The sequence below is a fragment of the Zea mays genome, chromosome 1 (genome assembly GCF_902167145.1).
Source record: "Zea mays cultivar B73 chromosome 1, Zm-B73-REFERENCE-NAM-5.0, whole genome shotgun sequence".
NCBI classification, from domain to species: Eukaryota; Viridiplantae; Streptophyta; class Magnoliopsida; order Poales; family Poaceae; genus Zea; species Zea mays.
The window spans coordinates 271,537,095-271,608,524 of record NC_050096.1 but is presented as its reverse complement, the minus strand read 5'-3'; the positions used below and the strand labels follow the sequence as shown (position 1 = coordinate 271,608,524).

At 43.7% G+C, this 71,430-nt stretch overlaps 2 protein-coding genes and 1 pseudogene across 14 annotated transcripts in view; all 3 read left to right on the top strand.

Annotated features, from left to right (window-relative positions):
• LOC103643867 (histone acetyltransferase type B catalytic subunit-like) overlaps positions 1 to 4,375 on the top strand; it is a 6,809-nt pseudogene extending 2,434 nt beyond the window's left edge. The window contains exons 6-17 of the transcript XR_004855575.1: positions 52 to 239; positions 336 to 696; positions 858 to 955; positions 1,404 to 1,453; positions 1,560 to 1,665; positions 1,755 to 1,872; positions 1,968 to 2,301; positions 2,380 to 2,453; positions 2,555 to 2,621; positions 2,944 to 3,023; positions 3,097 to 3,254; positions 3,497 to 4,375. The product of XR_004855575.1 is annotated as a histone acetyltransferase type B catalytic subunit-like (transcript). The remainder of the gene's footprint in view (positions 1 to 51; positions 240 to 335; positions 697 to 857; positions 956 to 1,403; positions 1,454 to 1,559; positions 1,666 to 1,754; positions 1,873 to 1,967; positions 2,302 to 2,379; positions 2,454 to 2,554; positions 2,622 to 2,943; positions 3,024 to 3,096; positions 3,255 to 3,496) is intronic.
• Positions 4,376 to 32,023: 27,648 nt separating this feature from the next.
• LOC100279294 (uncharacterized) lies at positions 32,024 to 55,810 on the top strand. Of its 3 annotated transcripts, XM_008674364.4 has the most exons (10): positions 32,025 to 32,820; positions 32,950 to 33,284; positions 37,371 to 37,455; positions 37,552 to 37,614; positions 37,766 to 37,923; positions 54,121 to 54,196; positions 54,280 to 54,339; positions 54,536 to 54,643; positions 55,159 to 55,426; positions 55,500 to 55,810. In XM_008674364.4, the coding sequence occupies exons 1-9, from the start codon at positions 32,134 to 32,136 to the stop codon at positions 55,357 to 55,359; spliced, it is 1,773 nt and encodes a 590-aa protein (XP_008672586.1). In that variant the 5' UTR covers positions 32,025 to 32,133; the 3' UTR covers positions 55,360 to 55,426; positions 55,500 to 55,810. The 3 variants fall into 3 exon arrangements, 2 of the variants coding, with proteins under 2 accessions (NP_001352994.1, XP_008672586.1); NR_158727.1 differs by having other exon boundaries at positions 32,024 to 33,284; NM_001366065.1 differs by having other exon boundaries at positions 32,024 to 33,284; positions 55,159 to 55,407; positions 55,500 to 55,791.
• A 2,314-nt stretch (positions 55,811 to 58,124) lies between these two features.
• On the top strand, positions 58,125 to 64,980 carry LOC103643866 (protein OPAQUE10-like). 10 transcript variants are annotated; one of them, XM_020546890.2, is made up of 9 exons: positions 58,125 to 58,624; positions 59,920 to 60,011; positions 60,139 to 60,221; positions 60,317 to 60,467; positions 61,627 to 61,758; positions 61,845 to 61,994; positions 62,071 to 64,227; positions 64,323 to 64,492; positions 64,578 to 64,932. In XM_020546890.2, the coding sequence occupies exons 4-9, from the start codon at positions 60,345 to 60,347 to the stop codon at positions 64,696 to 64,698; spliced, it is 2,853 nt and encodes a 950-aa protein (XP_020402479.1). In that variant the 5' UTR covers positions 58,125 to 58,624; positions 59,920 to 60,011; positions 60,139 to 60,221; positions 60,317 to 60,344; the 3' UTR covers positions 64,699 to 64,932. The 10 variants fall into 10 exon arrangements, with proteins under 10 accessions (XP_020402479.1, XP_008665266.1, XP_008665264.1 ...); XM_035960493.1 differs by having other exon boundaries at positions 58,246 to 58,624; positions 62,089 to 64,227; positions 64,594 to 64,980; XM_035960491.1 differs by having other exon boundaries at positions 58,246 to 58,624; positions 64,594 to 64,980.
• The last annotated feature ends 6,450 nt before the right edge of the window (positions 64,981 to 71,430 follow it).

The window sequence follows — 71,430 nt, the reverse complement described above, 5'->3', positions numbered from 1 at the left end:
CATTACTAATAGTTTTTTGTTTTCCTTCTTTTTTTACCTGAGGTTACAAAGGGTGCAGGGTATTCTCCACGTCAGTGTGTCCAATAATCCTAAACAAGGCAATATGTATTTGCTCTTTATTATCAATTCATGTGAAAATCTGAAAGAACGTGGAGCCTGAAACTATTGTCTGGTGGGCTGGTGGCTGATTTTCATTCAATTGGGCTGGTACACCTCTGTTTTGACTCCCATACACCAAGGTATTTAGACACCCAGGTCCTCCTTTGAATCCTTATTGTCATGGTCATCTTGTTTCGTGTCTAGATCTGACGAATTGTGTATTGTTTAATGCACAGAATCGAGGGCGCCTGCATCCGTGGGAGTAAGACTCTCCGGCTTTGAAGGAGGAGACAAAGGCCGAAGGGCAGACACATTGCCTTCTGTTCATGTTGCTTGATGTTGAAACACCAACCACTCACCAGTCATTTACTCTCTCACTTGCTCATTGGATCATGTGCACCACCATAGTTAGAAACCTTTATGTCACAGTTAGAGCAATGCATTGGGATTTTTTTTGCTATGCACAGAATACTTGTATTTGGATCTGGCATAATTACAATCATCCTGTCATCATCAGTTTCACTCCTCTGGCTGCTCCTTGTGTGTGTGTGTCCACTAATGCGTTCAGCATTGCAACTGCTGCTGCCAAATGCTGAGGTATGACCTTTATTTTTCAACAAAAAGTGTCTTTGTGACTACAAAACAAGTTAACGTTCAGCATTGCAGTAATGTAGCAAATTTTGTTCTGAATTTTTTTATCTTCAATGTCTGGTCCGTCCGTCCGTATAAAAAAAATGTATGCATTCTTCTATCTTCAGGCAGCAGTATACATAACTGGTTCAATTTGTGCAGCATTCGTTGCCAACATAGATGGTCACTCTGATAAAACTGTCACCTTCAATGGGAGGATGCTCAGGTCTGTCAACATCCTTCACATAAGTTCCTTGCACTTGTGTTGGGAAAGAAAGATTGACCACTAATATGATTCACAAGCCTATTTTGTCTATTTTAGTGGATTGTAATATTAAAACCCACGAATGAACATGAAAAATGCAATGCCAATTAATATTAATATCATATTACTAATTAATGTAATAGTTGGAAAAAGTTAGATTCGCAGGTCATAATAATAAATCAAATTGTATGCTGTCATTTCCTTGAATTATACTAGAATAAAATCAGAAGCTCACAATGAGATTTATTGGTCTAAAGTGAATCAGAAGTTAGTTCACATAAAAAACTATGACCATGCAGTTACATGTGTTGCATAGCTCCAGAAGGTGGTAGCACAAATCCCATAGGCCCAGTAACCCATCCATAAAAGTTTTTTGACTGATTGCTTGATTCCCTATTCTCACTTGTAGGTTTTGAGACCGAACCTATATGTACCACCAAAACAATATCCTAATTGCAAGTAAGTGCCAGTGCCAGTGCGCAGCAGTCTGTCCTTGCATAGTTTTGTTGTGGGTACCTAATGGCCTCGTCTCGCTCTTCTTGGTTCGGTTGTGTTATGCTACTAGGGAAGGTGACCTTCCTCTCATCATCGCGATTGACTAGCAACCAATGGCCCTGATAGGTGTTATGCAAGTGTAGGGCGACATCACTAATGCTCGGACAACGGATGTGGTGAGACGGACGCAAAAGAAGTATAGGTTTTTGTTGCTGCAGTTAGCTGGCTGTGACTAATTAGTATGGATTTGGTGTCATGTTATTAGGCATTTCGATGGATGCAAAGCAGACTTGGTTGTTTGCGATGGAGGCTTCGGATAGTAAGATATCATATGAGTGCAAGAGAACTACTCTCACCATTAACTATAACAAATTTTGTCACCAGTGAGGATTACATGATTACTGCTCTTTTGGGTGACTATAGTTACTGGCCACCCTGATATTTGATACAATTGATCTTTTTTTATCTCATGCTAAAGAAATTTGGTGGCTGGTGGATCTACTTAAGAATCAAAAGTCAGACAAGGTGGACATCACCATCCAACCGGAGGAGCAGGAAGCCATGAATGATGTTCTAGCAGCCAGGTGACGCCTGATGTCTTTGTTCAGTTGATATAGTTGTCTGATTTTTTCCTTCTTCCAAGTTAGAACGGTCTTTCTTGTACGTGTATTTCTACTTCACCCTCAACGACCGGGTGCTCCGCGCGTTCGGCAGCCATGACCGCGTCCACGTCATCAACTTTGACATCAAGCAGGGGCTACAGTGGCCGGGCCTCCTCCAGAAAAAGAGGAATTGAAGCAGTATCTGACTCGGTATATTCATAATAATATTACATATTTATATTGTACATAATGTTTCCTATCTCCTAAGCCTTGTTTATTCTATAATAGAACATTTTTGTAGAAAACTTGGTAGAAAAAGAGGAATTCCTGCATACATTTTCGAAGGAATGTGAATATATCAGGTACTCTTGTTTCTGAACGAGTACAGTCGAGTAGTATGCTGCCGCAGTATTATTTGTTGCTTCAGGAAGCATGATATGGTTACTTTCTCTTACTGCTACAGAACTGCAGTGACAAATGGTAGTGCCATTAAGCATGATGGCTCATATGAATCAGATCCTGCAGTTGAGGTAATATTTTTTCCTGTAATCCTATGCATTTGTGATTTGGATTTGTAACACTTATTTAACTTTGTTCTATGATTTTAACTAATCCAATTAAATCTGCTCATATGTACCCTATAAATTTATGACTATATTTTCTCAATAAATATAAAGCCCAATCACTTACTCCGTTAAAACACATGTATTTTCCATGTTCAGAATGTTTAATCTGGTATGTAGTATGAATAGGTTAGATCCATGAAAATTTACATTCAACCTGTTCTCTGTTCTAAATGTTTTCCCATTCAGTTCCCATTAATTTTGAGATTGATTTGTATATAATTCCCAGATTGTTCGAGTTGAACTCCAAGGTGCTGCTGCATTTCTTTTATTCTCGTCTGGTACCTCTTGTACTTCTTCTGGTTGAAGGTAACTGAAGGTTTTGAAATATGATAGTTTGTTTTACTCATGACTTCTATTTGCTTATATCATTGCACTCTAGGTTCCACGCCTATATATATTGGAGAACATGGATGGGAAATGCTTCTGGTAGTAAAAAAGGCAACACAAGAGGCTGGTTCAAAATTTGAACTGCTAGGTTTTGCATCTGTGCATAACTTCTATCATTATCCTGAGAGTATTCGCTTACGAATCAGCCAGGTTGGTCCTCGTACAGCTTTACTTTCTGTTTACATTGTTTATGGGGGGTGTACTGTATTTAGTCAATTTCTTAGAAGTTATTCCATGGCACTGTTAGGTTCTTTTTGTTTTTGCACCCATGGACAGTCTGTTTTTTTAGATGTTAAACTGACATTGATAGAGTTGCATAACCATGCATTTTGGAAATTAAAGCACGATTTCTATCTGGCTAGGTGTTTATATGATTTTGTTGTATTTTTCAGATACTTGTGTTGCCACCTTATCAGGGTGAAGGCCATGGTCTTGGTCTTCTTGAAGCAATCAATTATATTGCACAGTCTGAGAACATTTACGATGTTACAATAGAAAGCCCTTCTGATTACCTGCAGTATGTGAGATCATCCATTGACTGCCTCTGTTTGCTCATGTTTGATCCGATCAAACCTGCACTTGGTGCTATTGTCTCGTCTCTGAAGGAGACCAACCTGTCAAAAAGGGCCCAAAGTTTGAGAATGGTTCCACCGGTTGACCTGATGGAGACTGTCCGTTAGAAGCTGAAGATAAAGAAGAAACAGTTCCTCCGGTGCTGGGAAATTCTGGTCTTCCTAAGCCTCGACTCTCAGGATCATAAGAGCATGGACAACTTCAGGGCCTGCATATATGACCTCATGAAGGGGGAGATCCTTGGCAGTGCCTCTGGAACTAACAGGAAGCGTCTATTGCAGATGCCAACCAGTTTCAATAAGGAGGCATCTTTTGCTGTGTATTGGACACATGAGATTGGGGATGTGGATGAACAAACTGTTTAGCAGCAGCCAGAGGATCTCAGGACGCAGGAGCAACAGCTCAATGAGCTCGTGGACATCCAAATCGAGGAGATTGATGGGGTCGCCAAGAACGTCACTTCACGTGGCAAGGATAAGATGGCAGAGCTGGCGGTTCAATGAATCTGGGTGAGGTTCCTACTTCAAACGATGTTAAAATGTTGTCGTAGCTTATCTGGTGAGGTCTCTTTTACGAGTTGGCTTCTTGGTAGAAAGGGAATGTCACGGCATAGGCACTGAGTAGATTGTCACGACAGATTATTATATACTTCAATTCTGGAATATTTGATGGAAATGCTATTTTAGATTGCTTGGTAAGTGGGAACCGCCTCAAATCACAGAAGTAGAAGCAGCTTCCGATTCAGCCGGAACCATTTCTTCAAAAATGTTCTATTATAGAATAAACAAGGCTTAGGAGATAGAAAACATTATTTACAATATAAATATGTAATATTATTATAAATGTACCGACTCAAATAAAATGAACTGGTATTGAACAAACATTATAAAAGGTCGAACAACTATGTCAAAACATTTATTCGTGATTACCGCCAAGTACAATTTAATACAATTCAAGGAACAGAAAACAATCCAAGACACATGACCAGACTTTAGAAGTTGGCTCCAGCTTAAACCAACAATGGAACTCCACCCTCATCATATGCTCATCATCAGCAATTGTCGAATCAAACACACATCATTGAACCATGTTGCTACTTCTTACATATTTATATAGTATCATCAGCAATTGTCCTATTAAACACACGTCATTGAACCATGTTGCTACTTCTTACATATTTATATAGTGTTACAGTGATATTTTACCACACAGATTTTGCATATTATAGTGATGTTTTTTGTTCCATTATCTATGTTTTATAGTACACACCTACTCAGCTCATCCTTCCCCCGCTCGCTCACGATGAGCACTCTGTTCTTTGGGTCCTCGCACAAATGATTCAACACAGATATGACCTCACTGCTTGGCGTTCGGTCGATCGAATTCTCCGGCATCACGGTGCCGTCGTAGTCTAGGAGAATTAGCCGGTTCTCCGTCCTCCGATACGAAGGGGCAATGTGCTCCACGGAGAGCTAGAACAAATTGGGACGATGAACATGGTTATGCAGTAATTTGGTTCTACCTCATGTCCAAGGTTGCCAACATATACAGTAGTACAATCAGGATTGTTCTCTAGGCTCTCTTTACTTCCTGCATCTTGGCTTGCATCCGTTGCTGTAGAATATAATCAACGAAGCAGCAAAATAAGTAGCAAGGAAGATCCTTATTAGCTCAAATCATTAGCACTAATTATGTGGCATGTTCTTGATCTCATGCTAATAATTCAAATGTTCAATATAAACATGGTATGGTTGATAACCTTAAAAAGAAAACAGTTCTTTTTCTGGTCATAAAATCATTCAAAAACGCTAACCTGAATTGGTGGAGCTACCATTTGTTAGTACAACTGCATTATGATTGTCGGTTTCTGGCTTTTGTGTTTCTGATTGTGACACACAAATCGATGCCTCGGCTGTCCTATGCAACTGATCAGACTCCAGCGGTGCCAACAAAGTTGGTCATAACTTGAATTGGTGGAGCTACCATTTGTTAGCACAACTGTAGTAGGGCTCGATTACCACCTATCATGTATACAAAATTTACTATGTTGCTTGTATGCCCATGTTGCACTCATGCTGTATTTGTTTCCTGTATTAATCGTACCATGCAATTTAGTCCTTCGAAACATGATTGGCCTGATTCTCTCTACCATTTTGTTGCTTCAGCGAGGTAGCTGCTTGGGCACACAAGTTTTGGATCTTGGCATGGGCACCTTTGGGATGCACTAGGTCGTGGGATTGGGAGATTTTGCTTGATGTTTCTTTGGGACCTTAGAGTTTTTTAGTATCTTGGCAAAATGGTGACTTTTTACTCATTCTCTCCATTTTAGTGCTTGATAAAGCATGTAGTCAAAGAAAGAACTGAGCATTATAGAAACTATCTTTCCTGCCTTTTACCATGACCGTGTTTAGTCATTTGTTTTTGGATTCCTAGCAATTCATGAAATGTAGTTATATAGTATTATATGGAAAGAAATGTATGTGTAGAAACTCATTCTAGCTGTTCACATCACATTAGACCTATCAAGTATCCCCTCACCTCCACTCCCTTATGGCGACCTCTCCTAATTGGTATGTCGTCGCAACACACAAGTATTGTCCTATCATATATAGAAGTCTGCTTGGTATTGATGGTTACAATATAGATGTAAAATAGCTAGATTAAAATAATATAATTTATGTAAGGCTAGAATTACAAAACCTTTTATAATAACATTATAACACATATTTATATAAGTTATCGTGGTATTATATGTTCCCGTTGCAACGCACGGGTACTCACCTAGTTAAAACATATTTTAAAACACTTGCTCCTAAAGAACGGTGTGCTCCAATATCTTCCATTTAATTTTCTGCCAGCCGCAAACATAGCAACTGCGGTGTGAGTAGGGCTGGTAATGGATCACGATCCAAATGCCTCTTCACAAAAAATTAAGGCCCTTAAATAATATTAGTTCAAAAATGAATAAAAATATGGCCCGACCCTAATCCGATTCGATCCTTAAAATTTGCAGTGTAAAGTTTATAGCCCATTACCACCTCTAGGTGTGAGCAAGCGCGTGTGACGAGTCGGCCAGCGCGCGAGAGGCGTCGGGAAAGTGGTTTGGGAGGAGAGTGATGGCGAAAATTTCTGGATGCGACGAGACATTTTCCGCATGCGAGAGAATAGAAAGCGATGATAGGGATATGTTGAATGATTGTTGTTTACTTTTCCCTAAATTAAGGTTTAGAATTGGGATTATTGGTATCTATTGGAGATGCTCTTAGATAAGTGCGAAGGTCACTAAGTGAGTCTGAAGAATGGATAGCATGGTAAGGCTAATTTTAGGCCTAAAATAAAGATGTTGGTTTCCAGACATGCATCTTCTACAAAGTGCCCATTTGAGAGGCCTCCCTGACAGCTTCGACTTACGAAAGCCCTCCCAAACTTCACGTTAAAAATAACTTTATAATGGGAACGGGAGCCAATTTAGGGTCAAAAGCCGGAGCCAAAAAATATGGCTTCGAGCGGCTCCACGAGCTCGGCGCATGTAGCGCGCATAAATAGCGCAGCAGATGCGGCGCGAGCGAAGGCCGTGGAGCAGATGTAGTACAACGTGCGCAACCGACATACATGGAGGCAGCATACGGAGGCGGCGTGAGCTTTCCTTGCGCGTGGCAGTGTGTGCACAGACACCGTGCGGATGGATAGGCAGCCGACATACGACGTGGAGGCAGCGTACGGTACGCGCACAAGGTATTCGTGTAAATATCTAACCAAGGACACTGGACATTGAGTCATGTACCAAGTAAAATATATCAGAAAAGTTGTTTTGCCAAATGATTTGCAAAAAAAATAGTGGCTCCTGCCGAGGAGCGGCTCTTGCAGAGGAGTTAGAGCAAAAACCTTTCTTAGAGGAGCCGAAGCCCTGCCAAATAAGCCATCATACAGCCAACCTCCAATAATTTTATCTTCTACTAATTAATCTATTGGTTATATGACCATCATAATTTTCAACCTGACACTAATTTCATATTTGTCTCTATACTACTAAACTATTAGAATTGTCTACGCATTAGTGGAAGTGGACAGACACACTATTGTCCATCAATTCCACCTAAAAATTTCTTGTGTTGATAATCAATGTAGCATCTAATCCACAACATTGCTATAGCACCATCGCGTGACCTTCAAGTTGAGGCCCTTTTGGTAGGACTCTTTCTCTTCCAACTCTAGTTTTGGCTCTGACTTCTCCTAGAAATCATCTTCATTCTTATTTTCAGGGAGAGCTCTAGAAAAAGCATCCTATTTGGTTGAAAGTGTAGCTCCTCCTGTAGATCCTACTGCGTCTGGGCCCAACGAAGAGAAAAACATGAGGAGTCGGTAGAAGCATCTTTTTCTGGCTCCCGACTCCTGTTGATTTTTTTCGAAGAGGCCTTGGAGAAGCCATACCAAAGAGGGTCTAATGTTTTCCATCGCCACCAAACCTCCGCTTGACGGTCGGGAGGCTGCTTCTTCCTCTATGTATCAGCCACAATGAATGGAATCAGTGGTTGGGCAAAGTAGGATGAGGGAGGTTCATGGATGATAGGTTATGTTGTCCAATTTAAGTGTGCTAGTCTATTTAATTCAATTGATTTTTTGTGGTCCATAATAATGTCAAGAAATAAGATAATTTAGTCCCATGTTAAAAGCAGAAGAATTTTTTTACCAACTTAAAAATAGATTGTTACACATTTTGTGAAGTTGGAAAAAAACTGTCATGTCACACGCACACTCGCTCGCCTTGGCGAGGTCGTGGGCATGTTGTGTGGCGACATAGATGAACTGACAATATGATTGAATGTGATTTGCTGCAATGAGATGAATGTTTTGTCGTTACATAGTTTAATTGGGTAATAAGAAAGGAGTAAGTGCTAATGTAAGGAGTAACTGATAAATGAGACGTTACTTATAACTGTTGATGAATTGATGACCATCAACGCACCACAAGCCGTCCAGGTTCAGTGAAACGAGTTTCTCTTGTGTCTATATAAGAAACAAGCATCCTTTATATTCTCTTCACTCACAACTCACATTATCTCTACTTATGAGACATCTCTCTTCTCCCTATGTGTTTTGTTGCTTGCTTCATTTTTATCTTAATTGCCACAGTTCAACACATATAGACCTAGCAAGAGCAGGCCTCTGAAACCCTATCACACTAGATATCCTTGAGAGTACCTAGAGGGGGGTGAATAGGTGATCCTGTAAAACTTAAGACTTAACACCACAAACTTGATTAAGAGTTAGAACAATGAAATCAAGTGAGTAGAGAGGAGAGCTCTTGTGAAGCACAATAGACACAATAAGGACAAGCACAAGAGACACGAGGATTTATCCCGTGGTTCGGCCAAGTACAAAACTTGCCTACTCCACGTTGTGGCGTCCCAACGGACGAGACTTGCACTCAACTCCTCTCAAGTGATCCAATGATCAACTTGAGTACCACGGTGTTTTTCTTTACTTTACTCTTTTCTCGTTTGTGAGGAATCTCCACAACTTGGAGTCTCTCGCCCTTACAATAAGAATCAATATGAAGCACTAGAGTAAGGGAGGGAAGCAACACACTCAAAACCACAGCAAATACTCACACACAAGACCCAGACTTGAGCTCAAAACAATATCTCAAGGTTCTCACTAGAACGGAGCTCAAATCACTAAGAATGTCGAACAAGTGCGCAAGAATGAAGTATGAGTGATCAACAATGCTCAAGGAATGCTTCGTATCATCCTCCATACGCCAAGGGGTCCCTTTTATAGCCCCAAGGCAGCTAGGAGCCATTGAGAGCATTTCAAGAAGGCAAATCTTGCCTTCTGTCGCCTGGCGCACCGGACACTGTCCGGTGCGGATCTCTTTCCTTATTTGACGAAGCCGACCGTTGCAGATTCCTAGCCGTTGGCGCACCGGACACTGTCCGGTGCCCCTTCTGACCGTTGGCTCTGCCACGCGTCGCGCGCGGATTCCGCGGCCGACCGTTGGTCTGGCTGTCTGTTGGCTCACCGGACAGTCCGGTGATTTATAGTCGTACGTCGTTAATTGCTTCCCGAGAGCAGTCAGTTGACAGTCGCCGGCCTGGCGCACCGGACACTGTCCGGTGCACCACCGGACAGTCCGGTGCACCCAGACCGAGTTGTCTTTGGCTGAACCAAAGCCATCTCTTTTCCAACATGATTTCTCCTGTTTCCAGCACTTAGACACAATACATTAGTTTCCAAAACAATGTACTAAGTCATAGAAATATACCTTTACTCTTGATTTGCACTTTGTCCATCACTTTGCATAAGTTCACTTGTGTTGGCACTTAATCACCAAAATACTTAGAAATGGCCCAAGGGCACATTTCCCTTTCAATCTCCCCCTTTTTGGTGATTTATGCCAACACAATAAAAATCAACTAAAGGAAGTGCAACACCAAAACAAATGAGAACCCAAAATTGTTTTGATTCAAATTTGGCATATATGGATCATTCTTTGCCACCACTTGGTTTGTTTTTGCAAATCAACCTCAATTTCCTATCTGTAAGTCAAACACACTTGTTGAAACATAAAGAGAGATATTTCCAGAGAAATTGATCAAAGATTCAAAAACTCCCCCTTTTCCCATAATCAAGCCTTCTCCCCACAAGAGATCAATGTTGTGACAATAAGAGACAAACAAGAGTATTTTGACAAACAAAAACTCTAACTCTACTATTTTCAAAATTCTCAAGTGGTAGCTGATCCATTTCTTGCTTTGGCCTTATTTTCTCCCCCTTTGGCATCAAGCACCAAAACAGGATCAATTTTGGCCCTTTAACCCCATTGCCTCACCAAAATCTTCAACTAAGAGTGAAAAGGCAATAAGAGTACATAGATGAACTTGGAGTGAGTTACTCTCTCATCGGAGTGCAGTGGAAGTCTTGCATGGTCCAAGTCCACCTTTTCCCTTTCAAACCTCCTTTGAGACTAAATTAAGCAAACTCAAGCACACAGTTAGTCTCAAAGGGTCAAGTTGTAGCACAGCTCCCCCTAAATATGTGCATTACTTGCAAATGGACTTGTGAGGTCCGGGGAGTGCTTGTTGAAAGGGAAATGTGCCCTTGGGCCATTTCTAAGTATTTTGGTGATTGAGTGCCAACACAAGTGCTTAAATGTGAATTCATGTTTATGGATGAATAAAGTGAAAATCAAGAGCAAAGGTATGTTTCTAAGTCTTAGTACATTGGTTTTGTGTACTAATATACTTGTCTAAGTATTGGAAACAGGAAGAAAAAGAAAAGAAAAGAGTTGGTTGTGTACAGCCAAGAGGCTGTTTCGGTCTGGGGCACCGGACTATCCGGTGGTGCACCGGACAGTGTCCGGTGGTGCACCGGACAGTGTCCGGTGGTGCACCGGACAGTGTCCGGTGCGCCAGGCTGCCTCGACCGAAGTAGCCGCTCTCGGGAATTCGCTGACGGCGTACGGCTATAATTCACTGGACTGTCCGGTGTGCACCGGACTGTCCGGTGAGCCAACGGTCGGCCGGGCCAACGGTCGGCCGCGCGATCTGCGCGTGACACGTGGCCGAGCCAACGGCTAGAAGGGGGCACCGGACTGTCCGGTGTGCACCGGACATGTCCGGTGCGCCAACGGCTCTCTGGCGGGCAACGGTCGGCTGCAACATTTTAGGAAGGAGATCGGGCACCGGACAGTGTCCGGTGTGCACCGGACTGTCTGGTGCGCCCGATGACAGAAGGCAAGATCAGCCTTCCAGAATTGCTCTCAACGGCTCCTAGCTGCCTTGGGGCTATAAAAGGGACCCCTAGGCGCATGGAGGAGTACACCAAGCATTCCTACAACATTCCTAAGCACCAAGACATCGATCTCACGCATTCGTTTCATTGTGATAGCATCTAGAGCTCTTGTTGAGTTGCGAACTCTTTGAGTTGTGTTGCGAGCTCTTGTTGCGACTTGTGTGCGTGTTGTTGCTCTGATCTTTTGAAGTCTTGTGTGCGTTGCTCATTCCCCCTTTGCTCTGTGTTCTTTGTGAACTTCAATTGTAAGGGCGAGAGGCTCCAAGTTGTGGAGATTCCTCGCAAACGGGATTGAGAAAAAAAGCAAGCAAAACACCGTGGTATTCAAGTGGGTCTTTGGACCGCTTGAGAGGGGTTGATTGCAACCCTCGTCCGTTGGGACGCCACAACGTGGAGTAGGCAAGCGTTGGTCTTGGCCGAACCACGGGATAAACCACTGTGTCGTCTCTGTGATTGATCTCTTGTGGTATTGTGTTTTGTTGAGACTCCTTTCTAGCCACTTGGCATTTATTGTGCTAACACTTAACAAGTTTTTGTGGCTATAAGTTTAAGTTTTACAGGATCACCTATTCACCCCCCCCCCCTCTAGGTGTTCTCAATTGGTATCGGAGCCGTTCTCTTCAAGAAAGGGACTAACCGCCCGAAGAGATGGATCCTAAAGGGAAGGGAATCATGATCAACGACAAGGAAAAGGAGTCCTTCGTCAACGAGCCAAAAGATGACAAATCCAACGACTCTGGCTCGGGCCACAGACATAAAGATGGGAAGAAGAAGAAGACAAGACGTATCAAGGAGATCGTCTACTACGACAGCGACGAGTCTACTTCTTCCCACAAGGACGACGACTACGACAAACAAAAGACGGTTAACTCAAACTTTTCTTTTGATTATTCGTGCATTCCGCACAGCTCAAATGCTCATTTACTCCCCATTCCACTTGGCAAGCCTCCTCACTTTGATGGAGAGGACTACGGATTTTGGAGTCACAAAATGCGTACACACCTATTTTCTCTCCATCCAAGCATTTGGGAGATTGTGGAAAGTGGAATGAAATTTGATAGCTCGGATAGTCCTTCGTTTATTAATGAACAGATCCATAAAAATGCACAAGCTACTACTGTGTTGCTAGCCTCTTTGTGCAGGGACGAGTATCACAAGGTGAGCGGCTTGGACAATGCCAAGCAAATTTGGGACACCCTCAAGATCTCTCATGAGGGGAATGATGTCACCTTACTCACCAAGATGGAGTTGGTGGAGGGCGAGCTCGGACGATTCGCAATGATAAGGGGCGAGGAGCCGACGCAAACATACAACCGGCTCAAGATCCTTATCAACAAAATAAGGAGCTACGGAAGCACGCGATGGACGGACCACGACGTCGTCCGCCTAATGCTAAGGTCATTTACCGTTCTTGATCCTCATCTCGTGAACAATATTCGTGAGAATCCCGGGTACACGAAGATGACGCCCGAGGAGGTACTCGGAAAATTCGTAAGCGGGCGGATGATGATCAAGGAGGCAAGATACGTGGACGACGCCTTGAATGGACCGATCAACGAGCCTCAACCCCTTGCTCTCAAGGCAACAAGAAGCAAGGAGGCGCTACCTAGCAGGGTGGCACAAATTGAGGCGGCCGGACTTAATGATGAAGAGATGGCCCTCATCATCAAAAGATTCAAGACGGCGCTTAAAGGTCGCAAGGGACAGCCAAGCAAGACCAAAGCCAAGGGGAAGCGTTCGTGCTTCAAATGCGGTAAGCTTGGTCATTTTATTGCTAACTGTCCCGACAATGACAGTGATCAGGACCAAGGGAACAAGAGGGAGAAGAAGAAGAATTATAAGAAGGCAAAGGGCGAGGCTCATCTTGGCAAGGAGTGGGATTCGGACTGCTCCTCGTCTGACTCCGACAATGAGGGACTCGCCGCCACTGCATTCAACAAGTCATCCCTCTTCCCCAACGAGCGTCACACTTGCCTCATGGCAAGAGAGAAGAAGGTAATCACTCGTAATGATATCACTTATGATTCTTCTAGTGACGATGAGTCTAGTGATGATGAAATAGATTACTCTAGTTTGTTTAAGGGATTGGATAGAAATAAAATTGATAAAATCAATGAATTGATTGATGCCTTGAATGAAAAGGATAGGCTTTTAGAAAAGCAAGAGGATTTGTTATCTTCTTGTCATGAAAACATTGCTACTTTAAAGAGTGTTAATGATGACTTAAATGCTAAACTAGAAGTAGCTAGTAAATCAACATCTTGTGTAGAAATTGTTGAAACGTGCACTAGGTGTAAAGATCTTAATGTTGATGCTTGTAGTAAACATCTAGTTTCAATTTCTAAATTGAATGATGAAGTGGCTAGTCTTAATGCTCAACTTAAGGCTAGCAAAAGCGAATTTGATAAGCTAAAATTTGCAAGGGATGCCTACACGATTGGTAGACACCCCTCAATTAAGGATGGACTTGGCTTCAAAAGGGAAGCCAAGAACTTAACAAGCCATAAGGCTCCCATTCCCGCTAAGGAGAAAGGGAAGGCCCCTATGGCTACTAGTGCTAAAAAGAACCATGCCTTTTTGTATCATGATAGGAAAAATTCTAGAAATGCTTCTAGAAGTTATGATGCTTTTGATTCACAAGCTTATGATTCTTATGCTATGGCTGCTTCTAGTTCTCATGTTGTGCATGATAGAAAGGTTGGTAGAAGAAATGTTATTCACAATATGCCTAGGAGAAATGTTGTTAATGTTCCTAGGAAAGTCAATGAACCTTCTACAATATATCATGCTTTGAATGCTTCTTTTGCAATTTGTAGAAAGGATAGAAAGGTGATTGCTAGGAAGTTAGGGGCAAAATGCAAGGGTGATAAAACTTGCATTTGGATCCCTAAGGAAATTGTGACTAACCTTGTAGGACCCAACAAGAGTTGGGTACCTAAGTCCCAAGCCTAAATTTGCCTTGCAGGTTTATGCATCCGGGGGTTCAAGCTGGATTATTGATAGCGGATGCACAAACCATATGACGGGGGAGAAGAAGATGTTCACCTCCTATGTCAAGAATAAGGATTCCCAAGATTCAATTATATTCGGTGATGAGAATCAAGGCAAGGTAAAAGGGTTAGGTAAAATTGCAATTTCTAATGAGCACTCCATATCTAATGTGTTTTAGTAGAGTCTCTCGGATATAATTTGCTATCTGTTAGTCAATTATGCAACATGGGGTATAACTGTCTATTTACCAATGTAGATGTGTCTGTCTTTAGAAGAAGTGATGGTTCACTAGCTTTTAAGGGTGTATTAGACGGCAAACTTTATTTAGTTGATTTTGCAAAAGAAGAGGCCGGTCTAGATGCATGCTTAATAGCTAAGACTAGCATGGGCTGGCTGTGGCATCGCCGCTTAGCACATGTGGGGATGAAGAACCTTCACAAGCTTCTAAAGGGAGAACACGTGATAGGTTTGACTAATGTGCAATTCGAAAAAGATAGACCTTGTGCAGCTTGTCAAGCAGGGAAACAGGTGGGAAGCGCTCATCACACCAAAAATGTGATGACAACATCAAGACCCCTGGAGCTGCTACATATGGACCTCTTCGGACCCGTCGCCTATCTGAGCATAGGAGGAAGTAAGTATGGTCTAGTTATCGTTGATGACTTTTCCCGCTTCACTTGGGTGTTCTTTTTGCAGGATAAATCTGAAACCCAAGGGACCCTCAAGCGCTTCCTCAGGAGAGCTCAAAATGAGTTTGAGCTCAAGGTGAAGAAGATAAGGAGCGACAACGGGTCCGAGTTCAAGAACCTTCAAGTGGAGGAGTTCCTTGAGGAGGAAGGGATCAAGCACGAGTTCTCCGCTCCCGACACACCACAGCAAAATGGTGTGGTAGAGAGGAGGAACAGGACGCTAATCGATATGGCGAGAACGATGCTTGGAGAATTCAAGACCCCCGAGTGTTTCTGGTCGGAAGCCGTGAACACGGCTTGCCACGCCATCAACAGGGTCTACCTTCACCGCCTCCTCAAGAAGACGTCGTATGAGCTTCTAACCGGTAACAAACCCAATGTATCTTACTTTCGTGTATTTGGGAGCAAATGCTACATTCTAGTGAAGAAGGGTAGAAATTCTAAGTTTGCTCCCAAAGCTGTAGAAGGGTTTTTGTTAGGTTATGACTCAAATACAAAGGCGTATAGAGTCTTCAACAAATCATCGGGTTTGGTTGAAATCTCTAGCGACGTTGTATTTGATGAGACTAATGGCTCTCCAAGAGAGCAAGTTGTTGATTGTAATGATGTAGATGAAGAAGATGTTCCAACGGCTGCTATATGAACCATGGCGATTGGAGAAGTGCGGCCACAGGAACAAGATGAACGAGATCAACCTTCTTCCTCAACAACGGTGCATCCCCCAACTCAAGACGATGAACAGGTTCATCAACAGGAGGCATGTGATCAAGGGGGAGCACAAGATGATCATGTGATGGAGGAAGAAGCGCAACCGGCACCTCCAACCCAAGTTCGAGCGATGATTCAAAGGAATCATCCCGTCGATCAAATTCTGGGTGATATTAGCAAGGGAGTAACTACTCGATCTCGATTAGTTAATTTTTGTGAGCATTACTCCTTTGTCTCTTCTATTGAGCCTTTCAGGGTAGAAGAGGCCTTGCTAGATCCGGACTGGGTGTTAGCCATGCAGGAGGAACTCAACAACTTCAAGCGCAATGAAGTTTGGACACTGGTGCCTCGTCCCAAGCAAAATGTTGTGGCAACCAAGTGGGTGTTCCGCAACAAACAGGACGAGCACGGGGTGGTGACGAGGAACAAGGCTCGACTTGTGGCAAAAGGTTATGCCCAAGTCGCAGGTTTGGACTTTGAGGAGACGTTTGCTCCTGTGGCTAGGCTAGAGTCAATTCGCATCTTGCTAGCATATGCCGCTCACCACTCTTTCAGGTTGTACCAAATGGATGTGAAGAGCGCTTTCCTCAACGGGCTGATCAAGGAGGAGGTGTACGTGGAGCAACCCCCTGGCTTCGAGGATGAACGGTACCCTGACCACGTGTGTAAGCTCTCTAAGGCGCTCTATGGACTTAAGCAAGCCCCAAGAGCATGGTATGAATGCCTTAGAGACTTTTTACTTGCTAATGCTTTCAAGGTTGGGAAAGTCGATCCAACTCTGTTCACTAAGACATGTGATGGTGATTTGTTTGTGTGCCAAATTTATGTCGACGACATAATATTTGGTTCTACTAACCAAAAGTCTTGTGAAGAGTTTAGCAGGGTAATGACGCAGAAATTCGAGATGTCAATGATGGGCGAGTTGAACTACTTCCTTGGGTTCCAAGTGAAGCAACTCAAGGATGGCACCTTCATCTCCCAAACGAAGTACACGCAAGATCTGCTAAAGCGGTTTGGGATGAAGGACGCCAAGCTCGCAAAGACTCCGATGGGGACCGACGGACACACCGACCTCAACAAAGGAGGTAAGTCCGTTGATCAAAAAGCATACCGGTCAATGATAGGTTCTTTACTTTACTTATGTGCTAGTAGACCGGATATTATGCTTAGCGTATGCATGTGTGCTAGATTTCAATCCGATCCTAAGGAGTGTCACTTAGTGGCGGTGAAGCGAATTCTTAGATATTTGGTTGCTACGCCTTGCTTCGGGCTCTGGTATCCAAAGGGGTCTACCTTTGACCTGGTTGGATACTCAGATTCCGACTATGCTGGATGTAAGGTCGATAGGAAGAGTACATCGGGGACGTGCCAATTCTTAGGAAGATCCCTGGTGTCGTGGAACTCTAAGAAACAAACCTCCGTTGCCCTATCCACCGCTGAGGCCGAGTATGTTGCCGCAGGACAGTGTTGCGCGCAACTACTTTGGATGAGGCAAACCCTCCGGGACTTTGGCTACAATCTGAGCAAAGTCCCACTCCTATGTGACAATGAGAGTGCTATCCGCATGGCGGAAAATCCTGTTGAACACAGCCGCACAAAGCACATAGACATCCGGCATCACTTTTTGAGAGACCACCAGCAAAAGGGAGATATCAAAGTGTTTCATGTTAGCACCGAGAACCAGCTAGCCGATATCTTTACCAAGCCTCTAGATGAGAAGACCTTTTGCAGGCTGCGTAGTGAGCTAAATGTCTTAGATTCGCGGAACTTGGATTGAATTGTAGCATACATGTGTTTATGCCTTTGATCATGTTCATTCTGCATTTTGTTGCTTATTGTGGTGCTCAAGTTGTACAAACACTCCCTGGATCTCACAAGTCCGTTGCAAAGTGATGCACAGTTTGAGGGGGAGATGTGTTACAACTTGACCCTTTGAGACTAACCGTATGCTTGAGTTTGCTTGTTTTAGTCTCAAAGGAGAATTAAAAGGGAAAAGGTGGACTTGGACCATGAAAGACTTCCACTGCACTCCGATGAGAGGGTAACTTATTCCAAGTTCATCTCATGTACTCTTATTGCCTTTGTATTCTTATTGAAGATTTTGGTGAGGCAATGGGGTTCTTGGGCCAAGATTGATCCCGTTTTGGTGCTTGATGCCAAAGGGGGAGAAAATAAGGGCCAAAGCAATAAATGGATCAGCTACCACTTGAGAAATTTTGAAAACAGTAGAATAGAGCTTTTGGTTTGTCAAATCTCTTTTGTTGTCTCTTTTGTCAAAAGTTGGCCTCTTGTGGGGAGAAGTGTTGATTATGGGAAAAAGGGGGAGTTTTTGAAATCTTTCCTTTGAAATGACTCTCTTTATGCTTCAACATGTGTGTTTTACTTAGAGATAGAGATTTGAGTTTGATTTGCAAAAACAAACCAAGTGGTGGCAAAGGATGATCCATATATGCCAAATTGAATCAAAATAAATTTGAGTTTTTATTTGAAGTAATATTGCACTTGTTCTAGTTGCTTTATGTAGTGTTGGCATAAATCACCAAAAAGGGGGAGATTGAAAGGGAAATGTGCCCTTGGGCCATTTCTAAGTATTTTGGTGATTGAGTGCCAACACAAGTGCTTAAATGTGAATTCATGTTTATGGATGAATAAAGTGAAAATCAAGAGCAAAGGTATGTTTCTAAGTCTTAGTACATTGGTTTTGTGTACTAATATACTTGTCTAAGTATTGGAAACAGGAAGAAAAAGAAAAGAAAAGAGTTCGCTGTGTACAGCCAAGAGGCTGTTTCGGTCTGGGGCACCGGACTGTCCGGTGGTGCACCGGACAGTGTCCGGTGCGCCAGGTTGCCTCGGCCGAAGTAGCCGCTCTCGGGAATTCGCTGACGGCGTACGGCTATAATTCACCGGACTGTCCGGTGTGCACCGGACTGTCCGGTGAGCCAACGGTCGGTCGGGCCAACGGTCGGCCGCGCGATCTGCGCGTGACACGTGGCCGAGCCAACGGCTAGAAGGGGGCACCGGACTGTCCGGTGTGCACCGGACATGTCCGGTGCGCCAACGGCTCTCTGGCGGGCAACGGTCGGCTGCAACATTTTAGGAAGGAGATCGGGCACCGGACAGTGTCCGGTGTGCACCGGACTGTCCGGTGCGCCCGATGACAGAAGGCAAGATCAGCCTTCCAGAATTGCTCTCAACGGCTCCTAGCTGCCTTGGGGCTATAAAAGGGACCCCTAGGCGCATGGAGGAGTACACCAAGCATTCCTACAACATTCCTAAGCACCAAGACATCGATCTCACGCATTCGTTTCATTGTGATAGCATCTAGAGCTCTTGTTGAGTTGCGAACTCTTTGAGTTGTGTTGCGAGCTCTTGTTGCGACTTGTGTGCGTGTTGTTGCTCTGATCTTTTGAAGTCTTGTGTGCGTTGCTCATTCCCCCTTTGCTCTGTGTTCTTTGTGAACTTCAATTGTAAGGGCGAGAGGCTCCAAGTTGTGGAGATTCCTCGCAAACGGGATTGAGAAAAAAAGCAAGCAAAACACCGTGGTATTCAAGTGGGTCTTTGGACCGCTTGAGAGGGGTTGATTGCAACCCTCGTCCGTTGGGACGCCACAACGTGGAGTAGGCAAGCGTTGGTCTTGGCCGAACCACGGGATAAACCACTGTGTCGTCTCTGTGATTGATCTCTTGTGGTATTGTGTTTTGTTGAGACTCCTTTCTAGCCACTTGGCATTTATTGTGCTAACACTTAACAAGTTTTTGTGGCTATAAGTTTAAGTTTTACAGGATCACCTATTCACCCCCCCCCCTCTAGGTGTTCTCACTTGTACAACTTGAGCACCATAAATAAACAACAAAATGCATTAAGGAACATGATCAAGGCATAAGACACATGTATGCTATAAATCAATCCAGGTTCCGCGAATCTAAGACATTTAGCTCACTACGCAGCCTGCAAAAGGTCGACTCATCTAGAGGCTTGGTAAAGATATCGGCTAGCTGGTTCTCGGTGCTAACATAAAACACTTCGATATCTCCCTTTTGCTGGTGGTCTCTCAAAAAGTGATGTCGGATGTCAATGTGCTTTGTGCGGCTGTGTTCAACAGGATTATCCGTCATGCGGATAGCACTCTCATTATCACATAGGAGTGGGACTTTGCTCAGATTGTAGCCAAAGTCCCTGAGGGTTTGCCTCATCCAAAGTAGTTGCGCGCAACACTGTCCTGCGGCAACATACTCGGCCTCAGCGGTGGATAGGGCAACAGAAGTCTGTTTCTTAGAGCTCCACGACACCAGGGACCTTCCTAAGAATTGGCACGTCCCCGATGTACTCCTCCTATCGACCTTACATCCAGCATAATCGGAGTCTAAATATCCAATTAAGTCAAAGGTAGACCCGTTTGGATACCAGATCCCGAAGCAAGGCGTAGCGACTAAATATCTAAGAATTCGCTTCACGGCCACTAAGTGACACTCCCTTGGATTAGATTGAAATCTAGCACACATGCATACGCTTAGCATAATATCCGGTCTACTAGCACATAAATAAAGTAAGGACCCTATCATAGACCGGTATGCCTTTTGATCAACGGACTTACCTCCTTTGTTGAGGTCGGTGTGTCCGTCGGTTCCCATTGGAGTCTTTGCGGGCTTGGCGTCCTTCATCCCAAACCGCTTGATCAAGTCTTGCGTGTACTTCGTTTGGGAGATAAAGGTCCCATCCTTGAGTTGCTTCACTTGGAACCCAAGGAAATAGCTTAACTCGCCCATCATCGACATCTCAAACTTTTGAGTCATCACCCTGCTAAACTCTTCACAAGACTTTTGGTTAGTAGAACCAAATATTATGTCATTGACAAAAATTTGGCACACAAAAAGATCACCATCACAAGTCTTAGTAAAAAGAGTTAGATCGGCTTTCCCAACTTTGAAATCATTAGCAATTAAAAAGTCTCTAAGGCATTCATACCATGCTCTTGGGGCTTGCTTAAGTCCATAGAGCGCCTTAGAGAGCTTACACACGTGGTCGGGGTACCATTCATCCTCGAAGCCAGGGGGTTGCTCCACGTACACCTCCTCCTTGATTGACCCGTTAAGGAAAGCGCTCTTCACATCCATTTGGAACAACCTGAAAGAATGGTGAGTAGCATAGGCTAACAATATGCGAATTGACTCTAGCCTAGCCACAGGAGCAAACGTCTCCTCAAAGTCCAAACCTGCGACTTGGGCATAACCTTTTGCCACAAGTCGTGCCTTGTTCCTTGTCACCACTCCGTGCTCGTCTTGTTTGTTGCGGAACACCCACTTGGTTCCCACAACGTTTTGCTTGGGACGAGGCACCAGTGTCCAAACTTCATTTCTCTTGAAGTTGTTGAGCTCTTCCTGCATGGCCAACACCCAGTCCGGATCTAGCAAGGCCTCTTCTACCCTGAAAGGCTCAATAGAAGAGACAAAAGAGTAATGCTCACAAAAATTAACTAATCTAGAGCGAGTAGTTACTCCCTTGCTAATGTCACCCAAAATTTGGTCGACGGGATGATTCCTTTGAATCATAGCTCGAACTTGAGTTGGGGGGCCTGGGGTGCTTCTTCCTCTTCCACTTGAGCATCCTGTGCTTCCCCTTGATCACATGCCTCCTCTTGATGAACCTGTTCATCGTCTTGAGTTGGGGGATGCACCTTTGTTGAGGAAGAAGGTTGATCTTTCTCCTTTTGTTCCTGTGGTCGTACATCACCAATTGCCATGGTACATATTGCGGCCGTCGGAACATCTTCTTCATCTACATCATCAAGATCAACAACTTGCTCTCTTGGAGAGCCATTAGTCTCATCAAATACAACGTCACTAGAGACTTCAACCAAACCCGATGATTTGTTGAAGACCCTATACGCCTTTGTATTTGAATCATAACCTAATAAAAACCCTTCTACAGCTTTGGGAGCAAACTTAGAATTTCTACCTTTCTTCACTAGAATGTAGCATTTACTCCCAAATACACGAAAGTAAGATACATTGGGTTTGTTACCGGTTAGAAGCTCATATGAAGTCTTCTTGAGGAGGCGATGAAGGTAGACCCGGTTTATGGCGTGGCAAGCCGTGTTCACGGCTTCCGACCAAAATCACTCGGGGGTCTTGAACTCTCCAAGCATCGTCCTCGCCATGTCAATGAGAGTCCTGTTCTTTCTCTCTACTACACCATTTTGCTGTGGTGTATAGGGAGCGGAGAACTCGTGCTTGATCCCTTCCTCCTGAAGGTACTCCTCCACTTGAAGGTTCTTGAACTCGGACCCGTTGTCGCTCCTTATCTTCTTCACCTTGAGTTCAAACTCATTTTGAGCTCTCCTTAGGAAGCGCTTGAGGGTCCCTTGGGTTTTAGATTTATCCTGCAAAAAGAATACCCAAGTGAAGCGGGAAAAATCATCAAATATAACAAGACCATACTTACTTCCTCCTATGCTTAGATAGGCGACGGGTCCGAAGAGGTCCATATGAAGTAACTCCAGGGGTCTTGATGTTGTCATCACATTTTTGGCATGATGAGAGCTTCCCACCTGTTTACCTGCTTGACGAGTTGCACAAGGTCTATCTTTTTCGAAAGTTACATTAGTTAGACCTATTACGTGTTCACCCTTTAGAAGCTTGTGAAGGTTCTTCATCCCCACATGTGCTAAACGGCGATGTCACAGCCAGCCCATGCTAGTCTTAGCAATTAAACATGCATCTAGACCGGCCTCCTCTTTTGCAAAATCAACTAAATAAAGTTTGACGTCTAGTACACCCTTAAAAGCTAATGAACCATCACTTCTTCTAAAGACAGACACATCTACATTTGTGAATAAATAGTTATATCCCATATTACACAGTTGACTCACAAACAACAAGTTATATCCAAGCGACTCAACTAAGAATACATTAGAAATAGAGTGCTCGGATGAAATAGTAATTTTTCCTAACCTTTTCACCTTGCCTTGGTTCCCATCACCGAATATGATTGAATCTTGGGGATCCTTGTTCTTGACGTAGGAAGAGAACATCCTCTTTTCCCCCGTCATGTGGTTTGTGCATCCGTTGTCGATAATCCAGCTTGAGCCCCCGGATGCATAAACCTGCAAGGCAAATTTAGGCTTGGGTCTTAGGTACCCAACTCTTGTTGGGTCCTACAAGGTTAGTACAAATATCCTTAGGGACCCAAATGCAAGTTTTATCTCCCTTGCATTTTGCCTCTAATTTTCTAGCAACTATCTTCTTATCCTTTCTACAAATAGCAAAGGAAGCATTTAAAGAATGATAGATTGTAGAAGGTTCATTACTTGTTTTCCTAGGTACATGAGCATTTCTCCTAGGCACATGTTGAATGACATTTTTCTTAGCCAAACTTCTATCATACATCATAGAAGAACTTGAAGCAAACATTGCATTTGAATTATCAGCGTGTGAAACAACATCATTGTAACTTCTATCATGATGAACATTCCTAGAGTATTTCCTATCATGGTATAAGAAAGCATGGTTCTTTTGAGCACTACTAGCCATAGGGGCCTTCCCTTTCTCCTTGGCGGAGATGGAAGCCTTATGGCTTGTTAAGTTCTTGACTTCCCTCTTGAAGCCAAGACCATCCTTAATTGAGGGGTGTCTACCAACCGTGTAGGCATCCCTTGCAAATTTTAGTTTATCAAAATCACTCTTGCTAGTCTTAAGTTGGGCATTGAGACTAGCCACTTCATCATTCAATTTAGAAATTAAAAATAGGTGTTCACTACAAGCATCAATATTAAAATCTTTACACATATTGCAAACTACAACATGTTCTACACAAGATGTTGATTTATTAGCTATTTCTAACTTAGCACTCAAATCATCATTTATGCTTTTTAAGCTAGAAATAGAGTCATGGCATGTGGACAATTCACAAGAAAGCATTTCATTCCTTTTAATTTCTAAAGCAAGGGATTTTTGAGCCTCTACAACCTTATCATGTTCTTCATACAAAAGATCCTCTTGCTTTTCTAATAACCTGTTCTTATCATTCAATGCATCAATTAATTCATTTATCTTATCAACCTTAGTTCTATCTAGGCCCTTGAATAAGCATGAATAGTCTATCTCATCATCGCTAGATTCTTCATCACTTGAGGAAGCGTAAGTACTAGTATTACGAGTGCTTACCTTCTTTTCCCTTGCCATGAGGCAGGTGTGATGCTCATTGGGGAAGAGGGCCGACTTGTTGAAGGCGGTGGCGGCGAGTCCTTCGTTGTCGGAGTTGGACGACGAACAATCCGAGTCCCATTCCTTTCCAAGGTGTGCCTCGCCCTTAGCCTTCTTGTAAGCTTTCTTCTTTTCCCTCTTGTTCCCTTGTTCCTGGTCACTATCATTATCGGGACAGTTAGCGATAAAATGACCAATCTTACCACATTTGAAGCATGAGAGCTTCGCCTTTGTCTTGGTCTTGTTGGGATGCTCCTTGCGACCCCTTAGCGCCGTTTTGAAACGCTTGATGATGAGGGCCATTTCTTCATCATTAAGTCCGGCCGCCTCGACTTGAGCCACCTTGCTAGGTAGCGCCTCCTTGCTCCTCGTTGCCTTGAGAGCGGTAGTTTGAGGCTCTTGGATTGGGCCATTCAACGCATCATCAACGTATCTAGCCTCCTTGATCATCATCCGCCCACTTACAAACTTTCCAAGTATCTCCTCGGGCGACATCTTGGTGTACCTAGGATTCTCACGAATATTATTCACAAGATGTGGGTCAAGGACAGTAAAAGACCTTAGCATTAGACGGACGACGTCGTGGTCCGTCCATCGCGTGCTTCCATAGCTTCTTATTTTGTTGACGAGGGTCTTGAGCCGGTTGTACGTTTGGGTTGGCTCCTCGCCCCTGATCATCGCGAATCTTCCAAGTTCGCCCTCCACCAATTCCATCTTGGTGAGCATGGTGACGTCGTTCCCCTCATGTGAGATTTTGAGGGTGTCCCAAATCTGCTTGGCGTTATCCAAGCCACTCACCTTATGATATTCGTCCCTACACAATGAAGCTAGAAGAACAGTAGTAGCTTGTGCATTTTTATGAATTTGTTCATTGATGAACATGGGACTATCAGTACTATCAAATTTCATTCCACTTTCCACTATCTCCCATATGCTTGGATGGAGAGAGAACAAGTGACTACACATTTTGTGACTCCAAAATCCGTAGTCCTCTCCATCAAAGTGAGGAGGTTTGCCAAGTGGAATGGAGAGTAAATGAGCATTGGTACTTTGAGGAATACGAGAGTAATCGAAAGAAAAATTAGAGTTAACCATCTTCTTTTTCTCGTAGTCGTTGTCGTCGTTGTCCTTTTGGAAAGAAGAGGACTCGTCGCTGTCGTCGTAGTAGACGATCTCCTTGATGCGCCTCGTTTTCTTCTTCCTCCCGTCTTTTCTTTCGTGACTCGCGCCCGAGTCAGTAGGCTTGTCATCCTTTGGATCATTGACGAAGGACTCCTTCTCCTTATCATTGACCACCATCCCCTTGCCCTTAGGATCCATCTCTTCGGGCGATTAGTCCCTTTCTTGAAGAGAACGACTCCGATACCAATTGAGAGTACCTAGAGGGGGGTGAATAGGTGATCCTATAAAACTTAAGACTTAACACCACAAACTTGATTAAGAGTTAGAACAATGAAATCAAGTGAGTAGAGAGGAGAGCTCTTGTGAAGCACAATAGACACAATAAGGACAAGCACAAGAGACATGAGGATTTATCCCGTGGTTCGGCCAAGTACAAAACTTGCCTACTCCACGTTGTGGCGTCCCAACGGACGAGAGTTGCACTCAACTCCTCTCAAGTGATCCAATGATCAACTTGAATACCACGGTGTTTTTCTTTACTTTACTCTTTTCCTGTTTGCGAGGAATCTCCACAACTTGGAGTCTCTCGCCCTTACAATAAGAATCAATATGAAGCACTAGAGTAAGGGAGGGAAGCAACACACTCAAAACCACAGCAAATACTCACACACAAGACCCAGACTTGAGCTCAAAACAATATCTCAAGGTTCTCACTAGAACGGAGCTCAAATCACTGAGAATGTCGAACAAGTGCACAAGAATGAAGTATGAGTGATCAACAATGCTCAAGGAATGCTTCGTATCATCCTCCATGCGCCAAGGGGTCCCTTTTATAGCCCCAAGGCAGCTAGGAGCCGTTGAGAGCATTTCAAGAAGGCAAATCTTGCCTTCTTTCGCCTGGCGCACCGGACAGTCCGGTGCACCACCGGACACTGTCCAGTGCGGATCTCTTTCCTTATTTGACGAAGCCAACCGTTGCAGATTCCTAGTCGTTGGCGCACCGGACAGTCCGGTGCCCACCGGACAGTCCGGTGCCCCTTCTGACCGTTGGCTCTGCCACGCGTCGCGCGCGGATTCTGCGGCCGACCGTTGGTCCGGCTGTCTGTTGGCTCACCGGACAGTCCGGTGATTTATAGCCGTACGTCGTTAATTGCTTCCCGAGAGCAGACAGTTGACAGTCGCCGGCCTGGCGCACCCAGACCGAGCTGTCTTTGGCTGAACCAAAGCCATCTCTTTTCCAACATGATTTCTCCTGTTTCCAGCACTTAGACACAATACATTAGTTTCCAAAACAATGTACTAAGTCATAGAAACATACCTTTACTCTTGATTTGCACTTTGTCCATCACTTTGCATAAGTTCACTTGTGTTGGCACTTAATCACCAAAATACTTAGAAATGGCCCAAGGGCACATTTCCCTTTCAATCCTACTCGGGATAAGCAAGTCACTATTTTTTGGGAAGCGTTTTCGCGCAACTGTTCACTGTATCTGTACTTCCCGGAGGTCACAAATGACTACTTGATGGTCGTTCAAGGGTTTGTGTAGCTTCAACTCTTCACTGCAACAACTTGTATGACTACACCGATTAAGGTCAACCACATAGCATAACTACTCTAGTAAGCAACAACACATTTGGTGTCCCCAACACCGACCCTGCTATAGGGTACACCCTCATCTATTACTTATTTTTTGTTCTCTTGTCCACACCTACGAGTTCATATCTAATATGAACTCTAAATTAGTTGTGATTGCATATGTCATGTTACTCTATATCACTTTAAGGATTAGTTTGTGCCTACATTTTTTTTACTGAATTCAACAATACAAAAACCTTGTTGGTGTAGGATTTTTAATGTTATTGGTTTTGCATTCACACTTAAACCACAGTCTATTTGATGGTTCAAACTACAAAATATGGCACCCAATATGGTTCTATTGTTGACATCCATGAACGTATATCGCGTGGCAGCAGGCAAGGCCGAAGGAATAACTCCTAATTCTACTAAGGAGAAGCCATTCAATGTTGTTGACAACCTCTTTAGAGGTGCATCGATAAACGCTCTTGTTGAAAACATAGTGGATTTTTGCATGCACTTGTTAACTGGCAAAGAGACGTGTTTGTTTCAGGTTTTTGTAGCTTCTGGCCACCAAAAGCTGTTGCGAACTGTCAAACGCTCAGCTTTTCAGCCAGCTTCTATAAAATTCCTTTGAGTAAAAACCATTCAAAATCAACATAAACACATAATCGGTTGAGTCGTTGCAATAGTAGGAATCCGTCACTTTCTAGATCCTAAGCCTATGGACACCTTTATATTCCTCCGCACGTAATCCTAATGATACTCAAATTCTCTACACAGCCAGATTCTCCCCACAGCCATATTCTCAGAAAAGCTGATCAGAAATCAAACAGGCCATTGCAAAAGATTTTGAGCCCTTTTAATGCATGTTGCTTGATAAGTTTGTGGTTGAATGCATCATTTCTAAGCTAACATATTCTTGAAGGGGTTTTGCCACTTCTCTAAAGCATAACGAACAAGAACATAGTTTTGCTAGTCTCATTGGTTATTTTGATGTTGAGAAGAAGGCGAGAGCAAAAGACACATGCATGAAATATCTTGATGGAAATTCTAGTGCCGACTTGGTACATAAAAAGAATTCCACCCTAAAAAAAGACCAAAGGCGAATATGAGAAAGTCAACACCACCAAAAATGGTACTAAAAGATTTTGTAGATTTAATACCGGTTGATGGTACCAACTTGTACTAGAATAAACTATTTAGTAATATCGGTCGGACCACATCTATTATCAACCTCTACTAATCTTATTTTGGCACCGATTCTAATTCAACCGGCCAGATGTAAAAAAAAACAAAAACAAAGCCCCCTTCCTATACTAGTGGAGGCATCGAGGCACTCCAAGATATCCGACCAAGAGCGCGAGCTGTAGCTCGGTTGGTCTGCCTCCGTGTAGCGGAGCGGATGGTTTAGATTTTCCCACCTACTTGAAAAAATTCTTGGATTTTACGTATTACGTGTTCCCACACACTAGAGATTTAGGTCTCTCAATCTATTCCTGCCATTTCGTGTGTTTTATGGACGCGTACGTGTGTGTGCATGTGGTGTGTAGTGGTGTGTGTTCGTGACGTTGTTGTACCCGGATCAAAAAAGAGAACACACAAGTGTAGCGTGTAGTGGTGTGAGTTCATGACGTCCTTGTATCTTGATCAAAAAAGAGAACACGCGACACGCGTTCCCTTTTTGGATTCACTGTCTTAGGCTTAGTTCTGTGGCTACGACCAAGACAACGATCGTGGTTCGTGAGGACTAGATCCTCATGCATATTCACGTAGAACAACTGAATGACGAGGTACATTCACCGAATCATCTGCACTAGTCAACTAGAGCCCCAACGTTCACTGTTGCATATCAAAATGTTGATACCAATAATAGCTTGCACAACATAGTGCCGGTCAAAACCGGCACGAGGATTACATGGACAAAGTGACATTTTATTACGCTGAAGAGTATCGATCAACAACACAATACCGAGCACATTTAGCAGCGGTAATGGATCGTGATACATTTATTCACAAAATAGTAGGACATTAAATAAATTTTAGTTAAAAATAAATAAAACTCGATCCTAATCTGATCCAATTCTTAAATTTTACAGTATAAAATTTAGAGCCTATTGTCACCTCTAAGCACATCATAATCTAACACACTGCTAGTATCGCCGTTTTTGCAGGAGGCATTCTCTCTAACCCTCTTGACTTGCCGAAGAAACGTCCTTACCCAGAGCCGGACGCAGCACCGCAACCTGGGGCACCAATTTCTTCCGATCCACCTCATCTGCCGCCAACACACAAGCGAATCAAATCCCTGCACCGGCATGTGCGTGCGTGCGTGCGTGGAAACAAACAAAAAACAGTTACATAGATCAGATTCGGCGGCCATCTTACAGCGACGACGTCACCGCCGCCGCCGGCTACGGGATGATCCGTCTTCCATTTGCCCCACTCCAGCAGCAACGGCGTGCCGCTCTCCCGCCCCGCACGTCGTCGCCGCCGCTGTGCGTACGCGAGCAGCAGCGCCCGCCGGCTGTACCCGCCGGCCTGCCTCGGCGCCGACGCCTTGGCGCGCGGGGCCGTCGTCGCGGACGACGACGCGACACGGCGGGTGACGGGACGGTGCCGGCGCGGCAGCTCCTCGTAGGTGGACACGATCACCTTCGCGCGCGTCATCCAGCATGAACGGGCGCTGGCACTGATGCCAACCACGTCGTCTTTTTTTCTGATCGTTTTGATGTGGATGTGCGAGGGTGCGGATATATATAGGGGGAAATGGTATGCTTTGACTAGCGTGGATGCAAACATAGAATCTCTTGAGTGGTCTCTGGTCACTGAAGGACTCGCGTACCGTCGTGCTGAAATCACCGCCAGGTTTAATTAACCCTTGGTTTAGCTGTCGGAAAGGAGGCTATTGGTTGGCAACAGTATAAATCTCCTCGCATGCATACAATACAAAGGCCAGCTAAGATCGAATATAAACATATGCTAATTGAGGTAAACGACGTACCATCTATCATTCGACATGAGTGAGTAGAAACTAAAGCTGGCTCTGACCGGGATAAACAACTCCAGGGAGGCGTTCGACTTGCCACGTGCGGCCGCCTTGGTGCTAGCCGATGCTGTTAATAATGACAGGACCTTTTGGCTCAGCTTGAGCACGGTCAAAAAATAGGAGCTCAAATTATGGTTCGACATGAAATAATATGGATATAAAATAATATGGACAGTACGGTCTGAAGGCGGACCTGCGTCAGGTCTCAAATTTCGGTCCGTTGGCCTCCAACAAGCCCCGCACACATGTGCCGGGTTTAGGTCGACACGACCCAATATAGTCCATATTGTTTAATTTATGTAATTTAGTAAGTTGTAGACTTTATATTATTGTAGTACTTGGACTTTATGTGGTTAAATGAAACTAACATTGTTTAATACCTTTAATTTAGTAAGTTATGTACTTTATGTGATTGTAAATTTTGGATTTTACGTGGTTTAAATATATGGGCTAGGTTGGAGCCAGCACGACCCAATAAAGATACAATGTGCTTTAGGATGAGACTGAGCCACCGACTAAAAGTTTTTTTTGGACCTTCTTGGCCCGAGGTGGCCAAAAGTTTTTTTTGACCTTCTTGGTCTGAAACTCGATGAGATTGGATGAGGTCAGCCTGACACAACCCAACTGCCAGGCGTCATCAGAACTCACTCTGGATTAGAACAGGCGACACTCTCACATCGCGCCAACGTGCCTCATAGAAATTAGATTCTTAGTTTCTTAAAAATTAAGAAGCTAGCATTTTCTAATAAAAGATAAAATTGTTTTTTAAAAACTAGATTGCTTCTAAATAGAACCTTAATAAAAGATTTAAAAAATGCTAACAATCCCCACGTGCTGTTTTCAGATCCAAGGGCTTGGACTAGAAGTAGCCGCTGACGGCTGTTGTGCTATTGCAGCCCCGGAGACGGGACTGAGGTACTACATATTTTCTTGCCTGCCTCACCGGCATAGGTGTACATTTGGGCCGGTCCTGATGGGCCGATCCGAAGCACGAAAAAAAACACAGCCCAGGCACGACATGACCCAAAATAATTTAGGGCCGTCGGCCCGTTATATCGGGTCGGGTTTGGGCCGAGGTCATGGCCCATGGGCGGGCACGAGCACGACCCGTTTAAAGCAGGCACGAAATGACATATAGAGGCACGAAAAGGCCTATATATTTATTAAAACCACACTTTATTCTACACTTTCATATACTTGATAAAGAACACAAAGCTAGAGATAACGCTAGTTAAATGTTTTTTATAGCTTTGAATTAGAGTGTGTCATGTAATTTTACTTTTGTTATGAACATTAGACAATAAATTGAACTTACAGACTTTGTATCGAGCTGATTATACTCTTTTTCCTTCTAACAAAATGATTTATAAACAAGGTAGTCATTTCATAGCTGTGGTAACTTTAATATAAATATTAAGTTTGATTTTGTTCAAATTTATTTGTCTTGTCTTTTATTTGTTTTATTATTATTTTGAATTTAGGGCTCTAATGTGAATTTTGGGCCAAAAACTGAATTTCGGGCCAAAAATTGAATTTCGAGCCCTAATGTGAATTTCGGCCAAAAATTGAATTTCGGGCTTTTATAATTTCGGGCCGTCCGAAATAAGTCCGACACGTTTAAGCAATTATGGGTCGGGCCGTGGGCCGAGGACTAGGCCCATGGGCCAGCCTGAAATTCAAATAATACAGGCCTTTTTGGACTTGGGCCGGGTCGGGCGGCACGAATGTACACCTATAGTCACCGGTAACCGCCGCAGTGCGCGGCCGCCGCCGTTGACAGCGTGGAGGTTTAGTCTAGGCTGCAGCCCCGTTCCCATTAGGCCATTACAGGCTCCCGCTCCCGTCCCGCCCACACTGACCTCACATCCACCAAGCCGACGGCAGCCATTTCCTTCGTGTTCTTCCACTGACGCCGGCCCCCACGCGGGTCTGTCTCAACCCCTTCTTTACCGCACCACCCCTTCGTCGTCGCAGTCAACCCGCGTCCCGCCAGTGCTCCGCCACTTCCTTAAACCCACCCACAGAACTGCCAGCCGCTAGCCTCCACGTCTCTTCCACTGGGCCCTGCGTAATTGCGGCCCACCTAGCATAGACCCGAAAGAGTGTTCGCCGCTTGTGCAGTGTATTGTAGAATGAAATTTCACTTCCAACCACGATGCCAAGGCACACGCCATACCCTTCTCGCAAGCAGTCAAGCTCCTCCCCCAATCCTTCCCCGATGCTGCGGCGCAACAGCGTGTGCGAAACCGAGTCCGAATCCCGACGCGCTCCGGCTCCCATGGAGCTTAGATTTTAGGTGTGAGCTGCTCCCCCTGTATGGATCCAGATGTTCTCGTGGAGCCGTAAGCAGTCCTCCTCCGGCTCGTCCTCCGGCCGCCGCCGCGGCGGGGCGGACGCCTCCATGGACTCCAGCAGCCGCGGCGGCGGCGGGAGCGGGAGCCGCGGACGGAGCCCGCGGTTGGATCGCCGCAACGCAGTGAAGCGCATCGAGTACGAGGCGAGCGCGGGGGCGTCCGCGTCGTGGTCGTCCTCGTCCTCCGCGGAGCAGCAGCGCTCGCCGGGGCTCCGGCCCTCGCGCTCCCTGGACCTTGCCCCCGGCGCGGACCTCCGAATCAGCGGGAGCGTGGAGGGGGAGGTCGACGAGCTCTGCCGCAGCCTGGGGCTCTCGGGGCCCGAGGATTTCGCCGTCCCCGTCGCGGCCTGGGAGGCGCGCAAGTCGCGGTCTAACTCCGACCTCCTCCCGCGCTCCCGCCTCGACCCGTCCACACCCGCCGACGAAACCTCGCCGATTGCGCGGGCGGTCTCGGCGCCCGGTGCTCAGCCGACTCGCTCCTTCCCTGCCCCCATTCCCGAGGAGTCACTCCACTCTTCGCCTGCTTCCACCGCCACCGAGTCGGCGGAGGAGCCTACCGTTGCGGCGCCCGAGGAGTCACCCAACGCTGCCCCTGCCTCTGCTGTCGTGGCTCCCGTCGGGGGTTTGCCCCTGCCTTCGCCAAGGAGGGGAGGCGGGGAGGTAGGGATACGGGGTGCACGGCCGCCTTTACTCTCCCCGCCTCCGCCAATTGGTGCACTAGCTCCTCCGCCAGTTAGGAGGTCCTTCGTTGACAATGACATGACTGGGTCCGCTTGGGACATTGTGCAGTCGTTTGCTCCCAGGGATCAGGGAAGTGAACTGGGACTGGGAGGAAGTGTCGACAGTCGTTGCAATTCGGACAAAGAGGAAGAGAATGATGTTGAGGATGGGGACGCAGCGGTGGAGGGCGAGCTGAAGGAATTGAGGATAGGAGAGACTTTCGAGGGGTTCACTGGAACTTCTTCATTGTCGACGACGAATGATGATGACGCGTCCAGTACAACCACGGAGGCCATGTTCATCATTTCACCGAATGGCAAGTTCAAGCGGAACATTAAATCATGGATGCGTGGTGCTCTTCTGGGAAGCGGCTCATTTGGGATGGTGTACGAGGGGATCAGTGAGTAAGTCCCCGTGCTTATGAATATTACTGTGATATCATGTTGTTTGCATAATTACTTTGTTACTCATCAGTCACCTCAAAATATAAGCCTTTGGTCTAATACCATCTCCAACCATTCCCCCCACATTTATCCCATATCTGTACTTTCTATTATATTTTACTACATTACCTCAAAAGATACTCCCCCCCCACATACATGATATCTCCAACCATTAACTGTATTCATCTCCCCATATATACTATAGTTCAGTTATTTGATATTTTTTCATCACTTTTTGAAGTTTTAAAAAAGCATAGACTATTTGTACTACTATACACATCGTTTTCAGATTACAGTACTTAAAAAAGGGGTTAATATCACAAAGTAATGGAGTAATTAAAGTGTGGGGGGGAGATTTGAACTCACCCCATATACGGGGGAGCTGCCTCTCTCTCCCCGTATGGGGTGGGCTGTGGGGGGAACCTATGGAGGGGGGTTTTCACCCCAAAAATCACCCTACGTGGGGTGGGGAAGGTATACAGGGCACCGTTGGAGGTGGCCTAGTATATACATATTGTTGGGGTACGAAACTCAGGGTCCTCGGACCCACAACTAAAGGGCTTACCTCTGGGTTACTAAACCCCTATCCTAGTGGCCCTTCGCGGGGTAAACTGACGGGTCGAACGAGCTGGGGAACTAGCTGGGGGGGGGGAGCCGATCAAGACCCACTCGAGTGGGTCTGGCGAACTCAGGTTGGCCACACCTAGTGTTGGGAATTGGGCCGGGCTGGCCTGGGCCCATCGTGCTTCGGGCCAAATGGGCTTAGGCCAAGAAGGCCCAAAAACTTTTGGGTCGTGCTGTGCTAGCCAAAGAGTAGAAACAGTGGTCCAGCCCGGCCCCAAAGCACATCATGCCTTCGTTGGGCCGTGCCGGCTCAAGCTCGGTCCATATATTTGAACCACATAAGTCCAAATATTACAACCACATAAAGTCCATAGCTTATTAAATTAAAGATATTAAACAATGCGAGGATCATTTGACCACATAAAGTCCAAACATTACAACCACATAAAGTCCATAGCTTACTAAATTAAATAAATTAAACAATATGAGCTTCATTGGGCCGTGTCGACCCATGCGAGTGAGCCATGTCGGGGCCTGACAGGCCAGAATTTGAGGCCTGGCCTAGGCCCACCTTCGGGCTGTTCTAGCCCGGCCATATTATTTCGTGTTGGACCGTGCTTTGGGCTCCTGTTTTTGGTCCGTGCTCGTGCTAGCCCAAAAAACCCGACCTATATTCCCAACAGTAGCGATTGTTTGGGAATAGTCCCACATTGTGTGTTGTGGGTGGGCAAACATCACTTATATGGTTGAGGGTGCAACCCCCTAATGGGTAGCTTTTTGGGGGAGTGTTGGCCCAACAGACCTAAAGCCCGCTGCTATGCGTTTGAACGCGTGTGTCGCGACCCGACGACCTGGGTGGGCGCCTCATGTATGCGGGCGGCCCGACGGGCGCGCCATGTGTCGGCCAGTTCCAACAATTGGTTTCAGGGCCAGGTTGGCCCAGTTCATTCTCCGACAAATCTCAGCTCACAATGTGAGGGGGAAATTGTTAGGAATAGTCCCACATTGTGTGTTGTGGGTCGGCAAGCATGGGTTATATGGTTCAGGGTGCAACCCCCTAATGGGCTAGCTTTTTGCGGGAAGTGTTAGCCCAACAGACCTAAAGTCCGCTACTATGCGTTCGGGTGCGTGTGTTGCGGCCCGACGGCCTAGGTGGGTGCGCCGTGTGTGTGGGACCCGACGGTCACGCCATGTGTCGGCGGTCTGGTTCCAACAGCCACACCACCAGCTTTACGTACCCCTCATTAACCACGCCAACTGGCAGAGTGCGACACAGGTAGTGTTGGTCTTCCACCCACTCATGACCTACGAAACCTAGGCCTGGATCCCCCTACCCCTAGATGCTCTACGACCCTATATGAGATATGGAAGGGACCGCCAGGCATGCTACAAAGAAGAGGGTCGGTGTAGGGAGAGTTACAGACAAAATCCAGTAATGATGGCACTTGGACTTTCGTCGCCAGCACGGATCACGCCTTTCCTAGGAAATCTTGAAGATATGACTAGGACTGGGCAAAAAACCCGAAACCCGAACCCGGAATACCTGAAGCCGAACCTGAAATACCCGAAACCCGAATTTTGTTCGAGAATTTCGGGTAGCAACTTGCAAAACCCGAATTTATTTCGGGTATCACAATCGGGTACCCGAAATACCCGAACTTTCATGTGTCATGTACTCATGTCATGTTTAATTATTAATTTGTACATCTATAATTATGTGTAAGTGTGCATAACTTGTGATTGTAGATTGCTTGTGTTTTATATATCCATGTATATCATTATTCAAACTATATTTTATACTAATTTAATAGGTTGTATGTGTTTTCATGAAGCCAACACAACAGTTCGGGTAGTTCGGGAATACCCGAACCCGAAATTTCGGGTACCCTAATTTTCGGGTATTGTAAAACCCGTTGTAATTTCGGGTATCGATTCTCAAAACCCGAAATTTTAAATACCCGAATTACCCGACCCGAAATTTTTGGCTAACCCGAACGCCCACCCCTAGATATGACATAAGACCCACGCGGGAAAGGGCACCGACACGCGACCAGATTTATCGAGGACGGATCCATTTTTTACCTTATATTATGTTCCCTTACGGAAGAAGGCATTGTAAGAGGTCCCCTCCTTGATCTATAAAAGGAGGGGTCGGCCTCATGAGAACGGAACAAGATGAATAGAACACCACACAAAGAGACTTGATAACTCCTCCCTCTCTCGCTCGTCTGTATCCCCTACTACAAACAATCAGGTGCAGGTAGCGCAAGCCACCAAAGACCGGAGTAGGGACATTCAACCCGAACCAGTATAATCCTCTGGGCCTAAAACACACATACACAAATTTACTCGTCGGTGCTTATTCGAAACACCGACCCATATTTTATAAGTTGTTTTGTTCTTTATAGTATTAGGCGTAGTCCAAATAGCCCTTTGTAATAAGGGTCTGTTTGGATCATACATTAAGGTGCTCAACTGTTGTTGGGTGCTAAAGTTTAGCACTTCACTTTTAGCATCTTTTAGCACTCCTATTTGGATCTATGAGTACTAAAAGTGTAGTGCTAAACTTTAGCACCATGGATCCAAACAGGCCCTAAGCTTGAACATCTTTTTCGTTTGGTTCCTGAATCCTGAGTTTTCCTCTAGTAATGATTTAGGCAGTGAACAAGACGCTATGTTTTCACAATTAATTTAATATATTGAATTAAACTAACATCTCATAGCTCAACGAGGAAATAGGAATGTGGGTCACAAAGTTTCAATTGACACCTTCTGAACTTAGTAGCCAGGTTCCCAGATCGATGGGGTCGAGAAACGGGAACGTGATACGTGGTATGGGAAGAGGCATTAAAAGAAAACTTGAAAGGGTGGAATATACCTAAAGATTTAGTCTTGAATAGGAGTGTATAGAAAATAACTATCCCAACTTGCTTCGGACTACGTTGGAATTCATGGAGTCATGTGATATTTTCCTCTAGGTTGTCTCTAGTCGGGAGGGGGGGGGGTGCTAAGAGTAGGAGTGGTAATGGATCACGATCCAAATGTTTCTTCACGATTTGTTTGACCCCTTAATTAATTTTAGTTCGAAAATGAATAGAAATAGAGCTCGGTCCAAATACGATCTGATCCTTAAATTTTATAGTGTAGAATTTAGAGCCCATTACCACCCTAGCTAAGAGTTTCTACTACTTTCCCTCTCCCTTGTATAGTTTCTTCTCTCTTTTTGATGAAATGATACGCCGTACGCGGTTCTCCAACATGTTAGAGAACAAAGTAATCGGTAAATGGATGATTTTCTTTCATAAAAATACTTTACAAATTGAATGCATGAATGATACATCTCAGGTGACATTGAGAACATGTTTCACTTGAATACCTGATCATAGAATCGAAGTCAAACACCAGTTGAAATAGTGTAAAAGTGTGCTCTTTCTTTTGTTGCTTCATTAGAAATATCTTAAACTCATGCCAATGAATCTGCAGTGAGGGTGCATTTTTTGCTGTGAAGGAAGTATCTTTGCTTGACCAAGGAAGCAACGCACAACAATCTATTGTTGCACTTGAGCAGGTTATAGCTGCTGATTAATCTCATAATATCATCTGTTCGGTTAGGCTACATTTGTCACTAATCTCCAGCTCTAATTTTGAGTTTTGTCTTTTTCAGGAAATTGCACTCCTCAGTCAGTTTGAACATGAAAATATAGTCCAGTATTATGGAACTGACAAGGCACTCTCCTATTCTTTCAATACTGCCTGTTTATTCATTTAGACAAGAGATGATTGGATTTAACTGATTGTTATGACATTTGCACCCTCTTTTATATGCATGTCTTAGTGATATTGATAAACTCATGTGATCCATTTATGTTTCAATGCAGGAAGAATCCAAACTCTATATTTTTATTGAGCTTGTCACACAAGGGTCTCTTTCATCCCTCTATCAAAAGTATAAACTACGAGAATCACAAGTCTCTGCATACACAAGGCAGATTCTTAATGGATTGGTTTATCTCCATGAGAGAAATGTGGTCCACAGGTACAAAGATGCCCATCATCTAATATTTTTGGGGATAAATTAATGTTTTCAGTGCTGTAGTGGCAACAACTTGTTTTTTAAATCTTAAGTCCAACAAAGAGTAATGCCATGGAAGAAAAAATGTTTTTTTAGCCCATGTGTTATTCTGTTGCTAATTGCATATTTAGAGAAACAAACTTATTTTCTCATCTCTACTTCTAGAACTACATATTGCCCTGGTCCACCTTTTTATGAGTGTGCCATTCAGTCATATACCAGAGTCACAAAGTTTGGAGGTTATGTTGTTCCTCATTGTTGGATTACTGTGTTTGTATCTGTGTAAATGGGCTTTAGCCCAACCCATACTCTATTAATATATATGCACATGTCTACCCTAAATTAAGGTTAGGGTTTCCATTTCAGACTCTATCATGGTATCAAGCTTTCTCCTCTCCCTCCTCTCCCCTAGCAGCCAGGCAACCACCCCTCCCTCTGGCAACCTGTAGGTCGACCGGTGCCCACCTCCGCGCGACATGGACCACCGTGGGATGTACCCCCTACCGGTTTCCTTCCCCACCCGACGATTTCGATGAGGACGTTTCCTCGCTCCTCCCCACCTCTAGACCTCGATTCTCTCCTTGACGTCGCTCTCGTCGACATCCCTCCTCTTCCCCTACCCCTGGTCTCGACGACATCTTCCGACGACATCTTCCGCGCCATGCGCGACCCAGTCGCCTTTGCCTGTGCCACACGCGGCCTTGCCTCTTCGACCATCTTCGACTCGCTTCTCCGGTACCGCCCGTGTCTACCAGCGGTGTGTGCGGTCCGATCCACAAGTCCACTCTTCTGACGAGTCGCTCCGTGCCCTGGCCCGCTCCCATGATGAGCCACCAGTGCACCATCCGGTCGCCATCCACCGCAACCCCGCCATGTCCACCCAATGGTCACATGCGATCAGCCGATGTTCTCCAACCAATCGATCGTTTGGTGCTCATGACCACCGCCACTCCGCCTCCCTCGCTTGTCCTCTCATCCATCTATAGCGCGCTCGCTGATACACACTAGCTTCGTGCTATGGAGGAGTATGAGGCCTTGTTGGTTAACCACGCCTGAGATTTGGTGGTGTCACCCATGCACCAACGTGGTCACCGACAAGTGGATCTTCAATCACAAACTCAAGGCCGATGGTACCCTGGTTCAGTACAAGCTCTGTTGGGTCCTTCGAGGCTTCACTCAGCGTCTCGGAGCCCACCACCGTTTGGACCATTCTCTCCCTCACCCTCTCCCGGGACTAGGCGGTTCACCAGCTGGACGTCATGAATGCCTTCCTTCATGACACTTCGACCGAGACGATCTACTGCAGCCAACTCGCCGGTTTCGTCGACTCCACTCGTTTGGATATGGTGTGTAAGTTTAATTGCTATTTGTATGGCCTCAAGCAGGTGCCGCGGGCCTGGTATAGTCGCTTTGTCTTCTACTTAGTCTCCCTCTTTGTCGAGGCCAAGCCGGACACATCTCTGTTCTTCCTTCAACGCAACGACAACACTATTAGTCCTGCTCTACACCGACGACATCATGCTCATGGCGTCCAATGCCGCCCTTCTCCAGCACACGATCGCCTCCCTGCAGCGTGAGTTCATGATGAATGACTGTCACACCCGTTTCCAAGGACAGAGCCGGGTGCATAGCATATGTGTGCCAGGATCTATTTCCACACATATGTTGACATCACAAGTGTAATATATCAAAAGAACAATGCATAAAAGCGTAAATAACGACTTTATTAACATATTACACTTCAAACAGACATAATGTCTTAACCTTTATTCATCAAAGTACAGCGAACATGGACATCCATCCACAGGAAGATGACCGGAGGTATCACTAGACTAGCATCCATGGAGTTGAGCATCATATCTTCATCTGCAAACTTCTGATCAAAATTAAGCAAGGGTGAGCTCACTTATGGTCGGGGCTCAGCAAGTAGGGGAAAAACTAATGCAAGGTAACAAGGTGAGGCTAATGTTGAGCAGTAGGCATTTTAGTTGGTCAACATTTTATTAACAACACCTGTCTTACTAATAAGTGTGAATCCCAAGTATTCCCATTAAACAAAAGTATATGAGTATATCAAAAACACTTAAGTGAAACCACTTAAGCAAACCATTGGTAGATCATCGGATCTCGATTTATTTCCATCTTCAAGTTCAATTATCATGTGAGGAGTCCAGGCTGCTCATAACCGTGAGCACGGCTGATATATCAGTTTTACACTCTGCAGAGGTGGCACAACTTTACCCACAAGCCATGTATCCCCTCTAGCCTGGGTCGGCCAAAACCCGTAAACACTTCCGAGGTGAGTGGCTAGGGATCCACTATGAGGCTTTCACAAAATACACTTAATACGAAGCAACCCGCTAAGGTTTCTAAAGACGATGGTGGTGGCCCCCTGGGTGAGGTACCTTAGCCAAGAATACGTCCCCATGTTAACGTGGGCTGCCAACACCTACCGCTCCCCCTCTTGCCCATATTTCAGGTAAGGTTGCCAGGCACTAAGCATATAAAGCTAATTACCAAAGCCAGAGCCATGATAGCACTTGTGGTTGCACTGTTATCCCGGGTGGTCACTCCATGTTCCATTTAATATGCAATGATCTTGTTTAACCATCGGGTTAACAACAATAATGTAAACTTACCATTTTGGAACATTAATATCATAAGCGGGAGTGACTGCATAAAGTTAAGTTGTAGCGATAGCATAGCTACGAAGGTAAAGTATAATTCCCAGGTTTGATCAAGGAATAAGGTTGGAAAGGTTAGGTGTATCTGAATAGGTAATCCATCAAATTATGCATATATATCCAAAAGAATAAACTTTATTAAATGTATTGTTTGGGATCAAACAGAGTATGCAGAGGGAGAAGTCCACTTGCCTTGCTTATTGAAAACTTGAGGTTCTTCCACGGAATAGCACTTGATTCTCAACTATTAGATCAATCACTGAATATCACACAAACAAACAAGAAGAACAAACACCACTCAATAACATACAACATTCACCATACGTAAAGTTAAAAGAAAGCCTAACGAAAAGAGAGCGTTCGCTTTTCAAAAACATCGCAAGTAATAGCTATAATAAGAGGGTATTCTTTTCAAAAAATGTGTGATCTATACTTTATAAAACAAGACATGAGCTTGAAAATATCTTAATTAAAATATACAAATATTAGGTTCACCAAATTAATCTTTCATAAAACGTCATATGTGATATGTCTAAGATTAAGGGTTTATAGGGTGATAAAACACGTTATAACAATATTAAACCTTTTTAACTTTTTAGAGAAGATATATGTTATATATCTAAGATTAATGCGTTATGAAACATATTAAACATTGATTTATGAAACATTACAAAACATATTGTAAAATATTTATTGATGAAAAGATATTATATAGGCCTAATAGAGTTTTATGTGGAAGGATGATTAAACAAATAATTATATTTATTTTCATTAAGAAAATACATGGCCTAGATAGGTTTTTATGCAACAGATAATTAAACAATTAATTATATTCACTTTTTCTTAAGAAAACACTAGCCTCCATTTTTATTAAGAACGTTATATACAAAACAACATCTAAACTAACATTTTAATTATAAACTAACGTGAACATTAATTTTATTATTTTATTCTTTAGGGAAAACTAAGTAATATAAAAATAATATGGACTTAATTTGATGGATGGTTAATCATGCCTAGAAAACTAATTAAGTAATTATAATTTAGAAACAAATGATCTAATTCATTAATAAGGAAACTGCATTCGATATTATATAAACTATCATTTTAGTTTACAAAACCAAGAAGACTAGTTAATCCATTTTAACACTTATTTTAGGAAAAACCCTATATTACTTTTAAACATTGTGAGACATAATATATCATCATTTATAAGAACTTGAATATAAGGCTAAATCAATTTTATTGGAAATATAATTAGACATATATTTATCTTTTATTTTTATTAAGAAATATATGGTCTACATATTCTTTTAAATTTCTATTTAAGATGGCTATATCTAAACATCTATAATAAACATTGTTAAATTCTGAAAAACATGATATTTATTGTAAATGTCATTTAATATTTCTTTATAACAATCGTAATTCAAATTAAACTCTGAAAATATGTTAACTGTTGGATTAAAATGCTTATCACATAATTATGAAATTAACAAAGTCATTTCTATTATTTGGATTCCTAATATTCAGTTTATTAAAAATAACAAACGTCACAAAATCCGAACAATATAATGTGTAGACGGGAGGGTAGCGTGCAAAAATAAATCATGTCTTCTACCTTAGATCACGTCAAGGGTAGGCGCGACAACGATGGAGCAGACGTAGGGAGCTTAGGGACGATGCAACAACGGACGACGAGGCTTCAACATGGTGGCTCGGAGCGTTGGGAGAAATCGACGTGTCCAGCAACACGGTCGGAGCCGCGGTGCAAGCAGCAGCAATCAGAACAGGAGGCGAGCTTCTAGGCCACGACGTCGCAGCTAGCGCAGGTACGACACGGCTGTGTCATAGCAGTAGCAGCAGCATGGTGGCAAGAGGAGAGATGGCGAGCAGGGGGCAATGGAAGGAAGGGCTTCGGCCGCTTTTATAGGCGGGTAGAGGAGGGACAGCGAGGGGACGCCGGGAGGTGAAGCAAGGGCGTCGACCGTGGCATTCACTGGTGGTAGCCGAGTGGCTGCGGCAGTGGAGAGAGGAGTGTTGTACTGTTAATGGAGGAGGCGAAGAGGCGGGTGGCGCTGCATTGATTGGATTCCACAGAGAACTAACGAGGTAGCCATTAATGGCGTTCAAGAAACATCGCGCACTAGTACTCGCACAGGAACTGGAAACGCCACCGCGGGCTGGCTGCTGCGCACTGGAGCCTACGTCCGCGGGGGCCGCCGCGAGGGCTGGGGCGTGCTCTCCGCGTCACGGAATATGGGAGAGGGGAGCTAGAGCGGCTGCAGGCTCGGTCGAGCGGCACATGGGCGCATGCGTCATGCGAACAGCCAAACGCTGAGGGATTGAAGACCAATATGACACAAGGGCCCCACATGACATAGTAAAGAAGAGATGAGGGAGATAGGGAAAATACACGTATGGGAGCTAGGCTCGTGCGTTTTTTTCTTTCTTTCTTTATTTCGAAATTATTTTTTCTTTTTTATTTACAAATTTTTTAAATAGGTAATTCATTGAAAATTATAAATAAATATTTTTTCTAAAATATCTCAAAAAATTATAATAATATTTTTATAAATAGAATACATAATTTAAAGAATAGATAATTTTAGGGAAAAAATCTACTATTTAAATAGATTGGGCTCCAAAAAAATGAATAAATCAAAATGAAGTTTTCACAGATACCTACAAACGAAACCTATGCATATTCTAAAAACCATATTTTAACAACTCCTTTTTATTTTATAAAATGAGATTTCCTCACCAAATTAAATTCATGTATTAGATTTACAAATCGAGTGAAACAAAGTTTGTGCTTCGACATGAATGCATCAAACAATTGATAAAATTTTATTTACTCAAAAAAAATTGTTCAATTTATTTATATCACCATTTTATTTTTTTTGAAAACATAAATATTTTTCCTTTCTATTGGAAACCAATAAATTATTGGGTTGCTTTTGATTGATGGATTTAGGGTGTTACAAAATCTATCCCCCTAAAAAGAATCTCGTCCTCGAGATTAGGGATGGCTAGCAAGAAAACAAAGGCGATACATGGTTATTCATAGGTGGTTCACACCGGATTGTTCCAAACTTAAGAAACTCATTCCTTCCTTGCTCCGCAATTTATACTAATCAGGCGACCCTTATCATCGTAATTATAGACTGGCTGGTCTCCTAGATTATAGCTTTCCTCTTCTAGTATTTCAGGCGTTGTCTTGATGCTAACTGGGGACTGCTTCGCGGACTTCTTCTTAAGTCGGTCTAGACGCTTCTTAGGGCATTGACGAATGATATGTTCTTCATTCTTGCAGTAAAAACAAGCACCTCTTTGCTTTGAGTTCTTTGCGAGTCAACTTTGCTTGACCAACAGGTGATGAGGGATGATTGGGGGTCTGTATCTCATATAGCTGAGTCTGGCTTGACTCTTCTATTTGGGTATCCATGTGTTTCGGGGCTTTTGCTTGTGGTTGAAGTGGACTACTCATGTATCCAAAGATTTTCCTGTTCCTTTTGTTGTTCTTCACATTGTTGATAGAAGTTTCTGTACATTTTTGTTCATATTTCATGTCTGAAGACTGAGATAGCTTTATCTCAGGGGTGATCTGTAGTGAACTCTTCTCAGGACAATTACGGAAGTAATGACCTTCACGTCCACATAGATAGCAAGCTTTTCTTGCGGTTAATTCTTGACTTTTTCCATGTTTCCCTTTTTGTTTCTTGGACCTGATGCGACGACGGGGCTGTAAGTGTGTGTAAGTAATAGTCCATCCATCAATGTACACTCATGTGTTTCTTCTTAGGGTTGGGCATCCTTGTGATGTTTCCTTTTTGGAAAACCTGGCAATTCATCGTTTGATAGTGCATCTTCTACTAGTTGTTCTTGGGAAGACATCTGTCTGTTTATGCCAGAAAATAAAATCCGGTTCTTCTGTTTTGTGGTTTCACTTTCGTTTGTACTGATCTGGCGACAAGGAATTCCATAGTACTCACAACAACAACATGTTCCAAGGTCACTTGTCTGTTGGTTTGGTTGTTCATCCTTTTGGGTCTTGAATGTCTGTTCATCAACTGTTTTATTTATAATATTGTTTTGACTTGTCAACACACCACATTCTTTGCACTTAGTGACATCACTTGTAGTTGACATTCCAAGGTCTGACATCTGTATGGGTATGGAAGAATGGAAGGGACTAAAGGGTTGAGCAAAGATAGATTATAGAGAGCAGAGAAAACCCATCTATCTAAGGTTTTTCCTAGCTAATTGATGCCATTGTGGACAAAAGTCACACAATACACCAACAATCATTACAAAGAAGCAAATCAAACATAGTCACAAAGATAACTAACATGAACTCAAACATATCAGCACAACATAACTCGATGTTATTCATTCAATCAAAAGGCAATCTTGCCTAGGGAAAAACAATTTCTTATAGTTTTTTTCGAAAGGCGGGACAAGGTTAGGAATAAGGAAGGGATTATAAAATTAAGGAATCAGATAAAAAAATGACAAGGAGGTAGACAAGATCCAAACATTATTGTTAATGACCAAGAGTGAAATAAGATAACCACTAACTGGTGAAGCGAGGATAAATTATACAACCAAGGATATGAGAAAGTTTTTTTTAAGGATACAAAATATATAAAGGCGTTATCAAGGAGAGTAGAGAGACAAGGGTTCGATATATTGAGGTAAATATTGTCCAAAGATGACAATACAATGGCAAGAAAGAAAGAGTAGAAGAAATCAAGGGTTATATAAGAATATTTAGAAAACAACCACAATATAACGTTGTCTTTACCGATCTAGTCGAAAACTCAGTACTATAGAGCTATCCTATCAACCTAACCAAGAAGAGTGGCAATAGATCCAAGAGATCTATAACGAAAACTTCTTGCGGGGCGGGGATAAGACAGAGAATGGGGCATCTTCAATAGCTTCTAAAGGGTTCCTTCCGGTAGACTTCACTTCAAATTCCACAATCGTAACTTGATCATCTTGTAGTGCTTCTGAGTAGAGTCTTCTGATAGACCAAAATTAGACTAGAAGAGTTGAAAATAAAAGAGACGAGTTTTGATATAAAGTAAGTTTTTATGGAGGACAATATGTCAAGCTTTTGAAAGACTGATTTGGCTTTCCATTTCTAACTAATCTAGCGACCTACGGTCACATTGCTTTGATACCACTTCTGTCACACCCGTTTCCAAGGACAGAGCCGGGTGCATAGCATATGTGTGCCAGGATCTATTTCCACACATATGTTGACATCACAAGTGTAATATATCAAAAGAACAATGCATAAAAGCGTAAATAACGACTTTATTAACATATTACACTTCAAACAGACATAATGTCTTAACCTTTATTCATCAAAGTACAGCGAACATGGACATCCATCCACAGGAAGATGACCGGAGGTATCACTAGACTAGCATCCATGGAGTTGAGCATCATATCTTCATCTGCAAACTTCTGATCAAAATTAAGCAAGGGTGAGCTCACTTATGGTCGGGGCTCAGCAAGTAGGGGAAAAACTAATGCAAGGTAACAAGGTGAGGCTAATGTTGAGCAGTAGGCATTTTAGTTGGTCAACATTTTATTAACAACACCTGTCTTACTAATAAGTGTGAATCCCAAGTATTCCCATTAAACAAAAGTATATGAGTATATCAAAAACACTTAAGTGAAACCACTTAAGCAAACCATTGGTAGATCATCGGATCTCGATTTATTTCCATCTTCAAGTTCAATTATCATGTGAGGAGTCCAGGCTGCTCATAACCGTGAGCACGGCTGATATATCAGTTTTACACTCTGCAGAGGTGGCACAACTTTACCCACAAGCCATGTATCCCCTCTAGCCTGGGTCGGCCAAAACCCGTAAACACTTCCGAGGTGAGTGGCTAGGGATCCACTATGAGGCTTTCACAAAATACACTTAATACGAAGCAACCCGCTAAGGTTTCTAAAGACGATGGTGGTGGCCCCCTGGGTGAGGTACCTTAGCCAAGAATACGTCCCCATGTTAACGTGGGCTGCCAACACCTACCGCTCCCCCTCTTGCCCATATTTCAGGTAAGGTTGCCAGGCACTAAGCATATAAAACTAATTACCAAAGCCAGAGCCATGATAGCACTTGTGGTTGCACTGTTATCCCGGGTGGTCACTCCATGTTCCATTTAATATGCAATGATCTTGTTTAACCATCGGGTTAACAACAATAATGTAAACTTACCATTTTGGAACATTAATATCATAAGCGGGAGTGACTGCATAAAGTTAAGTTGTAGCGATAGCATAGCTACGAAGGTAAAGTATAATTCCCAGGTTTGATCAAGGAATAAGGTTGGAAAGGTTAGGTGTATCTGAATAGGTAATCCATCAAATTATGCATATATATCCAAAAGAATAAACTTTATTAAATGTATTGTTTGGGATCAAACAGAGTATGCAGAGGGAGAAGTCCACTTGCCTTGCTTATTGAAAACTTGAGGTTCTTCCACGGAATAGCACTTGATTCTCAACTATTAGATCAATCACTGAATATCACACAAACAAACAAGAAGAACAAACACCACTCAATAACATACAACATTCACCATACGTAAAGTTAAAAGAAAGCCTAACGAAAAGAGAGCGTTCGCTTTTCAAAAACATCGCAAGTAATAGCTATAATAAGAGGGTATTCTTTTCAAAAAATGTGTGATCTATACTTTATAAAACAAGACATGAGCTTGAAAATATCTTAATTAAAATATACAAATATTAGGTTCACCAAATTAATCTTTCATAAAACGTCATATGTGATATGTCTAAGATTAAGGGTTTATAGGGTGATAAAACACGTTATAACAATATTAAACCTTTTTAACTTTTTAGAGAAGATATATGTTATATATCTAAGATTAATGCGTTATGAAACATATTAAACATTGATTTATGAAACATTACAAAACATATTGTAAAATATTTATTGATGAAAAGATATTATATAGGCCTAATAGAGTTTTATGTGGAAGGATGATTAAACAAATAATTATATTTATTTTCATTAAGAAAATACATGGCCTAGATAGGTTTTTATGCAACAGATAATTAAACAATTAATTATATTCACTTTTTCTTAAGAAAACACTAGCCTCCATTTTTATTAAGAACGTTATATACAAAACAACATCTAAACTAACATTTTAATTATAAACTAACGTGAACATTAATTTTATTATTTTATTCTTTAGGGAAAACTAAGTAATATAAAAATAATATGGACTTAATTTGATGGATGGTTAATCATGCCTAGAAAACTAATTAAGTAATTATAATTTAGAAACAAATGATCTAATTCATTAATAAGGAAACTGCATTCGATATTATATAAACTATCATTTTAGTTTACAAAACCAAGAAGACTAGTTAATCCATTTTAACACTTATTTTAGGAAAAACCCTATATTACTTTTAAACATTGTGAGACATAATATATCATCATTTATAAGAACTTGAATATAAGGCTAAATCAATTTTATTGGAAATATAATTAGACATATATTTATCTTTTATTTTTATTAAGAAATATATGGTCTACATATTCTTTTAAATTTCTATTTAAGATGGCTATATCTAAACATCTATAATAAACATTGTTAAATTCTGAAAAACATGATATTTATTGTAAATGTCATTTAATATTTCTTTATAACAATCGTAATTCAAATTAAACTCTGAAAATATGTTAACTGTTGGATTAAAATGCTTATCACATAATTATGAAATTAACAAAGTCATTTCTATTATTTGGATTCCTAATATTCAGTTTATTAAAAATAACAAACGTCACAAAATCCGAACAATATAATGTGTAGACGGGAGGGTAGCGTGCAAAAATAAATCATGTCTTCTACCTTAGATCACGTCAAGGGTAGGCGCGACAACGATGGAGCAGACGTAGGGAGCTTAGGGACGATGCAACAACGGACGACGAGGCTTCAACATGGTGGCTCGGAGCGTTGGGAGAAATCGACGTGTCCAGCAACACGGTCGGAGCCGCGGTGCAAGCAGCAGCAATCAGAACAGGAGGCGAGCTTCTAGGCCACGACGTCGCAGCTAGCGCAGGTACGACACGGCTGTGTCATAGCAGTAGCAGCAGCATGGTGGCAAGAGGAGAGATGGCGAGCAGGGGGCAATGGAAGGAAGGGCTTCGGCCGCTTTTATAGGCGGGTAGAGGAGGGACAGCGAGGGGACGCCGGGAGGTGAAGCAAGGGCGTCGACCGTGGCATTCACTGGTGGTAGCCGAGTGGCTGCGGCAGTGGAGAGAGGAGTGTTGTACTGTTAATGGAGGAGGCGAAGAGGCGGGTGGCGCTGCATTGATTGGATTCCACAGAGAACTAACGAGGTAGCCATTAATGGCGTTCAAGAAACATCGCGCACTAGTACTCGCACAGGAACTGGAAACGCCACCGCGGGCTGGCTGCTGCGCACTGGAGCCTACGTCCGCGGGGGCCGCCGCGAGGGCTGGGGCGTGCTCTCCACGTCACGGAATATGGGAGAGGGGAGCTAGAGCGGCTGCAGGCTCGGTCGAGCGGCACATGGGCGCATGCGTCATGCGAACAGCCAAACGCTGAGGGATTGAAGACCAATATGACACAAGGGCCCCACATGACATAGTAAAGAAGAGATGAGGGAGATAGGGAAAATACACGTATGGGAGCTAGGCTCGTGCGTTTTTTTCTTTCTTTCTTTATTTCGAAATTATTTTTTCTTTTTTATTTACAAATTTTTTAAATAGGTAATTCATTGAAAATTATAAATAAATATTTTTTCTAAAATATCTCAAAAAATTATAATAATATTTTTATAAATAGAATACATAATTTAAAGAATAGATAATTTTAGGGAAAAAATCTACTATTTAAATAGATTGGGCTCCAAAAAAATGAATAAATCAAAATGAAGTTTTCACAGATACCTACAAACGAAACCTATGCATATTCTAAAAACCATATTTTAACAACTCCTTTTTATTTTATAAAATGAGATTTCCTCACCAAATTAAATTCATGTATTAGATTTACAAATCGAGTGAAACAAAGTTTGTGCTTCGACATGAATGCATCAAACAATTGATAAAATTTTATTTACTCAAAAAAATTGTTCAATTTATTTATATCACCATTTTATTTTTTTTGAAAACATAAATATTTTTCCTTTCTATTGGAAACCAATAAATTATTGGGTTGCTTTTGATTGATGGATTTAGGGTGTTACAATGACTTGGGCCTTCTCCACCACTTCCTTGCGGTTGTCGTGGAGCGTAAGCCCTAGGCCCTCTCCTTTCACTAGCGCATGTATGACGTCGACATTCTAGAGCAGGCTGGCTGTCAGGACCTAAGGAGGCCCACAGAGGGGCTGCGGTAGCAGCAGCCATGGGCCCTAAGGGGGATTAGATAAGGATAGTTAGAGATAAGATTAGTTGAGATTATTTAGGAGATTAGTTGAGATTATCTAGGAAGGTTATCAGTTAGTAGTTTGTTGAGAGTTTTTAGGAGATAAGGATCTCTAGCTAGATAGGGGCAGCCAACCGGCCTATTTATGTAATCAATGGATGAGAAATAAAGCAGGCAAGAATTAGAAGGGAGAAACCCTCATCTTGCTCGGCCGTGGGCATAGGCCCCCGGCCGACGTTCCTGCCATCAATACCCCTCTCCAATCCCTCACCGATCTAGCGACCATAACATCTGGTATCAGCTAGCTTGGGTTTCGATCTGATCCCATGGCTTCTGCTGCCAATTTCGTGACGTCATCCTGGCAATCGGCGTCCCCATCTCCATGGACAACGCCGCATGTCACCTTCGTCACGCCGTCCTGGCAACCGACGTCCCCATCTCCATGGGCTGCGCCGCATGCCACCTTCGTCACGCCATCCTGGCAACCGACGTCCCTATCTCCATGGGCAGCATCGCCTGCCAATTTTGTCACCACATCCTGGACGCCGGCGTGCCCATCCCCAGGGACAACGCCAAATTTCATTACATCATCTTCGTTGACGGCGTCTCCGTCCCCATGGGCGACGCCACTAGGGGCAGCCACGACTCAGCAATCACCAGCTCCATCGATGGGAGATTTGTGGACCAACATAAGGGCTGATCTCACAAAGATGCAAGGGCTGCTGCAAATCAAGGCAGCAGTGCAACATGAGCAACACCAGCTAGCGCTGTCCGCATGGCTTCGGACGCCGGCGGCTGTGGGCATACAAGCTGCTGCTCGTGGCTTCCTTGCATGACAGAAAGTGCGGGAGATGCGCCGGCAGATGCTCAAGGCAGCCTTGGTGACGGTTGACCTCGGCACACGTCGGCGCGACCTCACCTTGTCGGACGGCTATCAGCAGTGGCACCAGGCCGCTATCTCGAAGTGCGAGCATGATACGTGTCCCGCGGGCGACGAACTTCAACTCTACGGCAGCGGCGGTAGGGAAGACACTCACCTCGTCATCAACAAGGGCACACTATTTAGCGCCACCACATTCCGCTACCGGCCGCCACGAGGGCGCCTCCGCTGGTTATTGTTGCGACCTATTCCAGGTGCCCATCCATGTGCTCCCCTTTCGTGCAGATGGCGTCCATGGGATCCAGGTGGTTGCACACGTGCGTGTTCGCCTTATCTTATGGGGTAAAAAAATCAGATTCGGAATAATAAGATAAGCCGAGATGTAAAAGGCTTGTCTTTTAGGTGTTTGGTTTTGGGTCAAGTAGACTTGGTCTTTGAGCACCCGTTATGCGGCAGCTCGAGGGCGAGCTGCTTGTCTAGGAGGGGTGTAGTGTCAGGACTTAAGGATGCCCACAGAGGGGCTGCGGTAGCAGCAGCCATGGGCCCTAAGGGGGATTAGATAAGGATAGTTAGAGATAAGATTAGTTGAGATTATTTAGGAGATTAGTTGAGATTATCTAGGAAGGTTATCAGTTAGTAGTTTGTTGAGAGTTTTTAGGAGATAAGGATCTCTAGCTAGATAGGGGCAGCCAACCGGCCTATTTATGTAATCAATGGATGAGAAATAAAGCAGACAAGAATTAGAAGGGAGAAACCCTCATCTTGCTCGGTCGTGGGCATAGGCCCCCGACCGACGTTCCTGCCATCAATACCCCTCTCCAATCCCTCACCGATCTAGCGACCATAACACTGGCATGTCCGACTGCAAGCCTTGCTCCACGCCTGTTGACACTCATGCGAAGGTCTCCGATGACGACAGTGTCTAGGTCGATGACGTGAAGGCCTATCAGAGTCTTGTCGGGGCTCGACATTACCTCACCTTCACCCGTCCCGATATCGCCTACGCGGTCCAGCAGGTTTGCCTTCACATGCACACCTCGTGGGAGCCAAACCGGTGAAGCGGATTCATCGCTACCTCAGTGGCACCCTCGACTATGATCTTCTTTTTCGGCCCTCTCTACCTTCTGAGCTGGTTATCTACATCGACATTGGTTGGACCGGCTGTCCTGACATGCGCTGGTCCACCTCTGGCTGCACCATGTTCTTGGGAGCCAACCTCGTCTTCTGGTTCTTGAAGTGGTGGCCTTTCATCTCCCATTCTAGCACTAAGGCCGAGTATTGCGTTGTGACTAACGGCGTGGCCGAGGTGTTCTAGCTCCGTCAATTGCCCCGAGAGCTTCATATCCCTCTCGCACATGCACACTCGTCTACTCGACAACGTCAGCCGGATCTACCTCTCCACCAATCCTGTGCAGCACAAGCACACGAACCACGTGGAGATCGACCTCCACTTCGTTCGCGAGGCACGAGCGTGTCGCTGTTGGTGATATCTGTGTTCTACGCTGACCACTTTGCAATTCACCGACATCTTTACCAAGGGGCTCCCATGCACAATGTTCTCGGAGTTTCGGTCCAATCTCAACATCTGCACAGGCTAGAGTTGTGATTGTTGAGGGGTGTTGGATTACTGTGTTTGTATCTGTGTAAATGGGCTTTGGCCTAGGCATGCTCTATTAATATATATACACATGCCTACCCTAATTTAGGGTTAGAGTTTCCATTTCAGACTCTATCACTCATGTTTCGTAAATAAAAATTCAAAACCCTAAAGCCCCCCACCAGAAACCTCACCCCAAACTCTAGCTCCCCGCCGTCGGCCTCCCCCTCTTCTGGCGGCGGCGAAGGCGACAGCGGCGCTCAAGGCCCGCCCCGCGTCCCACCTTTCCTCCCCCTCTTATCTTCATCTCGTTCTTGGTGTCTTGTCGCTTCCGGTCTCTTCGGGCATCGTCAGTCCGGTCACCGCAGGCACGGTTTTTCATCGGCGAGTTGCGAGCGCGGCCGGCACTGCCGTTGCGGGCGTCCCTGGCGGCAGGCGTCATTGCTTCCCATCGGTGGTTGTCGTGGACACTGCTGGCCTGTCCCCCGCTGGCACTACTCTCCGTCGGTGGTTGACGCAGGGTATCCCGGCTGCCTCAGGGGCCGCTCCCCTTTGGCATCGTCGGCCTCTTCTGGCGCTATCTGTGCCGACAGATCTAGGGGTCATGCCTTCGGATCTTGTGCCTTGGCGTTGGACACGATGGTTTAGGTTGTTCCTTTTGCCCTTGGTCGGCGGTCGGTTGCCATTGTCGTCTTGCGGATGTCGGCTCTATGGCATTCATCGGATTGACAAGGTGACTCTATCTCCTCCTCGCAACGACGTCTTCATAGCAAGTGTTGTTCATACATACTTTGTGGCTTGTATCATCTTAGCATCGATTGGCGACTTTGCTTACTCAGACGATGCATCATCTTTTGATGGATCTTGTGGATTGATTTGTGTGCCAATTGGCGTGTTCGTGAATCAGTCGTCGTAGATATGCTCATCTATGGAGTGTTGTGTCTGTCGTAGAGTTTGTGGTCGTTGGGCTAAGACTAAGTGGTATGACGGCACTAGCTCAGTTTGTGGGTGGCGACTATATTTTGGATCTCCGATATGGTGGCACTATGTGTATCTGTTTCTTCGATTTCAGGGAGAAATCCCTAGGTCTGACCTTAGTTTGTTGTAGCCATTGTTTGAAATTCGAGGATCCGTTCTCTATGATGAAAACCTAGGGTCTGGCCTCAATTGGTTGGATCATTACAACGGCGGTGTGTGAGCGTATCATATTCTCTTTGGAGGCGTTGTTGTTGGAGAGCCCTCACGGGATCAAAATGTTGCTTTGTTAGTGGCTGATTTGAAGAGCCCTCGCGGGATCCAAATGTTGCTTTCTTAGTGTAATTGTATCACTCGATGTAATTGACTAAGATTAATAAAAATTCCTTTTCCAAAAAAAAAGCTGTGTATCCTGGTTGATTCTAAAACTTGATACTGATAGTTGTCGAATAGTAAAGGTAGTGCATTATCTTTCTTAATTGTGTTCATTACTTTTGTGGGGACATGGATATGTCTGCTTGATCCTTCTATTTGACTCATTACTTTCTGCTGCTGAAACAATTGCTTCATATGCAGAGATATCAAATGCGCCAATATATTGGTCCATGCAAATGGATCTGTAAAGCTTGCAGATTTTGGATTGGCAAAGGAGGTTAGCCTTCGTCTTTCTGCTCATTATTTCCATGTTCTCAGTGTCATTGTCTTATGGTTGTAGTTTTCTTGTTCAAATTTCAGATGTCAAAAATTAATATGCTAAGGTCATGCAAAGGAAGTGTTTACTGGATGGCACCTGAGGTAACTAAGTGGCGTTCTTGCAAAAGACAAGAAACCATTGGAAACTCTGCCATAGCCCCCTGAACATTCTTATTACTTTTTGTGTGATTAGCATTCTTTGTATTGAAAACTATCTATTTTGATATCATTTTTCACAAGATAATACTTGTGTATCTCTTGTGTGCAACATACTCAGTACTCACCTTCGCATTTTCAGGTTATTAATCCTAAAAAGATGTATGGGCCTTCAGCTGATATATGGAGCCTTGGCTGCACCGTGTTGGAAATGCTAACCCGGCAAATACCATTTCCTAATGTCGAGTGGGTATGTCATGTTTTGATTTTCAATATTACAGTGAATTAACATTGATTTACTCATACTTTTCAAATATCTGCATGTTTAGATGTTATTTACTGTGTTGGCCTTATCTAATGTCTAGAATGTTGAACAATTGGTCGAGAAGACTTTAGAAGTTATGTTGAAGAGAGAAAAAAAATTATTCCTGTATTTTGCAATAAATTAACATTAGAATGTTAAAAGTTTCCTCTCTTCTGTATTTATTTAAGCCTTTTTTTTGTGGAAAGTCTTCTCTCTTGTCTTTTATTGAAGGACATTGTTTGTTTTTCTTGCAAGCTCGTATCTTTTGTAATCCTACGAAGATGGACTTGCTTCTGTCTCAGTGAAGGCTTTTCCTTGATTTGATCACTTGTGCGAAAATATAACACCTTAACTAGTGCATGAGATCATTATATATGTAATATGCTTCTCCCTTGAAGCTGTAACCTAGTTTGCCCAGTATTGGTTTTCATGTCTCTATAACGTTGCTTTGTTACTTGTAGACAAATGCTTTCTTCATGATTGGAAGAGGGGAACAGCCTACTATTCCCAACTACCTGTCTAAGGAGGCACAAGATTTTATTGGCCAGTGCGTAAGAGTTGATCCTGAGAGCCGGCCTTCTGCGTCACAACTTCTGGAGCACCCATTTGTTAACAGACCACTGCGAGCTTCATTTGAATCTTCGTCTCCACCAGCCATCTGATTCTAGTATTGATATAATGGGGTGTTTCTCGTTGAGGCCAATGCTCAGGTCACGTACTCACGTGTTGGTAAGTTTCTCCCTTGTACAAGGGGAATGATCAAGGTTCCAGACACTAATTAATGGGCATGTATGCTTTGCAGATCTTCATGATCTACACTACTGGTTCCAGAATGGAATTACGTGGGCTTGTTTAGGATGTAGTTTAGTAGCTGTAGTCCGTAGGGTTGGTGGGCAGCATTGCTCTGTGGTTTTGTATTCTTTGGGGTGTTCTTCATTGGGCAAAGGGTTTTCTTCCTGGTTATTACGTAGATTTGTGTAAACTTGTAGGTAAAAGGGCTGCAATTGCCTCTGGGCTCTGGTGTAGGTTTAGCCGATGTTTGTGAATGTTTGACATCGCCATTCTTTACGTAAATGGTTTTGTTGCTCAAAAAAGCATCCGGAGCATTGAATCCCCCTGGTGTTACTTTTTTCTTCGTCGCATCGGAAACTGTTTTTTTCCTTCTAATTTATCATCCACGGGATTATTCTATTATCTAGTTCTGTCATCTGCTGCTGATGTCTTGTTACATGAGCTCATCATTACCATAACAACTCGCAATGGTTCAGCCGTTCAGGAATATGGACGCGCGCCATGTTTATGAATAGGCTCCTTGCACACTCGGCTTTGAACTGTACTCAGGTGTCCTGTCTCTCTGTCGACGCGGGATAATGGAGATGACGAGGAGGCCATGGCCAACTCGGTCTCCTGGCTGGCAATAGGCACTGCCGCCTGCCGGGCTCGGACAAGGCCCGGAGGGCGGCCCGACTGGCCGGTGGTTTAGTGCTCGGGCATGCTGGCATGCTGCGCGATGGCAGAGATGCGAGGCGCGGTGCGGTGGGCGCAGCGTGCACTCGTGCAGGGCAACAAGGGCCGCATGGGAAGCCAATGGTGGGGTAGGTGGGGTGCGCGGTTTGGGCGCGGCCGATTTTGGCTTTGCCGGCAAAGGAGGGAAACGGCCTGGACAGGGGTAATGTGTGTTTGGCGTGCAGGGCAGTGTGGTTTGTTCACGACACACACGCTGGACGCTGCCACTTGTCAGCAAAAACGCAGTTCAGACCACTCTCGATAACTAAATGTAAATGGTTCATAGTCAAATGGTAAAAGGCTTCTGGTTTTATAGTTAGACGGCCAAAATCAATCTCCAACTTCAGCTGAATAGCCAACAAAAAAAAACACTTCTCCCATCGTTGAAGTGTCACGACTACGACTCCGAGCATGAGTGTTGCCGCGCAAAATAGTCGAGTTACGGTGTGGTGCTAGTTGTTTGCGAATTTTATGCACACTTGTGACTTGTCTGTGTCGACCTAGCAGTTGGAGACTTGGAGTGGTGTCATAGGCATTGAGATAAGAGAAAACAACAAAGCCATGGCACTACCATTTGGCAGCAACAGAAAAATAAACTGGTGGTGGTGAGGTGGGCCGCGGTTTAGTGTGGCCCAGCCGCCCAGCGGACGAAGAGAGAATCGAAATAAGGGCAGACATGATCTGAGGTGCATCTCTAATTAGGGCCCCACGAAATTCTCGTGGTCCGTCGGCTTGGTTCTATTGTTTTTTTTCACGAGTTGAGCACTTTTAACATTCTAGCTCGATTCGTTAACCAGCTAGCTCACGAATTAAACGAGCTACCACATTTTAGAAAAAGGAACTATATGCATATTATTTACATAATAATTGATTAACTATATCTATACATTAAATTTGTCTATGCAAATATAACTGTGGGTTAAACTGTTGAACATGTATATTAATTGTGAATTGATGAGTGATGAATTATGTTAATTTGGTATTACATTGACGTGGTCTGTGAAACTATGAGTATAATTATTATTTTCTATTGTTAAATTAGTTTAAAATTAACTAGAAATTGATTATTATATATATATATATATATATATATATATATATATATATATATATATATATATATATATATATATATATATATATATATATATATATATATATATATATATATATATATATATAATCTCTGTCTCACGAGGTAAACGAGCCAACTCGAGCTAATAAACGAGTCGACTCTGTGGCTTGTTAGCTTAACGAGCCAAACCGAGTCAACTTGAACTATGACGAAATATCCAACCGTATCTCCAAGAATGCTTTTTGAAAAAAAAACGCTTCAAAAACTTATTTGGCTTTGTCCCCAATAAAACATGTGTTCGGTAATCGGTATTACCATATGTCACCAGCCTAAATTTATCCTATAGAAGCACCAGTCTAGATTTACGATCGTCTCATTTAACCTGTGAACGCCTTTGGCCATTCTAGTAAGGCAAGGCAGCCCAAGCCACTCCTTGCTAGTCCTGATCGCCTGGGTGGCGGGATGCTTCTCTTTTGTGATTTGAGCGTGGTAGCCAGCCGATGATTTAAATCTATATAGACAAACACACACCGCTCAATAATTTCGTAAGGAACTCGTCTTCTCCTTTCAAGGCGTCGTTGTGTAGCGCAAATGCGCAAAATCCCGTACGCGAGTGCCCCCCGGCCACACGAACCGGATGGCGCATCGGACGCCCACGGTTCGGGCGCGGTCCCTTTCGTCCTGCGTTTTTGTCCGGTTCAGCTCCTGAATGGCTGAATCCCACTCCCGCGAGTCACTCGTGTGCCGCTCGCTGACTGCCCACGTTACGGCCACGCTAGTCCGCGTCGGCGTCGCTGCACCTGCACACGGCAAATGCCGCTTGGCTCGACCCGGAGAATTTACGCGCCCCGCCCTCTGGCCCCTCGGTCTCGGCACCCGCAAACGGGAAAAATCCAATCATGTCCTCGTCGTTCGCCGCGAGAAAAACGCGCCAGTAAATGCGCGCAGGTGCAGCAGCGGCAGCGCCGCGCTCATTCCGGCGCAGCACGCGACACGCGGCTTCTGCCTCGCCTCCACGGCTGCAGCCCGCGCCGCCCACCCCAGGCGCGCGCGCACGCAAACGGCAACGCGTGCTCACGCATCCTCCTCCTCCCGCCGCTGAAGTGGAGTAGCCGAGTAGCAAACTACGGCACACGGCCATGAGCTTGCACGCCGCGCGCGGCGGGCCGCACGAGGATCTGAGCTGGAGCGCCATCGGGCGGCGGGCACCCCGTGACGTGGTGACATTCGGTGATCGAGAAGGAGGCGGCGGGATGAGGAGTGCGCAGCAGGGGCCGGGGGCGGTGCGGGTGGACGAGGCGTCGTCCGCGTCCACCTTCCGTGAGCTCGACGAGGCCTTCCTGCAGGTGAGGTCCGATCCCGAAGCTTTTCTGTTCGGTTGGGGCTCTTGGGGGAACAGGGAGCTAATGGAACAGTGAGTGAGTGTGCTTGCTTGGACCTCCGACCCCCTCGCGGTTTGGTGGAGTGGCTTCCGCCGTGCCTGCTGTTGAGGTGATGGACGCCGTCCTGTATTGGTGCCAGATTATCCAGTGGTTCTTGTCATGAAGGTTCATACGACCCGTTCCCTGTGGCGCTCTTGATTCATCGGGGTTCGCACGCCAGACATCATACCAGAATCCCTTGTCGATGAATTCGATTTTTCTTGCATTACCGAGTAGATAAGATGGCAACATGAACTAAAGAGTCGCCGATTAATTTCTTTGTCGTTACGGTTGCATATGGGTTCAGTTTGGCTGGTTCGTGGTGTCCGGACTCCGGACTTTGTTAGACTGTTGAGTAGAGTACTACTATGGTGCTGTTAAAACTGATGTTTTCCAGATCGATCAGTGGGTAGTAGACTTTCTTTTATAGCTATTTTGCCATTTTTAGTCGTGGTTAATGTCAAAAATGGCATGTGCTTGCTGGACCATTTCTCCGTGTCAACAGAATTAGTAGAATATCACATCGGTGATCCAATCTCTTCCTGACAAAGTTAAGATAAGGGCATGGCAAATGGTCCTTGCTGAGTATAGCTACTTCAATACTACAGGAGACATTGGCCAGTGTAATTTCATTCTCCAAGATGCCTTGGTTTCTCAAAAAAGTATCTGCATTCGTGCATTAAACTCATGTGAGTAAAGATGGCATATACATGCCATTAAATCTGTTAAGTTTTGTTAAAACACAATACAACCTAGTGAGGTATAGCCAATTCAATTGCTATGGTTTATAAATAAGATGCAGTGTATATACAATTATTCCGAGTTACAGCGAAAGAGCTTCTAGCTGAGTTGGCTAGGTGGTCTGAGTAGTACTTCTCAGATCCTGAGTTTAAGTTCCCGTGGGTGCGAATTTAAATCCACTCGTTTGTACCACGACAAAGCACATGAGGTTTTCTCGACCTGTGCGAGAATGTTTTTTTCTTAATACAATGCCCGAGAACTGTATTACTCATATTCTTAGGATGTATAGTGTTTGCTTTCTCCTTTTTGTTGACACTGTCCTTGATTTGGAATGATAAAACATTTTGTTAGTTTTTGTTTCAAAAGAAAACTTGTTAGTTATCCTGCTTCTGTAAACCAGAGACTACACATGCTATTCTAGAGTTTACGTAATCATGTACTTAATTTTTCATCTCTATTTATTTTCACGTTTGTTTCAGACACAAACAAAGATCTGGCTTGGAGAAGTTCTACATCTTAGGTTTGGTGAAGACGCTTTAGTTGCTGATCTTCTTGCTGACGGAGAATTACTGTAAGATCAGTTTCTTCATGAGGCCTCCCTGCATGAATAAAAGTAATTAGCATGTTGTGCTATGCATATGGATATGGCGTCGCTACCAAAATCTTGGATCCCACTGATCTGTATATTTTTTGCTCAGATAGTTTTGGCTCTTTGCAAGTGTCTACTTGCTTGAGCATTATGATGTCAATCAATCAGATAAAAGAATGCCTAGGATAAATGGTTTGTGAAAGAATAGAACTGTTTTATGATTAATTGTGTGCTTCTCTCTCTGATATTTACTGTATTCTGCTGACTTGTTATGTTTGTGCTATTAGGTTTCAAGTTTCCAAGGTATTATGGAAAATGTTACTAAAAAATAACAGAGAACAATTGAAACAATCAAAAGTGTATATTTATGAGAGACTATCCTTCGGTAGAAGTAGTGGAAAATACATGCCCTATTCAAAAGTTGACTCCTTTCTAAAGGTATGGATCTTTGCACATTTTCCTTCTAGACGATTCGGTTCTATTAATATATTTTTGAGCGAAATTCTTGATTTTAACTTCATGTGTTCAATATTTTTGTTAACTTGAAGTGCATTAATTTTGGTAAAAGTGAACAAATACAAATCTTTCAAAACATTTTTCCCATTTGAGGAGCTTGAATGAAGCTTTCTTTCCACGAATGCGTACGAAGCATATTCCTAGCATGAATTCCGTTGCAAGTAGCCAGTCTGATGAGTTTGATCCGTGTAAATTGTCTGTGGTGCATGAAATGCTCTGTCAATACTTGTGCATGAGGAAATCTAAAAAAACTACTATTGAATCTGCTAGTGATGGTGTTTTGTACTACTTCCTTGTGAGTTACATGTGCTCTACTGACTAACATTGCTGCAATGAAACTGAAGAAGCATTAGCTATAGCTACAAATCTGTCGACCTTTGCCTTTTTGCTCTGAACTTCCCTGTTTTTTCCATGCTTATCTACCTATTTTAGATCAACTGTATTCTGTACAAGCTCCTAGTAAAAAGTTGTACTCCCTCTAGTAAAAAAAATTACTTGACTCATTTGACTTTGCACGATCTTCGATGATATCTTTGGCCACTAATTTCTTCTGAAATATATCGCAAATTTATGTGCTTTTGTAATTATTCTTCAACTCACTTTTTATACATATAACTCACATGTTTTTCAAACTAAATTTTTGTGTTTTAAGCTTTGACTAGATATTGTCCTAAATGACATGCTCTGATGACGGAACTGGTAACATACATAAATTGGATTAAATTCGTTTCTGTGATAAGAATAGGTGCAGGATCTTGCTTAGTGTCCTAATCCTGCATAAAGCCAACTTTTAGGTGAAGAAAACACCCAACAAAAATATTCCAATGGTGCTAAGTTTGGACCTGGTGGAAATTTAACTGCTGCAAGATAATGGTCTCTCTTGTATACCCATGGCCTAGACCTAGAAGCATGGCAGACATAGATGTGTTGGTGCATTTATGTTTTCTTCCTACACTACATTGGTATATTTGGTTGATACTAAAAGTCTTGAAGCACGAAGCAGTCACATATACTTTACTGGCTTAGTTTACATTTCTTCTGAAACGGTTGCTTGAGAATTAGTAATCTCTGTTCTTTTCAGATATGTCAAATCCTTGGGTTAGCTGGAATTGATCTGTTTACCCCTTCTGATGTGGTCGAAAAAAGAAATGTTCGGAAAGTCTGTATATGCATACGATCGGTGTCTAAAAAGTCACTCATCTTGCACCTAAATGTAAGGCCTAGGTTCTAACCAAGCATTTTCAGTGACTTATCTACTGTAATATCTTTAATTTATGTGTTTCTGCTCTGTGATTGTAGGTGCCTGATTTTGATGTAGTCACCTACACAATATCCATGCCAAACTATGTTGTTGGAGGTATTCGTAGAAATCTGGAGCAGACACAGTACAGCTCATCCAGTTCAAGTGGATACAGTCCATGTGCCCGTTCTAAAGTACTACAGCAACAGGCAGGATTTTGGAAAGGGTTAATTGTATTTCCACACTTGTGCTTAATGTTAGTCACTTAATATATATTTTTCTCAGATAATATTTGGAGGGCAGAATGACCAGCACGAGGACACACATTATGACTCTGATGAAGCAGAAAGCAAACTCTCTCTTCTAGAACCTGAGGACTCAGTTAATGAAGATAATTTTGCGGCTGTGCTTTCACAATTTAACGATGCCCACAACAAAGGAAGTGAAGGCTATGGAGAAAGTGGATGTGGCAAGCATGGAGAAAAATCTCTAGCTGAATCAGTGGGATCACTTAACATTGGCATTATTGATTTTGAGTTCATGGATTCAACTCCTCTAATTCATGATAAAGAATCATGTTCTCTCCTAGAACCTGAGGACTCAGTTAATGAAGATAATTTTGCAGCTGTTCTTTCAAAATTTAATGATGCTCCCAACAAAGAAAGCAAAGGCTATGGAGAAAGTGGACGTGGCAAGCATGGAGAAAAATCTCTAGCTGAATCAGTGGGATCACTTAACATTGGCATTGTTGACTCTGAGTTCATGGATTCAAGTCCTCTAATTCATGATAAAGAATCATGTTCTCCTCTAGAACCTGAGGGCTCCGTTAATGAAGATAATTTTACAGCTGTGCTTTCACAGTTTAACGATGCCCCCAACAAAGAAAGTGAAGGCTATGGAGAAAGTGGATGTGGTAAGCATGGAGAAAAATCTCTAGTTGAATCAGTGGGATCACTTAACATTGGCATTGTTGATTCTGAGTTCATGGATTCAAGTCCTCTAATTCATGATAAAGAATCATGTTCTCCTCTAGAACCTGAGGACTCAGTTAATGAAGATAATTTTGCAGCTGTGCTTTCACAATTTAATGATGCCCCCAACAAAGAAAGCGAAGGCTATGGAGAAAGTGGACGTGGCAAGCATGGAGAAAAATCTCTAGCTGAATCAGTGGGATCACTTAACATTGGCATTATTGATTCTGAGTTCATGGATTCAAGTCCTCTAATTCATGATAAAGAATCATGTTTTCCTCTAGAACCTGAGGGCTCCGTTAATGAAGATAATTTTACAGCTGTGCTTTCACAATTTAACGATGCCCCCAACAAAGAAAGTGAAGGCTATGGAGAAAGTGGATGTGGTAAGCATGGAGAAAAATCTCTAGTTGAATCAGTGGGATCACTTAACATTGGCATTGTTGATTCTGAGTTCATGGATTCAAGTCCTCTAATTCATGATAAAGAATCATGTTCTCCTCTAGAACCTGAGGACTCCGTTAATGAAGATAATTTTACAGCTGTGCTTTCACAATTTAACGATGCCCCCAACAAAGAAAGTGAAGCCTATGGAGAAAGTGGATGTGGTAAGCATGGAGAAAACTCTCTAGATGAATCAGTGGGATCACTTAACATTGGCGTTATTGATTCTGAGTTCATGGATTCAAGTCCTCTAATTCATGATAAAGAATCATGTTCTCCTCTAGAACCTGAGGACTCCGTTAATGAAGATAATTTTGCAGCTGTGCTTTCACAATATAGCGATGGCCCCAACGAAGGAAATGAAGGATATGGAGAAAGTGGACATTACAAGCATGAAGAAAAGTCTCTAGATGAATCAGTGGGATCACTAACCATTGGCATTATTGATTCTGAGTTCATGGATTCAAGTCGTCCAATTCATGATAAAGAATCATGTTCTACTGGTTCTGCAGCTGACCAATGTTCAAGGACTATACCGGCTAAATATGAATTAAGTTCAGAAGAGTCAGATTCCACAGGCAGTCATTTGGTGTTTGACAGTGGCAAGAATTATCTGGAGTTGAACAATCATTCTGTCACAGATTTGGAAAGGATTTACAATGGACATGCCACGTCTGTAGATCAATATGTTCGGGGAAATGGGGAGACATTAGCTGACCATCCAAAAAAAGAGGAAGCTGGCCTCCAAAAGGACACTGGCACCATAGCTCAACATCGTGATACCCTTGCTTGTGATGGGGAGTCTGTGTGTTCGAGTTGTGAAGAGCCGAGACGTGGATTAAATGGCGAGCCATCAGACTTCAGCTCGGAGTCACACTCGAGACTGACCCCAACACATAACACAGGTGGCAAATTGTCGATGGTTTCTGAACATCCAGTGCATAATATGGAGTCAGATATGACTGGGATGGCAAGTGATAGCACTAACCCGGAGCTGAATCCTGAAGCCAGCACCAGGAACGAAATGGTGCCTCCTGAAATTCTCGAGTCCAGCTTGTGTCACTCTTATAACTATGCTTCCTGCACACAAAAAAGCCTTCTTAACGCTCCTCTGTCATGCAGGACGGCTCCCGATCCACTGATAACCCAGTGGAACCAGAAAACGTAGCTCAGGACAGCGCCACTCGAGGAAGGCCTGAAGGCGACGCCCCCAGATCAGGGAAAGGGGTTCTGAGGTCGGTCGCTGGAGGAATCACCCTTGTCGGCGCAGTGTTCTTCATGTTCCATCTCAGGTGCGGTACCATGCTTGTTAGCACTGCTTTCCAGATTTTCGCTGCGAAGTCACACTGATACATCCTCTGAGATAATATCCTTCAGTGCCGCGCTGCTGCAGAAGAAGCAAGGGGGGAAGCTTTGCGACGGTCATACCATCTCTTTCGGGAAAATCTGCTCGGAGCAACGCAAGGGCCAGGAACATGGGCAGAGAAAACGTCCCTGATGCGTATCCCGGGGGGCGGCTGAAGGCTTGACAAGACGATGGAGCACAGTCTGCTTCACAGAATCTGGATGAACTCTGTCGACCCACCAGTCAAGTTGAAGTCAGTACCCTGCCTTCTTTCATGTACAGAACGACATAATCATATGATTTAGGTGATCGATTACAGCAAATAGTGGGACAGATTTTGTACAAGTATAGTTGAGGCATGAATAAAGTCTAGTTTCCAACCTCCAACGTTTAAACCTAGACGGTGGTTGAAAACCAGAACGGCGTTGTGTTTAAGTCATCACTACCCTTTCATCAGTGGGATTATCCACAGACCACAGATATAATTTATAGAGACAGAATATTGTAGAAGTACTAGAAGCTGATATAGATTAAAGTAAACCAAGCAGGAAAATTTATACTGTTAGGCTCAAATAAACACGCACTTCCTTTTTTTTAAAAAAAGGTGTTCGAGTACTGCACAGTTTTCTTGACGAGATGTAGTTAGGGCATGTACAGTGGTGTTTAATGTGAGGGCTCTTAAGGTGTTTTAGGGGGTTATTTGCAAAAAAATCTTAGAGTCGTCTCTCCGTGAAGAGACGCCTCTGGCTCGTAAACCAATTAACAACAGACGCCTCACTTCCCACTGTACGAATTTGTCGTCTGTTCTATCGATCTGATGCTATACAAATACATTTAATTCTGTATTTATTAATAGACTACGTTTATAGACACTCCATTGTACAATAGAGTCTCTTAGTTGTCTCCTGTGCTTGGAGAACCGTTTTGGTGTCTCTCCACTGTACATGCCCTTAGGCTCGAATACACACGCATAAAATCACACTAGATCAAGCGGCGCCCGTTCAGGCGCCCTATCCAAGGACGGTGAAGATTTCAACAATTTTAAGAAAACATTTTCTGACTTACAACATTTGAGCAACTGCAAGATATCCAAGGATAATAGACTGTTGCGCTATATTTATCATCCACAACAGTGGCCATCAAACTCCATGCTCCAAGGATGTCTGATAGAAATCGGTATGACCTTCTTCCATATCCAAAGAGAGGGACACAATAACTGTATACAGAAATAGCAACTGTACATCGTTGCAGTTAATTGCATATATCATATACCATCTTTGCATCAAACACTAAAAACGTTAAATCAGCATCCCTGGTCTACTAGCAAATCCCCAACTAGGGTACAATAGACAACAACCCTGGTTAAAAGCACATTTTGGAGTGTAGTAGACAGTAGTGCTGAAAAAGGTCGAGCAGGAACACCCGAGAACTGAATTACATGTAGAGAGGAATAAATAGCAGTCCGTTAGCATTGAACATTCTGAATAAAAATAGTTAATAGCGGCTGTTGAAGCAAGTAAAGCGCCATGTGACAGGAGAATAGTAATAAAAGCTACCTGTCTAATGTAGACCATAGCAATAGAAGCAAGTAAAATGCATCTCATGTTTTGTATACTGTAAGGAAAATGGACCCCAGGCCTTTTGGCTAATTGAGTTTTGGTGTTTGATGATTAACACAACCTGTGGACTAATATGTTTGCCAGTGTTTATTACTATAGTTCACAGGATGCGAAGAGAATTGGACCAAGGCAAAGAGGATGCAACACCTCAAAAGAATACATAAAAAGATGCATAGGAGTCCAATACTCAAGAACAAAAGAAGCCCGAAGAAATCAGCAAAGAAATCCAAGATGAGGGCTGTCAGCCAGCGCCTGGTGGTGCACCGGACATTGATGTCCGGTGTGGCACCAGACAGTATGCGCAGAGAGGCCACAGACAGGCGCTCTCTGGCTATAGCACCGGTCTGTCCGGTGGGTCGGCACCGGACTGTCCGGTGTGCCACGGGCAGACGGCAACGGTCGGATCCAACGGTCGACTGCTACAGGCGCCAACGGTCGGCTGACGTGGCGTGCACCGGACACTGCACAGTAGATGTCCGGTGGTGCACCGGACTGTCCGGTGCACCCGACGACAGAAAGCTGCTGCTTTCTGTCCAACGGCTAGTTTAGGGTGTGGAGGCTATAAATACCACCCCAACCGGCCATTCTCAAGTGTGAGAGCCCAAGCAACATACCAAGACACATAGTGCATATTTCCAAGAGCTCAAACACCCAAGTGCTTAATAGAATCACTCGGTGATTAGCATAGGTGCTTTGCGAAGTGCTTAGGTTAGTTAGACCGCTTTAGCGCTTGCTCTAGGTGAACCCTAGTTAGTTGAGTGAGTTTTGTAAAACCACACAACCCCTCGGCTCTTGCGTAAGTCGTTGTAATTGTACTGTTGGGACTACGCTTCGTCGCCGAAGGTCTTGTAGGAAGAAGCGGATTTCGGCTGAAGCTGTTTGTATGGGTTGACCAAAGGTTCCTTTTCATGAAGCTTCGGTATTACAAACCGACTTAAAGATAGAATGACCTTTTAGTCCATAAGGACCTGAGTCAATGTTGTAAACTTTTATGAGGGGCATAATTGTAATTCTTCACAGGCTGTGTCCTGTGTCTATAAATAGTGAACAGTATTCCTTTACTGTTCACGCATTCGGGTAATTGCAGTCGCATCTTTCGGAAATCCACCTTTGCCAAGGCAGAGGTATTATTGTATTCAATGATTCAATATATTAAGTAAATTTAATATAATTCGTCTATGATTTGTTTACCCTTTTATGCCCTTTATTTTATGTTATCTTATTCAATCTATTGAAATTTTATTACGAAGACTTAAGCTTCGTAATTATATTTTCATCAACCTTCGTCCAAGACTCATTATCCTCAAGGGTATAATGTTTCATGGACGAAGGACGTTAACATTTAACATTTTATGTTGCCTTGTTCTTAATTCATAGCATTTGAGAACGAGTCCCCAACATTGGCGCCCACCTTCGGTGAACTCACTTCCACTTTTTGAGCTGATGGCTTCGTTCAACGATCAAGCTGGAGCTGCTTCGGACTCGAAGCTGGTGCTCCCGATTACAGGTGGTTCGTCCTCAGAGCCAGCCAACAAGAAACAGAAGAAGGAAGCACAGAGAAGGGTACATCATGTTGGGGTGCAAGGACCTTCATCAAGTCAAGATGGTCTCACATCCCTATTACCTTCTCCCAAGAGGATCTTCAACTCAAGGATTACCCACACAATGATGCCATGGTTATCTCTTGTGTTATCAAAGGATTTCTGGTCCACAATGTCTTGGTTGACACAGGCAGTGCAGCTGATATCATATTTGCTAAGGCCTTCAGACAAATGCAAGAGCCAGAAGATAAGATTCATGATGCTACACATCCTCTCTGTGGCTTCGGAGGAAGGCAGATTGTAGCACTGGGCAAGATCACCATGTCCGTAACCTTCGGGTTCATCAACAACACTAGAACTGAACAAGTTGTGTTTGACATTGTTGACATGGAATACCCTTACAATGCAATTATTGGTCGTGGCACCCTCAATGCCTTCGAAGCAATTCTTCATCCTGCTTATCTTTGCATGAAGATACCTTCGGATCAAGGACCCATCGCTATTCATGGAAGTCAGGAAGCTGCCAGAAGGGCCGAAGGAAACTGGACTGACTCAAAAGCAATCCATAACATAGATGGAGCTGAAGTTTGTGAACAATACAAATTCAGAAGGGAAAAAGCAGCTTCAGCAGATCAGCCGAAGCCCATGCTCTTATGTGAGGACATAGCAGAGCAGAAGGTGCTGTTGGGCTCTCAATTATCTGAAGAACAGGAGAAAACCTTGATAAGGTTTTTGTTCAACAACAAAGATGTTTTTGCATGGTCAGCCAATGATCTCTGCGGAGTTAATAGGGATGTTATTGAACATTCGCTCAATGTTGATCCATCCTTCAGACCCAGAAAGCAGAGGCTTCGGAAAATGTCTGATGATAAGGCCGAAGGTGCTCGTAATGAAGTCAAAAGACTCCTCAGTGCAGGAGTTATCAGAGAAGTAAAGTACCCAGAATGGCTAGCTAACACTGTTATGGTAAAAAAGGCCAATGGCAAGTGGCGAATGTGTATCGATTTTACAGATCTCAACAAGGCTTGTCCGAAGGACGAATTCCCATTGCCAAGGATAGACTCTTTAGTTGATGCAGCAGCTTCTTCAGAGCTCATGAGTCTGCTAGACTGTTACTCAGGCTACCACCAAATCTGAATGAAGAAGGAAGATGAGCCGAAGACTAGCTTCATAACCCCAAGTGGCACATATTGCTATCTTCGGATGCCTGAGGGGCTCAAAAATGCTGGAGGAAGTTTCAGCAGAATGACTGCGAAGGTTCTCCAGTCTCAGATAGGCAGAAATGTGCTAACTTATGTTGATGACATCATTGTAAAAAGCACGAAACAGGAAAATCATGTTGCTGATTTGCAGGAGACCTTCGCCAATTTCAGACAAGCTGGCTTAAAGTTGAATCCAGAAAAATGTGTCTTCGGTGTAAAGAAGGGGAAATTTCTTGGATGCTTGGTTTCAACAAAGGGAATTGAAGCTAATCCAAGTAAAATTGAAGCCATACTTCGAATGGAGCCACCAACCACAAAAAAGGGGGCCCAAAGATTAACAGGAAGGTTGGCATCTCTTAATAGATTTATATCTAGATCAGCAGAAAGGAATCTACCATTCTTCGAAGTGCTGAAATCAGCCGAAGTCTTTCAATGGGGACCAAGCCAACAAAAAGCCTTCGAGGAGTTGAAGCAATATCTGATAGATTTAACAACATTAACTCCACCAACGCCAGGGGCTCCTTTGTTATTATATGTGGCAGCTTCGCACTCAGCGGTAAGTGCAGCACTTGTCCAGGAGAAGCTTGATGGTCAAGTCAAGAAGCAGGTCCCAGTATATTTTGTATCTGAAGTTCTTAGTATATCAAAGAAAAACTATACAGAATTAGAGAAGGTGTTATATGCTGTTTTGATGGCGTCCAGGAAGCTTCGGCATTACTTTCAAGCGTACAATATTGTGGTTCCTTCTTCGCAGCCGTTGAAGGATATTATGAGAAATAGAGAAGCTACTGGGCGGATTGGAAAATGGGCTGCAGAGCTCAATGAATTTTGCATTGATTATGTGCATAGATCTTCGATCCAGTCCCAGGCATTAGCAGACTTCATTGCTGACTGGACGCCAGGGGCTCAGGATGAAGAAACAAATAAAGATGCCGAAGTATGGACAGTGTTTTGCGATGGGTCTTGGGGAACCTTCGGGGCAGGAGCAGCTGCTGTGTTGGTCTCGCCATCCAAAGTTAAAACTTGTTATGCGGCAAGACTCGATTTTAGTTGTACAAATAATATTACCGAGTACGAAGCCTTGCTTTTGGGTCTTCGCAAGCTAAGAGCAATGGGAATCAGAAGGGCCATTCTTAAAACTGATTCCCAGGTTGTTTCGGGTCATATTGACAAGAGTTGCAAGGCTAAAGATCCGAAGCTTGAAAAATATCTGGACATGGTTCGAAGAGTCGAAGCTTCCTTCGTAGGATTTTCTGTCAAAAATATCCCTCGAGGACAAAATGAGCATGCCGATTTGCTAGCTAAGTCAGCAGCACAGGGGCTGCCCTTATCTTCGGATGTGTTCTTCGAAACAATAAAAGCACCTTCGGTGGAACTTCTTGAAAGAGCAGTCCTCAATATATCTCCTGTTTATAGTGAAGATTGGAGAACCGAGATTATCTCTTACCTTCAGGGTAAATTCCTTTCAGATGACGAAACTTATAACAGGAGGATAGAGGCAAGAGCTCGTCCATATGTCATGATAGAGGGGGAGTTGTACAAGCATGGAGTTTGTGCTCCGTTACTCAAGTGTTTATCTAGAACCGAAGGCATATAGTTGATGAAAGAAATACATGCAGGCCTGTGTGGATCTCACATTGGATCTAGGCCGTTACTTGGAAAAGTTTTCCGCCAAGGGTTTTATTGGCCGAAGGCAGCTTCGGATGTAGCGGAATTGGTTCAAAAGTGCGAAGGTTGTCAGAAATGTGCAAGAGATCAAAAACAACCTTCGTCCTTAACACAGCTCATACAACCCATCTGGCCATTGCAAAGGTGGGGCCTTGACTTGTTGGGTCCATTACCACCGGCCCAAGGGAACTTAAGATATGTTGTAGTGGCCGTGGAATATTTTTCCAAATGGATTGAGGCAAAGCCTTTAGCCACAATAACTTCGGCTACCATTCAAAAGTTTTTCTGGCAGAATATTGTTTGTCGTTTCGGGGTACCAAAGGCCATCACTATGGATAATGGAACACAATTTGACTCCGAAGCATTTAGGTATTTCTGTGATCAAATTGGTACGAAGATCCATTTTGCATCAGTCAGGCATCCGGAGTCAAATGGGCTCGTTGAAAGAGCCAACGACATTATAATGACAGGAATAATGAAGTTAATCTTCAATCAACCCAGGGGAAAGTGGCCAGATCAGTTAACCAAAGTGGTGTGGAGCCACAACACAACAACATCAAGGTCTACAGGCTTTACTCCATTCAAATTATTATTCGGTGACGAAGCAATAACTCCGGAGGAAGCTAAAACTGGATCAATAAGAGTAGTAGCTTCGACAGAATTAGGTTCTGAAGATGCTTATTCTGTGGAAAAAGATGCTTTAGAAGGGATTAGGCTTCAAGCTGTGGAGAATATCAATAAATATCAAGCCGAAACAATCAAATGGCGAGATAGAAAGGTTCGGCTAAAGAATATTGAGCTAGGACATTTGGTGCTTCGGAGAGTGGCCAATCCAGACACAGTGGGCAAGTTGCA

What these genes read in the sequence shown, in the direction of transcription:
- LOC100279294 (NM_001366065.1), top strand. Translation starts at nt 32,134, where the DNA reads ATGTTCTCGTGGAGCCGTAAGCAGTCCTCCTCCGGCTCGTCCTCCGGC. An exon ending in ATTTTGGATTGGCAAAGGAG is followed by an intron (nt 54,197 to 54,279) that starts GTTAGCCTTCGT and finishes TTCAAATTTCAG; the next exon opens with ATGTCAAAAATTAATATGCT. An exon ending in TTTACTGGATGGCACCTGAG is followed by an intron (nt 54,340 to 54,535) that starts GTAACTAAGTGG and finishes TCGCATTTTCAG; the next exon opens with GTTATTAATCCTAAAAAGAT.
- LOC103643866 (XM_008667042.3), top strand. Translation starts at nt 58,418, where the DNA reads ATGAGCTTGCACGCCGCGCGCGGCGGGCCGCACGAGGATCTGAGCTGG. An exon ending in TCGACGAGGCCTTCCTGCAG is followed by an intron (nt 58,625 to 59,919) that starts GTGAGGTCCGAT and finishes CGTTTGTTTCAG; the next exon opens with ACACAAACAAAGATCTGGCT. An exon ending in CTTGCTGACGGAGAATTACT is followed by an intron (nt 60,012 to 60,316) that starts GTAAGATCAGTT and finishes TTGTGCTATTAG; the next exon opens with GTTTCAAGTTTCCAAGGTAT.